Source organism: Eschscholzia californica, unplaced genomic scaffold (assembly GCF_041429995.1).
Source record: "Eschscholzia californica isolate CP2 unplaced genomic scaffold, dmEscCali1.0.p SCAF_6, whole genome shotgun sequence".
Lineage (NCBI taxonomy): Eukaryota > Viridiplantae > Streptophyta > Magnoliopsida > Ranunculales > Papaveraceae > Eschscholzia > Eschscholzia californica.
The window spans coordinates 33,556,847-33,608,159 of NW_028238483.1; the positions used below are offsets into that span (position 1 = coordinate 33,556,847).

At 37.1% G+C, this 51,313-nt stretch overlaps 7 protein-coding genes across 7 annotated transcripts; 1 reads left to right on the forward strand and 6 right to left on the reverse strand.

Moving 5' to 3' along the window:
• Positions 1 to 6,353: 6,353 nt before the first annotated feature.
• LOC147533842 (uncharacterized) lies at positions 6,354 to 7,525 on the forward strand. The gene has a single exon (XM_086649357.1). The coding sequence runs from the start codon at positions 6,373 to 6,375 to the stop codon at positions 7,387 to 7,389; it is 1,017 nt and encodes a 338-aa protein (XP_086505483.1). The 5' UTR covers positions 6,354 to 6,372; the 3' UTR covers positions 7,390 to 7,525.
• Positions 7,526 to 8,842: 1,317 nt separating this feature from the next.
• LOC147533843 (uncharacterized) lies at positions 8,843 to 9,918 on the reverse strand. Its single transcript, XM_086648803.1, has one exon. It carries the CDS (start codon positions 9,866 to 9,868, stop codon positions 8,960 to 8,962), a length of 909 nt encoding a protein of 302 aa, XP_086504929.1. The 5' UTR covers positions 9,869 to 9,918; the 3' UTR covers positions 8,843 to 8,959.
• Positions 9,919 to 12,830: 2,912 nt separating this feature from the next.
• LOC147533844 (uncharacterized) lies at positions 12,831 to 13,893 on the reverse strand. Its single transcript, XM_086649215.1, has one exon. It carries the CDS (start codon positions 13,843 to 13,845, stop codon positions 12,907 to 12,909), a length of 939 nt encoding a protein of 312 aa, XP_086505341.1. The 5' UTR covers positions 13,846 to 13,893; the 3' UTR covers positions 12,831 to 12,906.
• A 547-nt stretch (positions 13,894 to 14,440) lies between these two features.
• On the reverse strand, positions 14,441 to 17,627 carry LOC147533845 (putative flavin-containing monooxygenase 1). Its single transcript, XM_086648213.1, has 5 exons — positions 17,102 to 17,627; positions 15,864 to 16,101; positions 15,609 to 15,778; positions 15,152 to 15,513; positions 14,441 to 15,054 (listed from the first exon to the last, which is right to left on the reverse strand). The coding sequence occupies exons 1-5, from the start codon at positions 17,594 to 17,596 to the stop codon at positions 14,667 to 14,669; spliced, it is 1,653 nt and encodes a 550-aa protein (XP_086504339.1). The 5' UTR covers positions 17,597 to 17,627; the 3' UTR covers positions 14,441 to 14,666.
• A 10,322-nt stretch (positions 17,628 to 27,949) lies between these two features.
• Positions 27,950 to 36,332, reverse strand: LOC147533846 (putative flavin-containing monooxygenase 1). The gene is made up of 5 exons (XM_086651245.1): positions 35,773 to 36,332; positions 34,685 to 34,922; positions 34,430 to 34,599; positions 33,971 to 34,332; positions 27,950 to 28,562 (listed from the first exon to the last, which is right to left on the reverse strand). Exons 1-5 carry the CDS (start codon positions 36,268 to 36,270, stop codon positions 28,208 to 28,210), a joined length of 1,623 nt encoding a protein of 540 aa, XP_086507371.1. The 5' UTR covers positions 36,271 to 36,332; the 3' UTR covers positions 27,950 to 28,207.
• A 5,707-nt stretch (positions 36,333 to 42,039) lies between these two features.
• On the reverse strand, positions 42,040 to 43,032 carry LOC147533847 (uncharacterized). The gene has a single exon (XM_086649498.1). It carries the CDS (start codon positions 42,970 to 42,972, stop codon positions 42,040 to 42,042), a length of 933 nt encoding a protein of 310 aa, XP_086505624.1. The 5' UTR covers positions 42,973 to 43,032.
• Positions 43,033 to 44,569: 1,537 nt separating this feature from the next.
• Positions 44,570 to 50,424, reverse strand: LOC147533848 (serine/threonine-protein kinase BSK1-like). The gene is made up of 9 exons (XM_086646534.1): positions 49,682 to 50,424; positions 49,425 to 49,560; positions 46,930 to 47,063; positions 46,636 to 46,741; positions 46,413 to 46,498; positions 45,992 to 46,180; positions 45,318 to 45,482; positions 45,119 to 45,232; positions 44,570 to 45,007 (listed from the first exon to the last, which is right to left on the reverse strand). Exons 1-9 carry the CDS (start codon positions 50,030 to 50,032, stop codon positions 44,759 to 44,761), a joined length of 1,530 nt encoding a protein of 509 aa, XP_086502660.1. The 5' UTR covers positions 50,033 to 50,424; the 3' UTR covers positions 44,570 to 44,758.
• Positions 50,425 to 51,313: the final 889 nt, after the last annotated feature.

Here is a 51,313-nt window from a genome sequence, read left to right on the forward strand (position 1 = left end):
CTTGAAAACTACTTTTCCATCAATTCGTTTTCAAATTCTCATCAACAATTTCTCTCTTCGGTTTTATCAACTACCGAACCAACCTCTTTCACTCAAGCAATGAAGTCACATCATTGGAAAGAGGCAATGGCCAAGGAAATCTCAGCCTTGGAAGAAAATAAAACCTGGACAATCACTGTTTTACCACCCGGTAAAAAGCCCATCGGTTGTAAATGGGTGTATAAAATTAAGTTCAAATCCGATGGTTCTATAGAACGATATAAAGCCCGCTTAGTAGCCAAAGGATACACCCAAATCGAGGGGTTGGATTATCATGACACTTTTGCTCCGGTTGCTAAATTAGTAACCGTTCGTGTCCTTCTTTCAATTGCCGCCATTAAAGGTTGGAATCTCCATCAATTGGATGTCAACAACGCCTTTCTTCAAGGCGACCTCGATGAAGAGGTTTACATGAAATTACCCCCCGGTTTTTCATCTCAGGGGGAGTCTAAGGTATGTCGTCTCCATAAATCCCTTTATGGTCTCAAACAAGCATCCCGGCAATGGTTTTCCAAGTTTTCCTCCGTTCTCATCGAACGAGGCTTTTCTCAGTCTAAAAGTGACTATTCTCTTTTCACTTTTCGATCTCACTCCACTCAAATTTATGTCCTTGTCTATGTTGACGACATAATTATTACAGGAAATAATGATCATGCTATTTCCCAGTTAAAAATATTCTTAAATAAAGCTTTTTCACTAAAAGATATGGGCCGTCTACAGTACTTCCTTGGTATCGAAGTATCTCGCTCATCACAAGGCATTTTTCTATGTCAAAGAAAATATGCGCTTGATATTTTGAAAGATTCTGGACTCACCGCTGCACGTCCTTCTGAGTTTCCAATGGAACAAAAACTCCGCCTCAGTCCCACTGACGGTACACCTTTACCAGATCCGTCAGTTTACCGCCGTCTCATAGGCAGATTACTTTACTTAACGGTTACACGGCCGGATATCACCTTTGCCGTAAACAACCTCAGTCAATTCATGCAAACACCTAGCCAAGTACACTTAGACGCAGCTCATCGCGTTCTACGATACTTGAAGGGTACTCTTGATAAAGGAGTCTTCTTATCCGCAGACAGCTCTCTCCATATTACAGGATACTGTGATTCGGATTGGGCTGGCTGTCCTTCAACCCGTAGATCTACTACTGGGTATTTCACAATGTTGGGATCCAGCCCCCTCTCCTGGAAATCAAAGAAGCAACCCACAGTTGCAAAATCTTCGGCAGAAGCAGAATATCGAGCTTTAGCCATCCTCACATGCGAATTACAATGGCTCAAGTATTTACTACTTGATTTTGGAATCAATCACTCTGACCCGATGACAGTTTACTGTGACAATCGGGCCGCTCTCCACATTGCTGATAACCCCGTCTTCCACGAACGTACAAAACACATTGAGATAGATTGCCACATCGTTCGTGAAAAGATTAAAGACAACGTCATTGCCACACGCTTCACCAGTACAGAAAATCAGTTAGCGGATATCTTCACAAAGCCACTTGGGGCAGAACCGTTCAAGAACATTATTGGCAAGTTAGGCGTTACTTCCATTCCCGCTCTAACTTGAGGGGGAGTGTTAGAGAGTCTACTCCACTCGGCTAAACCGAGTGGATTAGTCCATTGATTAGGAAAAGGTTTCCTACTATAATTAGGAATCCTAGTCCTAGTTTAATTAGGAATGTTGTAGTATTTAGTTTTTCTATTTCTATTTTCTATTTCTAAAACTTCTTCAATGTAAACCTATATAAAGAGATCAAACCATAATGTAATAATCATGTTATTGTGAATAAACAAAGGTTTTACCTAATCTCTCTCACGATCAACATCTTCTTCTTCTCGACTTCATCGAAGCTCTCTCACTCCATCTCTCGGTCTCACCCGAAGCTGCTACACAGTCCTCTCGGATTCAACCGAGTTTACTCTTTCTCTCGCTCTCGGTTTCACCCGAGAGCCATTATCATAGCTCTCGGGTTCAGCCGAGAGTTACTTCTCCTCCTCTCGGTTCACACCGAGAGCATCTCCTTCCCACTTCTCGGCTTCAACCGAGATATTGCTACATCACCCTCGGCTTCATCCGAGTCGATCATCAAGAGGTTAGTACCTCTTCACATTATAGACTAGTTTCACTTTTGTAACATGAGAAGTAGAGACAGTCATACTACTTTTTTCTTCTTCCCAGAGATAATCTATACAATGAAAGAGATAAAGATTTAAAGTGGTGATTAGTGCATTACCAATGCATATTTCATGCTCCAAAGTATCGAGGCACATCACATGCCATGTACTGTGTAGAGGCTCACCTGATCATGGTTTCGAGGTTATGTTAATAGGATAAGCTAATAAAACGTGCGAATAAAGAAAGCTTTCATTCCCTTACATCGAAGTGAACAAAGAGTTTTTGCCTAGTTTAAAATTAGAAAAGATGAGCACACTGTTGACGCAACGAGATAATTTCACGTCGATATTGGTGCCCTATTTTCCAAGAACTTTCACATTCCATTGTGTTGGTACTAAAAGTTCGCGGAAGCTATCAAACCTATCTTAGAAATTGATCCAATTATGAAAATTGATCGAAAAGCTAAGTCAAAAACTAAATATGTAAACATAATTAACGAGGTTCGGCTTAAAGCCTACGTCTCCGGACGAACAAGAAAACTTTATTGAAAGATAGATGAAGACGACTCACACAACAACACAATCATCAACAATTCAACACAAAGCTAGAGAGAGAGCAAGTGAGAGAGAAATTTTATTCATTGTTTTGAGCGGTGTTTAATTTCTCGGTCGGATCTAGTATAAAAGGTTGATTTCTATACGGTACCATCTTGGGGTTTCCCTTCGCCGGAATTTCCAGAGAGAGAGAGAATGAGCGATTTTTTTTTTTTTTCATGGTCGCCGACCGGAAAATTTTCCGGCCGGCGACCTAATCGGAGAAGAGAGAGAGAAGATGAGGTGGAGAGAGAGAGAGGTGAGGTGGAGGGAGGTGAGGTGGAGAGTTTTTTTATTTTGAATTATATTCCCCGTAAAATATGTTTCCCCGGAAACTTTTCAAAATTTTGCATATTCCCTTTAAAATTTCACACTCCGAAAACTATTTAGCTTTCCCCAAAGTGCTGGCCTAGTTTAATGGCATTCGAGACCACTAAATGGCAGCCTCTACCATACATATTTTTCTAATATTCACAACACTACTTTCATCAAAAATATATATATACATATATATTGACAAAACTACCATCCTGTATATACAGTTATTTGCTTTCTATAAGCAGTTTTCTGCTTTCAATGTTGGATGATGTTTTGTTGTCTGCGTTTGATCAATTTGCAGTTATGATGTGACTTTTCAGTTTGTGTAAACAAAATGTTGTATGAGTTGCATACACTTGGATGGTATTTTCATCAATTTGCAGTTATGATGTGACTTTTCAATTTGCAGTTACATCATTGTTCTAATATTAACAAAACTTCTTTATAGAATCCCATAACCAAAACAATCTGAAAACTCTAAAAAGTCGATTTTGAACAACAACTAAGGATATTTGATCATCCAAAACCCCAAATTATTTTATGATTTGATGAAAATATTGTGGAAAGTTTAGTTTGAAAAATCAAACTCATCTTTCTTTCTCTCAGTTGTCTTTGTGTTCTTCAAGCTCCTAGATTTGTTTTCTTAGGTTCGGAGGAATTTCTTTCTAACAACAGGGGCATTATCATCATTGCCAAATATGTTGAATCAAAAGTTGGGCTTGAAGAGCATTTTGAAACGTTATGTAATGCTTAAAAATACAAAATTGTAGCGTCTTTGTAGCTCATCTTTTCAGGAATTGTGGCTTCGGCCCAATTTTATTTTCCCCGACATAAAGCTTCAACACGCATTATAATTGCAATATCTTTTGCTTCAACCGTGTCTTCCTCAAATCCCCAAATTTCACTTCAATAATCCTCAAGATAATAATTGAGTGCTTTTAATTTCTCCAATGCAATATTAATACATATATTTTTAGTTTGATGTGTTCTACTTGTAAATATACCGCGGACAATATAATATGCTATATAACCATGCTAAGCAAGATTTCGAGATTCTTATCTTGTCGTATTATGTTTTCATCATGAACTACTTTTAAATGTCGTTGTCTCTACAAATTCATTTGCAGTTTCTCTTATTTGTGGATCTTGATATCGTATTGCCTTAATACTTTCAATTTAACTTTCTCATCGAGTTTGTAAATAGATTTACGTGGGATACTGTTAAAGTCTTGCAGTTTCTCCTTTACGTCTTGCCAAAGTTGTAGAGAAGATAAAATAATACATGTATATTTTGTACAACTCAAAAAAACAATTCCCTAAGGCACGAGTTCGTCATATCACAGAACACAAGATTATGACAACCACATGGAATGTGGAAAGTTCATGGGTTTATTTCAAACAATCTTTTTACATACCTTTATATTTTTCTCTCATGTTAGGACCATCATCAGATCCTTGTCCTATGACATTATCAAGATTTAAATAAAGATGATTCGATTCATTTTTAACAACACAAAAAAGATTTTGTCATATTGTAATATTCCACCTTTTTTTATCCAAGAAAAAATTCTTCAATTTTCACTAGAATTGTTGTAACAATCAACCATCTTATCGCTGATGACATTTGTTCCTTAGAGTTACATCAAGAGAGTAATCTTGTATAACCGAGAAGTATTTGGCATCTTGAATTCTTTTGGCTATCATATTTTTAGTCTCAGAAGTTAACATCAAAATCAATTCATTCTGAACTGTATAACCAAGATAATAGAATTTCCTCATTTTGAATAAGCTAGAGGTTTAACTTTAGGGTGCGGCTAAAAGCACCCGCCCAAACTGTTGTGGGCACCCGGCAAAGCTTAAATTGTGAGATGCCCCCAACTCCCAAGTACAATCCGGGTGCCTACAACACTTTGGGCGGGTGCATTTAGCCCCTCCCTTAACTTTAATACCATATCAATTCTGCAACCCATTCAATCATGTCTAAAAACGAGTAGAAGTCTGGATACCCAATTCTGACGACATGCGAGTTGGTTAGAGCTCATAGTCACCCAAAACTCGCATATGGGTCCAATCTAACCGTCCCGATAAAATGGTCGGGTTTGGGTTTCAAGTTGTACCCGACATTATGTCCGATATCGGCCATGTATTTGCCCTAAGATACCTGATAGCTAATCAGAATAAATATGTTACAAATTTGTATGTAGTTAATGAGAATAACAATATTATGAGACTTCCACCACTCTTTGGTATAGGACATCCCTCTTAAGACCATGAAGTCCTGAGATCAGGTCTCGATGGAAGTAATTTATTACCAAGATTTGTTCCATGTAATTTAGATACTAAATAAAGTAAATATTGTTGGGCACGACTAACGTAGATCGTAGTCAATTTCTCAAAAAAAAAAAAAATTATAAGTCAAAAGGGAGATATAGATTTCTTCACTTTTAATCAATTCTGGGTTTGTTCAACTAAAAAAATAATATTGGGTTTAAAGATAGGCTATTTTGACTCAAAATTAGTAAAAAATGGTCTACAAACAAATGTCATTAGAGTTTCAGTGTCTTACTGTAAAAAAGAAACACAACTTCTTTTACCTGTCTAGTGAATTGAGAGCGCCAAATTTAGATGACAAAGAATGCATTACATGATGTTTCATGATTTGGCCCAAGAACCGGATAGCCCCAAAGCAAAAAACCTGAAAGGGAATTCCGGCTACGGTTCTGCACACTAATTTTTGATAGATTATCTATCTGAAACCGTCTCGTAATCTTAAGGCATATAAAATTCTAGAACCTGACCGACAAAGCCCGATTAGAGAGTAAACCGCCAGTCACCTGCCCGACCCCATTCCCACACCTACATCACATGCACATTCACATGAGATTTAAACATAGGGATTATTTGACAACTATTAGAAAATTATTTGAAAATGACTCTTGAACCGCTAGTTAGTTAGTTCTTTCATTTTAATGCCTTAATTTTGGAATCAAATCTTTGGATCTGACTTGTTCTGATACAAAATTAGCTGTAAACCCATTCGTGCCATATCATTTGTAAAGGATTAATACATATTTTAATGCCTTAATTTGTTGTTTAATCAAACAATGACATGCGGGGGGACATAAAGAAACATCCCCTACTATTTCCTTTAGATCCAAATCACAACTACACAAGCACCTAATCTTATGTTGATAAAATAAGTGAGATATGAGATTCCTCATGTCTCCTATCTCTCCCTCTACTTATATAGAGGGAGATTAGGAGAGGGTTGAATTCAAATCAAATACTTGTAAGCCTAACAATGGCAACCTCTAGTGTGAAACTCAAAAGTTATCGTTCTCGTTCGATAAGCTTACCCACTAGATCAAATAATCCACTCACATTCCCGGTCGAGGAAAAATTGTGCAGATTGAAATCTTCATTATCATATGAAAATGAAGATTTGGATGGAACCAAATTAAGTGGTCTTAAAGATTTATACGATCGTGTTCATAGTTTGCTGCAATCATCGACAGCCCGTCGAGCATTAGCCCATATACATTTAGGTATAGTACTGAATGATGTTATGGATGGATCACTTGTACTTCTTGATACCTGCAGCATTACTATAGATGTTTTATTGAAGATGAAAGAAGGACTTCAAGATCTTCAATCCTCATTCCGAAGAAGTGGGAGAAGAGTGAGTGGAGAATATCAAGAAGTTCATAGTTACTTCAATGTTAGAAAGGAAGTGAGTAAAGAAATTCACAAGTGTCTTAGAGACTTGAAAAGGATTGAGAATAGACGAGTACCAATTCCGACCTTGTTGGAGAAGGATCACAGCGATATTGTTGTCGTCATTAGCGTGTTAAGAGAAGTAGAATCTATCACCAGCTCCATTTTTGAAGCTCTCTTGTCATCTTTGTTATTCGGAACAAAGTCTAAGAAGACACGCACGTTGTCATCGTCTAACAAGCCTGTAATAAGTAGTAGATGGTGTTTAGTTGCGAAGTTAATGATGCAAACGAGCCGATGCGGAGTAAAAACTACAGCAAATAATTATGAAGATGAGGAGAAGGAGGATGAGGAGAATAAGGGAATGTGTAGTGAAGTGGAGAAGGTAGATTTTGGATTAAACACCTTGATGATGTTGAGCTGCAACAATAGTACTAATAATTATAACCCTAATAATGAAGTAATGTTGATTAATTTTCAAGATTTGAAGAAGAAGTTGGAGGAATTGGAGTTGAGAATCAATGGACTTGAGGAGGGATTTGGGTTGATCTTCAAGAGCTTAATCGAAACAAGAGTCTCATTGCTCAATATCATAAGCAATTGATCAATTATTTAATCAATTAATAAATTAGTCCATGAAAATTATTAATCAAATATGATATATATATTTCTATGGCTGTATATTTTAAGATGTAAATCAAGAAATAAAACTATTTGTATAGAAGATTCAAATCTAGAAATCATCAATGACATCAGACTTATTAGCAACACCCACTCTGAACTATGTCTTCTGTTGCCTAAACATCACAGCTAAAGCTTGGAATTGGTTAATAAGTTAACTCATGGAAGTCAAAATCCACGTTTTAGTTTGACAATTAGGTGTACCATACTATATTCTAAATCGAAAATACAGGCTGCGGAAAATGGGTTGAAGAAAATTGTGCATCTATGTTGTCTGCACATGGGGATCTATGTAGGGGGTGACGGTATGATATAGCCTCCAAAAATATTTGTTTGAAAAATGATGAGAACAAGAAAATCAAGACGTACTCTAGACATACAATCACGGTAAGCAACATAGGATTTATGTCTAGACTCTAGAGTATGTCTGGATTTTTTTTGTTCTCTATCATTTCTTGATTTGTTTTTGTCACCCATAACCCATTCATCACGGGTTCAAAGCTAGACGTTTCAGTGTGCTATAAAAGTTGAAGTATTTATCCCGTCATTTTGTTGACAAATTTGTTAAAATTTTGGGTTCAAAGTGGTTTTCTCTAAGTGGCTATTTTATACAAAATGATTTGGGTTGGACTAGTTTGGATTCGCATAATCACCAAATTTAGTTCTTCATCTCGACCTCTTGCGTGTCTCACTAAAAAAACTTAGTTCTATCTAATGTAAAACTATGAATCATGAATTTCTTGCCTGGTAAACACATTGTTTAAATAGATAACAATTTATACAGGGCAAAAATATGTTCTACTAAGTAAAGATAACTATTTTCAACAAAAAAGTAAAGATAACTATTATGAATAATTGTTTCCAAGTTAAAATAAAATATACAATGTAGAAGATTTTAAGTTATCGAAAAATTTCAATAAAAAATTATCTTGTTCTTCACCTAGCCTCTCCTGAAAATTAATTCTGAACCCACCATTGGTTGTCTGCTAGTCTTACAAAACCAATTACATACTAAACCAATTACAAGTGAATCCAACCGGGGTTCGTTTTTCTATCATTCTTTGAATCTGAATCGTCTAACTAAAATGGACTCAACATCAGCCAAAACTAGTCATTCAAACGGAGTTATAGCCAAATTGAAAACTGACTCCGGACTATTTAGACATTGAGTCAGATTTCAGATCTGACTTATGCCATCACAGTGTAGGATTACTAAGTTTGTAGAACACATCTTACTAAAAGTTATAAGGTCAATAGGCAAGATCAGTGATTATTTCTTGCTTAGACCTCAAATTTTGCAACAATTTGGTATAGTAATCAGTAGTAACCTTAATTCATCTAATCAAAATCTGAATCTTGAACAATAAAACCAGATATATACAAGAAGATGAGATCAATGTTATTAAATCTTAGTTCATGTACAAAATATGTGCAGGCTAAATCTACAAGCACTTTCTCTCAAAATGAGGAAATCAGTAAGCCAAGATGTATAATTAGTAGCTAAGGATGTTGAGAAGTGAAACTCTATTTCTCATTAAATGCCTAAAAATACACTCCAATTCATCCTCAAGATCTTGGATACTCTTTTCCAATGCCACCAATTGCTTTTGGACGTTATGTATTACATCGACCTCCATGCACGACGACGATTTATGACCTAAGAAGTTCTTCAAAGCCATGTCTACCATCTCCATGTCGCTTAGATTTGAGTCTTTCTCTTGACATACTATACGTTTTGTTTGAATCACTTTGGATACCAATGACCAACCTCTTATAGGCTTTGATCGGGCCTTTGAACCAACGAAGAGAGAAAAAATGGACTCGAAAATGGATAGAGTGACACCTTCAACTTGCTCAATCATCGACACGACTTCAGGTTCTTTGGCTAGTAAAGAAGTGTTATAGTTTTCTGTTTTCTTTAGATCTGCCATGTATTTGGTGATCACCTTGTTGACCTTCTTTCTTGAAGAGATATATGCAGTAATATCATTAGCTATGTAAAACTCTCCGCCTTTTTTTCTACGAAGAGATGATTCAAGATCTTGCACAGATTCCTTCATCCGCAACAAGACATCTCTTGTAGTCTCACAAACATCCAATAATCTCAGAGACCCATCCAAGATCTCATGAGCCCATTTCTTGTTCTTCTGCTCTTTACCAACAAGGGATTGTTGTGTGAATGGCAATTGAAGCAAATCGTCTAACCATTCATACAACTTATTGAGATCACCCAAGTTATGGCATATGGATGATGAAGATGATTGAATATATTTTGAAGAAGTCGTTGACCTTAGTTTGTTCAACAACTCCTCAACTATAGAAGCGACCGGATGGGATATCGAAGGTACACTGCTGGATCTAGAGTGAGATGAAGTTCTTGGGATTGTATTTGAGGAAGACATTTTTCTATCTCTTGTAGGAGATAATAGGAGTTGAATGCAGAATTAAGTCTGTGGAGAAAATGAACAATGGAACCACCTATTATATAGAAAGAACAATTAGACCAGCTCCCAGCCTCATACTAGCTGTCATGTAGTTGAGCTCACTTAATATTTCCTACTTGAAGACTACTAATAATTGCAAAACTGTGTTTGTGCATGAACGTTCACGAAACGAGTAACGACCGAAACAAATATAATATACTAGTACACGAGTTCCTGCAGGGCAGATTGCCTACATTCACATTAGTTTCTATATACTATAATACTTATCTAGATGGGAATCAAGAAAATTTGAAGTCAATTTAACACTTTGTTAAAAACCTAACAACCCAAGATTTGAATACAACAATCAAATAAATCAAAGATCATCCAAATATCAACATTAACCAAGATTTTAATGTAATTGTACTTTAAACTGGTGAAGTATAGAAATACCCTTTGTACAAATTCTTTACATGTACTAATGTTTTTTATTGCTCTGAAAGAATTATTATTTGTTTCTTCTTCAAACATAGTTTAACCATGAGGAGCTTGGTTTGTGTTAAGTGATGACCGTCAAATTCAAAACCAATTGGCTATAAGTGGAGAGGATCTAGATTACCGTTTCCCTATGTGGGATTATTTTAACAGTCTGTAAGCCTGAACGAATACTGATCAAGGTCCACGTTACACTGGGATATTGTCGTTTTGACTCTTCAGGTGCATCTATAAGAGCTAACTAGTTGGTGATCGGCACAAATTTTGCAAGGAAGGGATGAACTATGCAAGGGTTTTAGAAAAAGAAAATGCTAAAATCACAAAAGATTTTGACAAAAGAAGTTACCAAGCTGATGTGGCGGTTGTGGTTTGGAAGTTTGACTAAATCTAGACTGTTTTTTTTTATGGAAGGAACTAAATCTAGGCTGTTGAGAGATGAATATCACAACCGCCACATCAGCTGGGTAACTTCTTTTGTCAAAATCTTTTGTGATTCTAGCACTTCCCGATAGGAAAAGGGCCGGATATGACTAGACGTAAAACAGTAAAGAAACATGTACATCTATCTCCCTAAGGGACAAACCAGGGGCCGAGTCTTGCCATTTTCGCAAGAAAGAAACAGTAAAAGCAACATGAATGAGACCTCGTCCTCCATTAAGTCAGTATTATATTACATGGAGAAATTAACAAGCCAGATAGAAGCATAGGGGAATCTCTGACCTTCATTACCGCTTAATGTAGATGTCCGGTGGGTGGCAGCATGTGACCTTCAAGTGGTCCTTCATATCGTTACGAATATGTAGTCTCAAACAATTGAATGTTGATGATCTGTAAATCGGATAGAAAATACAAGTAAATCTGGCATCAACATAGAAGCTAACTAACATAAACATATAGTAGTTCAAATAAAGAATGCATTATTACTCTATAAACAAGGAAATGGGTAATAAGGCTTAGTTTAAGATTTTTTTCAACTCTCTCAACAAACAATCTGCACGGTTGCAAAGGAAATTTCACATTATTTTATATCAACACGAGTGGCGAATATCTTCTTGTCTCCTTTGAATGTGACTTACCATTCAATGACACCAATACTTTAACAATTTATACTTATAATAGTACAAAGAAACTAATCGAGAAAATGATATACCCACGAGTGGCGAATATATCTTCTTGTCTTTTCTTGAAGGGTGACTTCAGGTTAGTTATTTTATGAGTTTTAACAGATCGATACAAAGTTTGAAAGTCTACTCGTATGCGTTAATGGTGATACAATTTGGTCCCCTCAGACACCGATTTTTCATGTATAAAACAAGAAACCTGCACGCTCTAGTATAAATATTATCTAGTTTTATGACAGCAAATTTTGGTTTTGGTCGATTCAAGATTATTGAAATAAACCCACTGGGTTATCAAATAATGCAAGTCAATGGAACTCATAAACAAATCAATGGATACGACAAAACGTTAAGATAGATGTCAAACAATAACTAAGTTTTTATTTCACAGTGGGCATGTTACAAGCTCAGTAAGGAATTTCGTCGAACAGGCAACCTTTTTTCTTTGTTGAGAGATCGAACAGGCAACTTGCCCCCAAAATAATACTAATAGAACAGAAACTACCCTTTCAAAGGGTGAGAAAAGATAAAATTGCTCTTTGCCCTGTTAGCCATAGGCGGTGCACAAGGATGTACACGAGGTTGTACTTGTATCACTGAAAGGGTATGAAAAGACAAAATTGCCCTTTGTCCGATTCAAGTCAGTGTACAAGAGGTTGTACTTGTGTGTTGTGTTACATTAGATTTTTTAACTCTCAAGTGTAAAATACAATTTGAATCTCTAAGATGATGTTGCAGTAGTTAAATATAGATACCTCAAGAGGACTCTGTAGAAAAGTACTTTTAGTCTTTTAGAGATTTGCATTAGAGATACTAAACAATTGAATGATCGTCATTTTACCACGTAGAAATGAGAATCTCAATTAAGACTTGACACATAGGATTAACGGACTCTTTTTGAGTTTTAGACTGGAGATGCTCTGAGTCTTCAGCTTGTTCAAGGAGACCGGTTCCGAGTCTATTGGTTCTCATGGTGAACTAGGAGGATTATCGTTTTTAATTCTCCACAATGTCAGACCGCTGGAAGATGTATCAAAATCCTTGTCTATAATTTTTGGAAACTTAGTTCACGGTAGGTCTAAATTTTATTGTACCTTTGTCTTCCAAGGGGAAATTCTGTTGAGTACAAACTCGTCTCTTCATTCTCTGGCATGATAATGACGGGGCAACTTGAGGGTTGTACCCATTGACACCCGTTCACAGCCCCCTCACGTGGTCCGTGAGTAAATGCAAACAAGTATCGGTACAATGTTGGATTAAACAGCTTAAATTCAAATTAGCACTGAATGTGATCCAAACAATATCATTTTGATGTGAAACTGAAGTAGTTAGCTCAGTTAAAGTATTGCAATATTTCATCATAAAGGAGCATTGTTCAAAATCCTATAGTAGACATTTCATTTCTTAGTGATTGAGAGTGTTGAGAAAAGAAAATCTAGTTTTAATTAAACACCTAGATACACAAGCTAATCCTTCCTCAAGTTCTTGGATGCTCAACTCGAATGCCTCTAATCTCTTCAATCTATTCTCAACTTGATCAACGGCAATGTCATTTTCTTCACCCAACTTTTGAGATTTAGTAGTACAACTAAGTGAAGATAATATCGTCTCCATTTGATGTAGAATGCCATCCGAATCTTCCCCTTCCGATATCACATTTGTTGTGTGCATCATCAATTTAGAAACCAATGACCATCCAGTGTGCTTCGAACGAGCCTTTGAACTTGAAATAAACAACAAGATAGAACCAAATATAGAGAGAGTAGTTGCTTCAACTTCACCTAACACGCGAATAATTGCCATAATTTCTTCATGGTTTTTATCCGAGGAAAAGAAACACTTATTGCTCATCTCTGTTCTCTTTATATCTTTAAGGCAATTTCTTATCACTTTGGTCAATTTCTTTCGACAGGCGACAAAGGTGGCTAACTCATTTCCAAGACCAAATTGATCACGTTTTCTTCGAAGAGAAGATTGAAGATCTTGCAGACATTCCTTCGTCTGTGACAAAACATCGGTTGTAATGCCACATACATCCAACAATCTAAGAGACCCATCAAGTACCTCATTTACACATTTATCGGATTTTTGGTTTGAAATAGATGCTTGAATTAGAGGCAAATGTATTAAATTGTCCACTCGGTCGAATAAGTCTTTAAGAGTAGACAAGTTATGACAAATGAATGTAGAAGACGATGTGGTTGTCTCATCGGATGAAGATGAAGCTCTTAGTACATTCAAATGTTGTTCGACTGTAAGAGTAAGAGGATTAAATCTAGAAGGGAAGCTAGTAGAGCGAGAACTGCGAAAAAGAGCTTTAGGGTTTAAAGGAGAAGCAGCCATTGTCTAATTTGCTGCTTGAAGAAACAAGCAGAGAGTTTGTATACTAGTTTATGTAGGTTTGGCATCGAAAGCTCTCACTATATATATAGAGGGAACAAGTCAGGGAGGAAGTTGGTTGGTTGGTCACTTGGTCTTGTTTTAACCAAAAAAACTCGTAGTGCACGTGGTTTCTGATTTGAATCTAACGATATGTTAGGCGATGTCTATTCATATTGATGCCTGGTCCCCTCTTAAAATTTAATTACCATGTTTAATTAGCTAATAAATTAAATGATGAAAGCGTGTGAGATTAATGAAGTTGTCATTAACATATGATTGTATGACAGAAACGCACGGGTGGTGGCATTAATGGTATAAATGTGAATATCAAGACACCATTTTTTGTTTCACAAGACAAGATAAGACAAGACCAGAAAGGCCATCATCAATAATTTGGGGTAGAAATTAAGATGGCGCCTCCACAACCAAATTTTGAAAGAGCTTCATGTAGAAAGAGGGCCCTTATAATACTTCCCTAAGTATTCGGTTATAATTATTGATACTTGTAGATGTTGATTCTTTGTTTACCTAGTTTAAGCAAGCCAACACATGAAAGTTATAATGAAAATCAAAATCCGATATATTGGATATATATATATATATATGTAGCGTAGCGTCCAACCCGACAATGGCACAAACATGGCCTACAATTAGCCATTAATTATTCAATGATGCTCAAACAAAACTAATTAAGGATACACACTCACTATAGAAACCGATCACATAACATAAAATCCGGGCAAGCATATGAAGTAAACATATTTAATAAATCATTCTTGGATTCATTGATTTACCAATCTTGAGTTGGTTCTTGAATAATTAGGAGTAAGCTTGTTCGCATAGTCCAAGACTCCGTAAGGTTCAAAGAGTTCAGCAAAGAAACCATTTTTCCTCTTAGGGTTCCAACCAATGTCTTTGCACAGCTGATCATTGTACCAAATATGCAACATAGCAAGACATGATCTTCTGTAGTTTGAGCCAGTATATCGTTTCATGTATTTCTCCCATTCTAATACATCTTTTTCCATCTCTTTTATACTTGGCAACTTGAACGTTTCATCTAGAAGATGTACTAGCCATTTACACCTCATTTCCGAAGTAAATATATTCGCCAGACTTTCAGAGTATCCAATTATTGCCAATTGTGGTATCCTAGGATGAATCACCTCCCTGTATTATATTCATAGAGTTCAACAAAAGAATTTTAGAAAAAAACAAATAGGTACAAATCGGTGAAACACTGGGCTGAATCTTATACTGTTATTACCTGTAAAGCGGAACGGTGGAGTTTGAGGATCCCATGATGTAGTTTTGGTATGTTGGTGATTTGAAGATGTTCTTGAGCTTTTCGTCTCCCTTGTAACCGGTAGCAAGAATAACAATATCTGTTTTAAGAGTCGTTGCATTTGCATTGTCGAGTATCAACCCTTCTTTGCAAAAACTAAAGCTCTTCGACTTTTTCAAGACAATGCTTCCTTCTTCTACCTTATCATAGAACTTTTCTGGCATAGCTGCAATTGTACAAGAAGAAACTTCTTCAAAGAAACTTTGCTTTGGTACCATGTTATGTTTCTTCATAGGAAACTTGGATTTGATATAGTTTTCAACATATTTCGTCACCGCCCATCTCTGAAAACCAACATGAATGTTAGTAACCATTGGATGTAAATCACATACGTTTGTCCGAAATAATAATGTGGGATGCCAAAATATTTGAAGCTTACAAGAGGCGAAAGAAGGGTAGCCAAGATACTGAGTAAGAGTCCTTCACCGGGCTTATGGAACATAAGTTGGGAGAAGCGTGGAAGGTATAGCATTCCAAGCACAGGCCACATACAATTCGATATAAACCAATGTTCCTTCCTATATACCAATGTACATGGGTAATTCGCCCCTATATCGATACACACAACAACTTAGCATACAGAAGAATTAACACTACGATTCATCAAGGTAATTGTTAGTAATATAAATTGTACCGTTGGCTAATGCACATTCATAAGAGATATCTAATGCTGATTTACTAAATCCGACGACAGTGACGCGCTTGCCTTTGACGAAATTTGTAGCAGCATCATCATTCATGGCAGAGTAGTCCATGGAATGTAATACATTCCCTTGGAATGCTTCGGGGCCTCTGTTTGGTGGGAAATCAGGAATTCTTGGAACATCACTGAACCTTCCTATGCACAGGATCACGAATTCAACTTCATGAACCTGCTTTCATTGAAAATTATTAACTCGAGTGAGAAGACACAATAACCACATACTACTAAGTTGCATAGGGTGGAAAAAATCCAGAAGCCCGATATTAGAATGCAACAGAAAAAAACCCTTACATTGTAGCCTGAGGCCTAAAGCGAAAGTAGATAATGCCCACTCAGCCAGCTAGTAGACGTGTTGCGAAGGGATAAGGACTTTCACAAAAAGAAAGTCAAAAGTCTATAAAGAAAACGATAAGAGATAATTCTTTTCTGATTTTTTTTTTGCTAAGAGCAATCGCGTCAACAAACCTTCGTATATAAACAATTTATGTTTTCCCCAAAAACTTATCACTTAACTACAAGAAATAATACTAGATCGGGTAGCCCGTCCCCTGTGACAATAGTGAGCATGTGGAACAATGACTTTATCTTTCCGGTGAGAATAGTCTCACATGAGATAATGGGTATCTAGCAACCAAGAATATAAGGTCTAGGTCCTCTCCACTCATTGCCAATTGGTTTTGAGTTGGATGGCCACAAACTTAACATTTCCTATGTTGAGTCAATCGTACGAGTCATAATTGCTCTGTCACTGCTTTCATAATGTTTCTCCTGTTAAATTGCATTATTTAGTTTTTTGTTCACCTCGGGTCACCATACACGATCTTAATCAAAAGCAAGGTCTTTTCAACCACCAATTTCAAAGTCTCTGTTGAGGATAATTAAGGACCTCAACAAATAGTATGTCAAATTAAGATTCATGTCATGAAATTATTATTCAAACTCCAAAGAGGAAATTAATATTCTTATATATGTTTCCTTATGTTATGAGATACACATATACATTATAAATAATATGTTAGGTGATGAATCAAATCAACATATTGGAAACCATTGATTTCAAACTTTTTCAGTTTTGAATCAAAACTCGGAGTTAGTCGTAAAAATCTTTTTCAATCAAAACTATGAGTTAGTCTTAAAAATCTTAGTGTATTATATAAGCAAAAGTTTACCTGATAATCCATAGTAGTAGCACTTGTAGTTCCTTTATTATCTTGTAAGGTGATTTCCCACTTCCCGTTACGACCAAATGGTAGATTATTCCCACCCCAAACATCACTCTGGGAAAGCATTTCTTCTTCTCGTTGTTTATTACTACCAGTAGTAGTATCACGGTTGACATAATCGATGGAGATGACTTTGGAATTGAATTTGATGTATCGGTGTAAGTCGAAATGACTAGCATAAGATTCCAAGTAGTCAAGTACTTGGTGGTGGTTAGGGAATTCATTTCCGTCGAGGGAAGAAGGCCACGGAAAGTCAGAGAATCTGTAAGCTGCTTTTGGTGATTGGAGTTTGGTTGTTCGAACAGAGTTGTAATTCCAAACACCACCAATTGATGATTGTGATTCAAAGACAATGGGGTGGAAACCCTTTTCCAGTGTGTACTTGCAGGCGAGAAGGCCACTGATTCCAGCTCCAACGATTCCAACTCTTTTCATCTCCATTTGGAATGCACTGTTAATTGCCTCTACAGGGTGTGGTTCAGTTATTGTTGATGTTGGGGCCTATCAATTTATATTATCATTAGAAAAAGACAGTTGAATTTTTTGTCAATTAAAAAAAAATGATGGAAACCTTCAAAAAAGTAAATGTTATTTGATTGCCTCCTCTACTCGAGTAACTCATTAATCAGATCGGGATTCGAGTAGACCAAGGCAATTAGATATCCTGAAGAGAATACTCTAAATTTATAATGCTAGTTTCTAAAGTAAATATTTTCATGTCGTCATAGAGTTCTAAACCAACTCTCTTGTTGGAAATAGACTTTTAACAAACACTCTAAAAATTTTATGTGACACTCGTGTCCCGAGCATGGCCCATTTGCTGATGAGGAGTGTCAAGATTAGAAAACAAGTATGTCGCTTCACTAGTGAGAACCAGATCGCACCATTTTTGTAGTTATGGTTTAGACTTGGCCGACACTTCGTGGAAATATAAAAAATTTCGTAGTACAAAATTTTAAATAGAAATTGTGAATTTTGTCGGATTTTCTGGGCTACAAAATTTTAAAAAGAAACAAAACATCTTCTTCTTCCTCAACTCTGAGCACCAGCTTCAGCCACCACCTCCGGCAAGGCGGCAACCACCGCATTATGTTCTTTTTTTTTCTTCATCCTCTCCTTCCGTCACCACCACTTCCATTTATCTTTCTTCTCTCTCTTCTCCTCTTTCTCCCTTCCATCTATTCTTCTCTTCCCCTTGCTCTCTCTCCCCCTCATACACCGAAGGGAAGTCCCTTCGCCGAAACAAGACCTCGAGGAAGGTTTCGCCGAACGCTCCTTAAGGTTTCGTGGTTGGCCAGACACAGACTTTTCGTGGGTGGGCGACCATAAAATCTGAAACTTCAAGGAAGGTTTTCTCCTCCAAGATTAGGGTTAGGGAGCGAGAGAGACCAGTAAGAGTGAAAGACTCTGAGAGAGTGTGCGAGGGGGAGTGTTTCTTTTTCTAAATGTTCTCTCCCTAGAAATTTTTAGAAGTGTATATGACATTTCGTCATCTTAAAGATCTTCAATACTGTTAGATCTAAAAAAAATTGTATTAAATCTAATGTAATAATTTTGGATTTTGAAGACTTGAAGATGAAATAAGTTTTTTTCCCATGCGCAGTACATTTTTAAATGTACTGTAAATTTCATATTTTTTATGCATGGTAAGAATGCAAATTGTAGAAAACAAATCTCGAAAGTATAATCTATAAAATACAACAGAAGGGAAAACGATGATTGAGACAAACATCTTTTTTTAATAAAGAATATTATCTACAAGCCCTTCCCAAAAAATTTAATATAAAATTAAATATATGTTTGCAATAGTTTGTAAAACTTTTGATTTTACAACAATATTACTACAAAAACTGCAATGGAAAACATATATGTTTGCATCCAAGCTAAAGTGCCACTTTTCACTAAATATAAAATCTTTTTAAATCAAGATATTGATTTTTACAAAGAGAAAACATGGAAGAACGACTCAATTTGTTAGTCTTTCAAAGTACTTAAATCATCACGACGAATGTTGTGAGTAATTTCAACAATTAACACACATACGAGTGTTGTAGCCTAATAGTTATGCGTAGTCTCTTGTACGAGGAGGTCTTGAGTTTGGTTGGTCGAATGCATCACATGTTAGTGCATACCTACGCAATTATATAATATGATCAATTTCGCATGCCTAAGACACGGGATATATCTAGTAAATTTCAAAAATGTATGAGACATAAGCAGAGGTACACAACAATATGTGAAGTGACGAAAAGGGAAAAATATCTTTTACTAAAAAAGGAAAAAAGATCTTGAGAGTTGAGATTTGTGAGGACATAAACCATAGAGATAGAAAGTAGAAAATGACAAAGGAAAAAGTGAAGTGATGATACAACCGTTAAAAGAGTGAAAAATTGGTAAGAAAAAGACAATGTGGCGATAGGATTGGTTAGAAAAAGAGAAGAAAAGCTGAGAGCGACGTGTGATTGAGGGAGAAAAAGGTATGCTTAACTATTTGTCAATGGTCCACCACCCTTTGGTGTAACTGTTGGACACCCCTCTTAAGCCCATGAAGTCGTGAAATCGAGTCTTGCTGGAAGCATTTGCCATCAAGATTTATCCTATGTAATTTAGGCTATAAATAATGTAATAATTTGTCGGGCTTTAGGCCTCTTCGTTGTCAGGGCTTTAGGCCTGTCTCATTCTCAGTTTAAATTAGGCGGTTACCGTGCGTATTACATCTCTATGATGCATCAATGCCTTGTAACGACGAACGTAGATCGTTGTCGAATTCTAAAAAAAAAAAAAAAGAAAAAAAATTTTTTGTCAATGGCATGTTCCGTAAATAAAGTTAAAAAATCCACTTTTTTCTGTAAATTTACACTTTCTCTGCCACAATAGACCTGCTGCACCTTAATTTTTGGGAGCCACTCGTGGTCCGAGATCTAATTTAGAGAAAGTTTGTGGGGGTGTTGGTCAATCCCTCTTATAATAATCTTGAACTTTTTGTTCTGGAAGTTCTTAATGGTTGGACCTTTAGCCCATCAAATATCATAGGTGTTGCATCATTTGAGATCATAGGTGGATTAAAGACCCATTAAGATGACACAAATGGACTTTTAGCCCATCAAATATCAGTAGAATTTGAAAGTAAAAGAGAGATGAGACTTTGGGCCTTGACTCAAAGTGCATCTAGTGCTAAGTTTGTAGTCATCTAACTAAAAATAATTGTCAATGATTGGGGAAGATCTAAATATTACATTTTTGGTTGCTAGCTCACCATTCTACCATGTGAGACTATTCTCACACGCCTCCTCACGTGTTACGTTCTTTGAACTAATCGCATAGGTGTTCACATCCATCCGTAACCTCCCTACTAAAGGATAAACTAACATAGTCCGACATGTATGCCTCCGAGCATCTTCCCGTAGGGAGAAGCTAAGATTTCGATAGGTTAAACTGGTAGCGCCTCACCAACTATGTTAAACTGGGATCTAAGTATTATGAACAAGTTAAATGTTAATTGTGTGTAGATAACATACACTTTAAGCCGGTGTGGCCAAAAATTTGAATATGCAAATTCGAAGTGGGATCCAAGTGTTATGAATATGGGCCACATCAAATTGCAGGTGCTATTTAAAAAAGAACACGAATTTATTTTGGCCCGACCCATGACATAATGTTTTCACTAGTCTTCTAGAGGGCCGTCCGTTATCATTACAAGGAGAATGTGTGTGTAATTCCATTTGATTCTCTCAAAACCACAAGGTACTTTTTTTATAAAAACTCCAGATGAATCAATGGAATTGGAGATATCTTAACTATAATAATATTAATTATCAGCTAATTAATTAACTACTGAGAATGTTAAGAAGAGAAACTCTTGTCTTAATTAACTGCCTAAACACCAATCCTAATCCCTCCTCAAGACACTCCATACTCTCTTCCAACTCCTCTAATCGTCTCTGCGCGTTTTGAGTGTTTTCTTCATCACCCTCACAACACCACGATGATTTCAGATCACCTAGGAGGAAATTCATGTCATAAACATGTACTTCTTCCTCCTCTTGTGCTAATACACTTTTGTTATTCATCTTCATTCTCGTCGTCAATTTGGAAACTAATAAAGACCAATTTCTATTACATCGTTGTTTTCCTGATAGTACTACTTTCTTTGTAATGTGGTTTTCGTGCGTCCTTTTCTTTGTTTTTAGCCTTTCAGGCTTCCTTGTGTTCCCTCCCTTTTTTCTATATTTAATCAAATTATTCAAAAAAGAAAAAAGTGTAACATTGGAATAAGGAAGTCCAAACAGCAAGTCAATTATAGGAAAGGAGTTCAAACAACAAAACTCCCTTTTTACTATTGAATTTGAAAAATGATAAAAGTCCCGTTTGAGACACCCCTTAGCATACTTCATTGTTGACGTGTAGCAGACGGGACAAAAGAAACGGAAGATCAACTTCACGTCGTTTTTTTTCATATGGAAAGCCAAGTGTGATAGGTGCTGTTAATTTACAATGACTCTCCCATCACAAGTCATTAATCAAATTCTATCTTTTCCTAGTTACATTTCTAGACCAATCAACTCAAAAGTAAATCTAGTATCAAGAAATGGAGTAATCCAACACACTCGAATGTTAAAATTAACATTTAAGCATCATTTACATCAATTAACAAAGATATCAGCACTAGCATTAATGCATTATGATCACTTGGCTCACATGATTGCTGCAAAAACCTCTTCATCTAGAGCTAGAACGAGTAAGGAAAGTGAAGTCATAACTATCCTGATGGGAATTCAGTGGACAACACATAACCATCACAAGTTTATCAACATCAAAAGGGACAATTAGAAGCTCATCTGGCACCTAATAGACGAAAGAAACACTATTCAGCGGCAATCATCTCGCAAATTCAAAAAATAGAGACGTTATTACCTCAATTTCAAAGCATTACATTTGCTCATATAAATCAGGACCCGGACAATCCAGTCGACAAATTAGTTAAATGCGCTAGCACATACGCAGGAGAAAATTTGAGTCTGATATTCCGTCTTTTATTTCTCATTTGTACTGTAATAAGACGTTACTTTATTAATCTAAAGTTCTTGTTTCAACAAAAAAAAAAAGCTTTACTTGAAAAATGCTACACTAATCATATAACATCACACATTAACTTTGGTTCCGTCCACTATCAAATATAGTTTACTCAAACACATCAATTTTTTTGTCACTATGTCACGAGTAAATCTTTTTGAACTCTCATATTTTTGTTTACATAAAGGTCAGAATGAAGTTTGGCATTGCGCTCCTAAATTTTAAACCACGACCCTTTACCACGAAAGAGAGGTGGCACACATTAACCCTGCTTTAAATCTCTACTACAATTGTTAATATTAAGGGGCCTAAAGTTCAAATGTAGGGCTTTCTAAGAATTAAGTCGGTAATGGAGAGCAGATCTTTTATACTTATTGATACCTGCACATGCCGATTCTCTGTTCAACCCTGATAGGGAAGCGGACAAAGTTATCGTGAATCCCCATTGTTATAACTAAAAGTCGCGGAAGCTATCGAACCTATCCTAGAAATTGATCCGATTATGAAGATTATTCGAAAAGCTAAGTCAAAATCAAATATGCGAACAGAATTTAACGAGGTTCGGCTTTAAAGCCTACGTCCTCGGGCGAACAAGAAATCTTTATTGAAGGATAGATGAAGACGACTAACACAACCCGCAAGTTCGTCCCAAGATGGTACCGTATAGAATTTTACCTTCTATACTAGATCTTCGACAACCGAGAAATTAAACACCGCTCAAAACTATGAACAAAAAATTTCTCTCTTTTTTTGCTCTCTCTCTTTAGCTCTCTCTAAAGAAGAGTTGTTGTTGCTTGTGTTGGTGTGTTGAATACAAACACTCAAACCCCTATTTATACATTATAGCCACCGACCCATAATAGGAAGTAGCAATTTGTAACCAAATTTTGGAAACACCAAAATTTAGAAACCAATTGCAAAACTGCCATTAATAATTGGTGTCAATTTGCAAAACCGCCTTTAATCACAATTCTAAAACCGCCATAGCATCTAAACTAAACCGCCTTAAGTAATTGGAAACTGCCTCTCACAATTCTCCACCTCGTACACAATTTGATACTCTTCAAATTTTGGACGAACACCAGGATACTCCTTGTAAGATATATCTGTTTCTTGTAACTTCATCCGACTGCACCATATGACCATGGTTGCCTACGTACCCTTTTACAGGATCAAGCCTACTGTAGTTCTACCAACCCTTCACATAAAGATCACCTTGTCGCCATTACGCCCTTTCGGGCAACTTAACACGAGCCGATTTGTAGCAATTCCAAGCAATGCTGAAACTTGCTACACGTCACCACTTTAGTCAACATGTCCGCGGGATTCTCATCTGTGTGTACCTTCATGAGAGAAACATCACCTTCCTCTATGACATCTCGTACAAAGTGATACCTGACATCGATATGCTTAGTACGAGCATGATGGACCTGATTCTTCGCCAAGTGGATCGCACTTTGACTATCACACCATACATCTACGCACTCCTGCTTAATCCCTAGATCATCCAGAAGACCCCACAACCACAATGCTTCTTTCACACCCTCGGCCATAGCCATATACTCGGCCTCCGTAGTAGATAACGCAACTGTAGATTGTAACATCGATCGCCAACTAACTAGAGCACCATGTACCTTAAATACATAACCAGTAGTAGATCGTCTTCTATCTAGATCGCCAGCATAATCCGAGTCAACATAACCGCTTACCTGACATGTGTCTCCACCAAAGCACAAACCCGTATCAACGGTACCCTTCAAGTACCTCAAGACCCACTTCACAGCTTCCCAATGTGTCTTCCCCGGGTTTGCCATAAACCTACTAACCACACTGACCGCTTGTGAAATATCTGGACAAGTACACACCATAGCGTACATCAAACTGCCAACTGCACTAGCATACGGTATACGATCCATATGATCCTTCTCCACCGTAGTAGTGGGAGATTGTTTTCCCGAGAGCCTGAAGTGTGGTGCCAAAGGTGTTGACACCGCCTTCGCATTCTGCATCCCGAACCGAAAAACTACTCGTTCGATGTAACCTTTCTGATTCAAGTACAGTTTCTTACTTGACCGCTCTCTCTTAATCTCCATTCCCAGTATCTTCTTTGCAGCGCCCATGTCTTTCATCTCAAACTCTTGACTGAGTTGAGATTTCAACTTATCTATCTCCACCATGCTTCGAGAAGCAATAAGCATGTCATCCACATACAAAAGGAGATAAATAAAGTCTCCTTCGCGAAGTTTCTTGATGTATACACAACAATCATAGTCACTTCTGCGAAAACCATGCTTTAGCATGAAAAAAATCAAATCGTTTGTACCATTGGCGAGGGGATTGTTTCAATCCGTAAAGAGATTTCCTCAAACGACATACTTGATTTTCTTTGCCCTCAACCTTGTATCCCTCAGGTTGAGCCATATAAATTTCTTCTTCCAAATCACCGTGCAAGAAGGCGGTTTTAACATCGAGTTGTTCCAGCTCAAGATCACTATGAGCAACAATACTCAATAGCACCCGAATAGAAGTATGTTTCACGACCGGGGAGAAAATCTCATTGTAGTCGACCCCTTCCTGTGCATAACCCTTGGCCACTAGTCTTGCCTTATACCTTGTACCCTTGATTTCGGAAGAATCCTCTTTCTTCTTGTACACCCATTTACAACCAATAACAGACTTACCTTTGGGCAATGGGACAACCTCCCATGTCTTGTTCTTGTGAAGAGACTCCATCTCTTCTTGCATAGCAACCAACCAACTCTCTCTTTCCGCCGCGGTAATAGCTTGTTTGAAGGTGACCGGCTCGTCGTCTTCCACCGAGAGTGCATATTCAACCAGATTTGCCTGCCCTTAATGCCTAAGAGGTTTGTCTGACCCTAACCTCTGTACCGGCTTATATAACCGTTTCGGCCTAGTGTGTACCGAAACATCCTGCTGTTGTTGTTGTAAAACTTGTGTACCTTCCCCTTGAACCTCCTCATGATCGGGTTCATCAATTTCCTCATCCTGAGTTTTATCCTGATGCTCCACCTGATCATGATTCCTAGAAACCCGTTGGTCTTCGGCTTCTACTTCCACTACTTGAGCTTTAGTAGACCCAACATCACCACAACTAGGCACCGTAGCTTTCGCCATAGCTACAATAGATGACTCATCAAACACCACATCTCTGCTGATTACAAACTTCTTGTCTTCCGTACACCATAGCCGATAACCCTTGACTCCTGTAGCATATCCTAAGAAAATTGCCTTTTTTGCTCTATTGTCAAGTTTGTTACCTTTAACATGGTAATAGGCCGTACAACCGAAAACCTTAAGTCTCCCGTAATCTGCATGTTCACCTGACCACACCTCGTAAGGTATGCCGCCATCTAAAGAAGAATGTGGAGACCTGTTCACAATATAACAAGCTGTAGCAACAGATTCTGCCCACCATTCTACGCCTAATCCCGAATTGGAGCGCATACATCTAGCCTTCTCAAGTAGTGTACGGTTCAATCTCTCTGCGACTCCATTCTGCTGAGGTGTGTTTACTACTGTCCAGTGCCTCACAATGCCTTCCTGATTACAAAACTCCTTGAATGCCCCATCCGTGTACTCGGTCCCATTATCCGACCTTAACGTCTTCAGCTTTCGACCAGTTTTGTTCTCAACCATTGCTTTCCACACCATGAATGTGTTGAATACCTCATTGTTATGCTTCAGAAAATAAAGCCAGACAAATCTCGAATGATCATCAACGAATGTAACAAAATACCTGGAACCACCCTTGGAAGGTAACTTTGCCGGTCCCCAGACATCGGTGTGTACGTAGTCTAACACCTTTTTGCTCCTGTGCTTGCTTGTAGAGAACGTCACCCTGTGTGCCTTCCCGAACACACAATGCTCACAAAACTCCATGCAAAGCTTCTTCATGTCCTTCAACAAGCCTTTCCCGCACATCAAAGATAGACCCTTTTCTGACATATGCCCAAGGCGCATATGCCAAAGCCTCGTACTAGCCGTTGGATCCCTTCCACTGATTCCTACTGCTACATCTCCCGTAATTGTTGTCCCCAAAAGTTTGTATAAATTACCGTAACGAGTACCTCTCATTACCACCAAAGAACCCTTAACGACTTTTATAGAGCCATTCTCTATAATTATCTTACAGCCGTACCGCTCCAACACACCAAGGGAAATTAGATTTTTCCGCAAATCGGGTATGTGTCTTACGTCCGTCAATGTTCTCACCACTCCATCGTGCATCTTGATCCGTATTGTTCCGATTATGAAGATTAATCGAAAAACTAAGTCAAAATCAAATATGCGAACAGAATTTAACGAGGTTCGGCTTTAAAGCCTACGTCCTCGGGCGAAAAGAAATCTTTATTGAAGGATAGATGAAGACGACTAACACAACCCGCAAGTTCGTCCCAAGATGGTACCGTATAGAAATTAACCTTCTATACTAGATCTGGAATTGTGAGAGGCAGAGGCGGTTTCTAAATTTTTGCATAGGCGGTTTATTGGCACCATATAGGCGGTTTCTAAATTTTGGCACCAAAGTAATTTAGAAACCAAAGTTCCTTTTTATGGGGCTTGATATCCTATATAAATAGGGGTCTTGAGTCTTTGTAATACACACCAACACAAGCAACAACAACTCTTCTTTAGAGAGAGCTAAAGAGAGAGAGCAAGTGAGAGAGAAATTTTTTGTTCATAGTTTTGAGCGGTGTTTAATTTCTCGGTTGTCGAAGATCTAGTATAGAAGGTTAATTTCTATACGGTACCATCTTAGGACGAACTTGCGGGTTGTGTTAGTCGTCTTCATCTATCCTTCAATAAAGATTTCTTTTCGCCCGAGGACGTAGGCTTTAAAGCCGAACCTCGTTAAATTCTGTTCGCATATTTAGATTTTGGCTTAGCTTTTCGATTAATCTTCATAATCGGATCAATTTCTAGGATAGGTTCGAGAGCTTCCGCGACTTTCAGTTATAACAATTGTGAGAGGCAGTTTCCAATTACTTAAGGCGGTTTAGTTTAGATGCTATGGCGGTTTTAGAATTGTGATTAAAGGCGGTTTTGCAAATTGACACCAATTATTAATGGCAGTTTTGCAATTGGTTTCTAAATTTTGGTGTTTCCAAAATTTGGTTACAAATTGCTACTTCCTATTATGGGTCGGTGGCTATAATGTATAAATAGGGGTTTGAGTGTTTGTATTCAACACACCAACACAAGCAACAACAACTCTTCTTTAGAGAGAGCTAAAGAGAGAGAGCAAGTGAGAGAGAAATTTTTTGTTCATAGTTTTGAGCGGTGTTTAATTTCTCGGTTGTCGAAGATCTAGTATAGAAGGTAAAATTCTATACGGTACCATCTTGGGACGAACTTGCGGGTTGTGTTAGTCGTCTTCATCTATCCTTCAATAAAGATTTCTTGTTCGCCCGAGGACGTAGGCTTTAAAGCCGAACCTCGTTAAATTCTGTTCGCATATTTGATTTTGACTTAGCTTTTCGATTAATCTTCATAATCGGATCAATTTCTAGGATAGGTTCGATAGCTTCCGCGACTTTTAGTTATAACACCCATCCAACGGCCTACAATCACCATATTTTCACCAAGGGAGAGAAAGTGTCCTGAATCTAACCGTCTGATTGGAATTCACACCACTTTTGTCGGTGGCTGTGACATTTTTGTCCTTTCTTTACCTAGTTTAAGTAAGTCAACACATGAAAGTTATAATGAAAAATAAAAAACTGGAAACTTGAAAACATATACACACACACACACGCATGTCCAACCCCACAACGGCACAAACATGGCCTAAAATCAGCCATTTATTATTCAATGATGCTCAAAGAAAACTAATTAAGGATACAAACTCACTATAGAAACCGATCACACAACATAAAATCAGGGGAAGCATATGTACTAAACAAATTTAACCAATCATTCTTGGATTCATTGATTTACCAATCTTGTGTCGGTTCTTGATTAATTAGGAGTAAGCTGGTTTGCATAGTCCAGGACTCCATAAGGTTCAAATAGTTCAGCAAAGAAACCATTTTTCCTCTTAGGGTTCCAACCAATGTCTTTGCACAGCTGATCATTGTACCAAATGTGCAACAAAGCAAGACATGATCTTCTGTAGTTTGAACCAGAATATCGTTTCATGTATTTCTCCCATTCTAATACATCTTTTTCCATCTCTTTTATACTTGGCAACTTGAACGTTTCATCGAGAAGATGTACTAGCCATTTACACCTCATTTCTGAAGTATATATATTCGCCACACTTTCAGAGTATCCAATTATTGCCAACTGTGGTATCCGAGGGTGAATCACCTCCCTGTATAATATGTTAGGAAAAATAACCTAATTAACTTGTTCAGGAATATGAAGATAAACGATGTGAAAGTAAAAGCAGAGACACCAAGATTATTTAACGTGGCAAAAAACCCCTCCAAACTAGAAGGTAAAAAACCACGGGACCTAGTCCAGAAATCTTCCACTATAATTAAATAATGGGTTACACAATTCTTCAAGATGTGTAGAAACACTCTTGGACAACTCTTCACCAAACCTATGGTGGATAAACTGAACAAAGAAACAAAGAAATAAAATCTCTTACTCCTTAGGATTTGAACAAATCCTAGATTACTAAAGGTTGAAGAAGATAACCACAAACTAAATTGCTTCACAAGATTAATAATCTTCTTTTCTTCAAACCAATATTCTGCTCTTTCGATCTCTCTTGAAAGAACCACTTCAGAAATCTCTCTTTCTCTGACTTCTCTTTGTTCTGGAAGTTGTTGTGTATAATCTCTTCCCTTTCATTCCCTTTTATAATGATAAATAGGGAGGTTTACCAAAAGAAATAGGAATTCCTTTTTAGGCTTGAAAAAATAGAAACTTCTATTTTTTCCCCAAACAAGGAATAAGGGAAATCCTATTCCAACTAGGAGTCCTTTAATTATAAGGAGGGACCCCAACAAACTCCCCCTCCCGACTTATGAAGAGGGACCTACCATCCCCAAACCTGCAACACTGCTACATAGCTCATGTTTGCCTTTGGGTAATGGTTTTGTCATCATATCTGAACCATTGTCGTCAGTATGGATTTTCTCGATCTTCAACACCTTGTCTTCAAGAACATCTTGGATCCATTGGTATCTCACATTTATATGCTTGGACTTTGAATGGAAACTAGAATTCTTACTGAGGTGGATGGCACTCTTACTGTCGCAATGAATAACATAATTATCTTGTTTCATACCAAGTTCTTCTAACAGCCTCTTCATCCATAACATCTCCTTGCAACATTCTGTAATGGCAATATATTCTGCCTCTGTAGTAGATAAAGCTACACACTTTTGTAATTTAGATTGTCATGACACTGCTCCCCCTGAAAATGTAAATAAGTAGCCTGATGTGGACCTTTTAGAGTCTACATCTCCTGCTATGTCTGCATCTGTGTAACCGACTAATACTGGCTTATCATTACCAAAACATATACGAGCTTTAGACGTACCTCTAAGATACTTCAGAATCCACTTCACTGCTAACCAATGCTCTTTGCCTGGATTAGCAAGAAATCTGCTTACTACTCCAACTGCAAATGCAATGTCCGGTCTTGTACACACCATTGCATACATCAAGCTTCCTACAGCTGAAGCATAAGGAATTTTCTCCATTTCTTCTTTCTCACTTCTAGTTGATGGACACTGATCACGAGTCAACTTAAAGTGACTGGCTAATGGACAACTCACTGGTTTTGTCTTGTCCATATTGAACCTTTCTAGAACCTTCTCAATGTATCTTTCTTGTGATAGCCAAAGTTTTCCAGCTTTCCTATCACGAGAGATATGCATGCCAAGAATTTGTTTTGCTGGACCCAAGTCTTTCATATCGAAATACTTGTTTAGTTCCTTCTTTAACCTGCTAATTTTATTAGCATCCTGACCAACAATCAACATATCATCAACATAAAGTAGAAGTATAATCAAATCTCCATCAGGAAATTTATGAACGAAAACACAATGATCTGAAGCCGTCCTGTGATACCCTTGATCCTTCATGAATGATTCAAACTTTTTGTACCACTGTCTTGGTGCTTGTTTCAGCCCATATAAACTCTTCTCTAACTTACAAACCAAGTGTTCCTTACCTTTAACTTCAAACCCTGTTGGTTGTTCCATATACACATCTTCCTCCAAGTCACCATGAAGGAAAGCGGTCTTGACATCTAGTTGTTCAATTTCTAGGTTCATACTTGCAGCCAATCCCAATACTAACCGTATAGAGGACATCTTCACCACCGGAGAGAAAATCTCATCAAAATCAATACCCTTCTTCTGCCCAAATCCTTTCACCACTAGGCGTGCCTTATACCGTGGTTGTGAATTTCTTTCTTCGGTCTTGATTTTGAAAACCCACTTATTTTTAAGAATTTTCTTATTCTTAGGTTTTTCAACCAACTTAAAAGTGTTGTTCTTATGCAATGATTCAATCTCATCTTGCATAGCTTTCAACCACTCCTTCTTGTGTTCATCATCTAGGGCTTCTTCATAACACTGTGGTTCTCCACTATCTGTAACCATCACATACTCGTGTGGAGGATACTTGGTAGATGGTGCTCTCTCTCTAGTCGATCTTCTCAATTCAACTGGTGGTTCATGTTGAACTTCCGTTTCTTGCTCAACATCATCACCCATAGGAACATCTTCATGAGCTTCATCTTCATGATTTTGTTCTTCACCTGCATTATCATGCATAACCTTAGAAGAGATATGTGGATCTAGATCAATGAGATCATTACTATGATTCTCATGCTTCTCAACTTTCCCGAAGTCCTCAATAGTTTGGTTTTCAAGAAAGACCACATCTGTACTTCTAATAATCTTCTTATCCACTGGATCCCATAACCTGTATCCGAATTTCTCATCTGCATACCCTAAAAAGATGCATTGCTTGGCTTTATCATCAAGCTTTGCTCTTTGATCTTTAGGTATATGCACAAAAGCCCTGCAACCAAACACCCTTAAGTGTTCATAACTGACTTCTTTCCCAGCCCACACTCTCTCAGCTACATCTCCATCTAATGGTGCTGAAGGTGATAAATTAATCAGATAACATGCAGTACGCATTGCTTCACCCCAGAAGCTTTTAGGCAGCTTTGCTTCTGAGAGCATACATCTGATCCTCTCCACAATAGTGCGGTTCATGCGTTCTGCTACACCATTTTGTTGTGGAGTTTTGGGAACTGTCTGTTCATGTCGAATACCATGGGTTTTGCAATACTCTTCAAACGACCCGATGTATTCTCCTCCATTGTCAGTGCGAATGCACTTCAATGATTTTCCTGTCTCCCGTTCTACCATGTTGTGGAAATTTTTGAAAACTGCAAGTACCTGATCTTTGGTCTTTATGGCATATGCCCAAACTTTCCTGGAAGCATCATCTATAAAAGTAACGAAATACAAAGCACCACGAAGTGTTTTGACCTTTAAAGGTCCACAAACGTCAGAATAAACAAGCTCCAAAACACTGGATTTTCTTTCAGATGCATTCCTTTGAAAAGAAACTCTATGTTGCTTTCCTACTAAACAATGAGAACAAGTGTTTAAATTTATACTTTTTACGTTCGGTAAGTCTTGTCGTTTAGCAAGGATTTGAAGTCCTTTCTCGCTCATGTGCCCGAGTCTTCTATGCCAAAGATCAGTGGAAGAATCTTTTTCAACTGCATTCAATTCTCCTTTACACAGTTTTACTTGAGTCCTGTATAAAGTACAACACTTCTTCCCCCTTGCTATCACCATTGACCCTTTTGTGAGCTTCCACTTTCCATCACCAAAGTGACTGTGGTACCCTTCATCATCTAATACTCCGGTAGAGATTAGGTTATATCGAAGATCTGGTATATGCCTCACATTCTTAAGAATCAATGTACTCCCTGTGCTCGTCTCAATTTTCACTTCTCCAATTCCTACGATTTTTGAGAAACCTAAGTTTCCCATCCTGACTTTGCCAAGGTCACCAGTTCTGTAAGAGTTAAAGAAATCCTTACATGGAATAGCATGATATGAAGCACCTGAGTCAACCAACCATGTTGTTTCTGGTTCTGACTCAGTCATACTTAAGCAAGTGTCTCCACAACCTGAGAGTAAGATAATGTCATCACCTGAGGCAACTGCCGCAACATTATCTTGTTTTTCATCATCCTTTTTATTTTCCTTCTTTGGTTTCCTGCAATCACTCTTGTAATGACCCATTTTTCCACAACCAAAACATCTAACTTCTTTCTTTGGTTTTGATCTCCCCCTTGACTTATCACGGTTATGAGGTTTTCTACTTTTACCTCTCCCCCGTCTTTCTGTAACAAGTGCCTCTGAATGAGACTCGTCTGAAGATGATTTCCTTCTTGTTTCTTCATTCAACAAACTACCTGTTACGTGATCCATACGCATTATGCCATCAGGAGCAGAATTGCTAAGAGACGCCACCAATGTCTCCCAACTATCTGGTAAAGAATTTAGAAGAAGTAAGGCCTGCAACTCATCATCCAAAACTAACTTCATTGCAGAAAGCTGGTTTACTAGACTTTTCATCTCATTTAAGTGTTGAGCAATTGAGGTTCCTTCTTTATATTGTAATTTTCCTAGCTTTCTGAACAAGTAAGCCTTTTTGGCAGTTGTCTTCTGATCATACAATTCTTCTAATTTCCTCCATAGACTATAAGCGGAAGTCTCCGTCGATACATGATGAAAAACACTGGGTTCTACCCATTGTCGAATAAATCCAACAACCTTACGATCTAATACCTTCCAGTCTTCTTCATCTATCTTCATCGGTTTTGTACCGTGATTTTCAATGGGTGCAGCTAGGTCTTTGCAGTATAACAAATCTTCCATTTTTGCTTTCCACATCAAGTAGTTTTCTCCATCTAAACTAATCGTGCGATTAGTATTCACTTCCATATTTCTGAACAATAAATCCAACCTTAGCTCTGGTACCACTTGTTGGGAAAAATAACCTAATTAACTTGTTCAGGAATATGAAGATAAACGATGTGAAAGTAAAAGCAGAGACACCAAGATTATTTAACGTGGCAAAAAACCCCTCCAAACTAGAAGGTAAAAAACCACGGGACCTAGTCCAGAAATCTTCCATTATAATTAAATAATGGGTTACACAATTCTTCAAGATGTGTAGAAACACTCTTGGACAACTCTTCACCAAACCTATGGTGGATAAACTGAACAAAGAAACAAAGAAATAAAATCTCTTACTCCTTAGGATTTGAACAAATCCTAGATTACTAAAGGTTGAAGAAGATAACCACAAACTAAATTGCTTCACAAGATTAATAATCTTCTTTTCTTCAAACCAATATTCTGCTCTTTCAATCTCTCTTGAAAGAACCACTTCAGAAATCTCTCTTTCTCTGACTTCTCTTTGTTCTGGAAGTTGTTGTATATAATCTCTTTCCTTTCATTCCCTTTTATAATGATAAATAGGGAGGTTTACCAAAAGAAATAGGAATTCCTTTTTAGGCTTGAAAAAATAGAAACTTCTATTTTTTCCCCAAACAAGGAATAAGGGAAATCCTATTCCAACTAGGTGTCCTTTAATTATAAGGAGGGACCCCAACATAATATTCATAGAGTTCAACAAAAGAATTTTAGAAAAAACTAACAGGTAGAAATCGGTGAAACACTGGGCTGAATCTGATACTATTATTACCTGTAGTATCATTACCTGTAAAGTGGAACGGTGGAGTTTGAGGACCCCATAATGTAGTTTTGGAATGTTGGTGATTTGAAGATGTTCTTGAGCTTTTCGTCTCCCTTGTAACCAGTAGCAAGAATAACAATGTCTGTTTTAAGAGTGGTTGCATTTGCATTATCGAGTATCAACCCTTCTTTGCAAAAACTGAAGCTCTTCGACTTTTTCAAGACAATGCTTCCTTCGTCTACCTTATCGTAGAACTTTTCTGGCATAGTTGCAATTGTACAAGAAGAAACTTCTTCAAAGAAACTTTGCTTTGGTACCATGTTATATTTCTTCAAAGGAAGCTTGGATTTGATATAGTTTTCAACATATTTCGTTACCGCCCTTCTCTGAAAAATCAACATGAATGTTAGTAACCATTCGATGTACATCACATACGTTAGTCCGAAATAATAATGTGTGATGGGCAAAATGTTTGAAGCTTACAAGAGGCGAAAGAAGGGTAGCCAAGATACTGAGTAAGAGTCCTTCACCGGGCTTATGGAACATAAGTTGGGAGAAGCGTGGAAGGTAAAGCATTCCAAGCACAGGCCACATACAATCCGATATAAACCAATGTTCCTTCCTATATACCAACGTACATGGGTAATTCGCCCCTATATCGATACACACAACAATTTAGCATACAGAAGAATTAACACTACGATTCATAAAGGTAATTGTTAGTAATGTAAATTGTACCGTTGGCTAATGCACATTCATAAGCGATATCTAATGCCGATTTCATAAATCCGACGACAGTGACACGCTTGCCTTTGACGAAATTTATAGCAGCATCATCATCCATGGCAGAGTAGTCCTTGGAATGTAACACCTTCCCTTGGAACGCTTCGGGGCCTCTGTTTGGTGGGAAGTCGGGAATTCTTGGAACATCACTGAACCTTCCTATGCACAGGATCACGAATTCAACTTCATGAACCTGCTTTCATTGAAAATTATTAACTCGAGTGAGAAGACACAATAACCAAATACTACTATAAGTTGCATAGGGTGGAAAAAAATCCAGAAGCCCGATATTGGAATGCAACAAAAAAAAAGCCCACTCAGCCTATGGAGGCCTAAAGCAAAAGCAAATAATGCCCACTCAGCCTAGTAGACGTGTTGCGAAGGGATAAGGACTTTCACAAAAAGAAAGTCAAAAGTACTCTATAAAGAAAACGATAAGAGATAACTATTTTTTGATTTTTTCACTAAGAGCGATCACGATTCACTACAACAAGCCTTTGTATATCAACAACTTATATTTTCCCCAAAAACTTATCAATTTATTGCAAGAAATAACACAAGATCGGGTAGCCCGTCCCCTATGACAATAGTAAGCATGTGGAACAATGAACTTATCTTTCCTATGTCCAGTCTATAGTATGAGTCATTATTGCTCTGTCACTGCTTTCATAATGTTTCAACAACCAATTTCATAGTCTCCTCAACAAATAGTATGTGAAATTAAGATTCACGTCATGAAATTATTATTCAAACGGAAGTGCTAGAATCACAAAGGATTTCAGCATTTTCCTTATTCAAATTCACTCCAAAGAGGAAATTAATATTCTCATAGATCTATTTCTAATGTTTATTTAGTCTATAAATATATTTTGTTTTTATCTTATAGATGTTTCCATATATTATCAGATATACATATACATTATAAATAACATGTTAGGTGATGAATCAAATCAGCATATTGGAAACCATTGATTTCAAACTTTTTCAGTTTTGAATCAAAAATCCGATTTACTCTTCAAAATCTTTTTGAAGCAAAAGTTTACCTGATAATTGGTAGTAGTAGCATTAGTAGTTCGAACATTATCTTGTACAGTGATCTCCCATTTCCCCTTACGACCAAATGGTACATTGCTCCCACCCCAAACGTCACACTGCGAAAGCATTTCTTCTTGTTTACTACTACTACTAGCACCAGTAGCAGTATCACCGTTGACATAGTCGATGGAAATGACTTTGGAATTGAATTTGATGTATCGATGTAAGTCGAAATGATGAGCATAAGATTCCAAGTAGTCAAGTACTTGGTGGTGGTTAGGGAATTCATTTCCGTCAAGGGAAGAAGGCCATGGAAAGTCAGAGAATCTGTAAGCTGCTTTTGGTGTTTGAAGTTTGGTTGTTTGAACAGAGTTGTAATTCCAAACACCACCAATTGATGATTGTGATTCAAAGACAATGGGGTGGAAACCCTTTTCCAGTGTGTACTTGCAGGCGAGAAGGCCACTGATTCCAGCTCCAATGATTCCAACTCTTTTCATCTCCATTTGGAATGCCCTGTGTAATTGCCTCTGTGGGTATTGGTATAGTTATTGTTGATGTTAGGGCCTATTTATTTATATTATCATTAGAAGAAGATAACTGAATTTTGTCAATTAATAAATGATAGAAATTTTCAGAAAAGTAAATGTTATTCGATTGCCTCGTCTACTCGAGTAACTCATTAATCAGACCAGGATTCTGAGTAGACCAAGGCAATTAGAGATCCTGAAGAGGATACTCTAAATTTAGAATGCTAATTTCTAAAGTAACTATTTTCATGTCATCATAGACTTCTAACAAACTCTCTTGTTGGAAATAGATTTTTAACCAACACTCTTAAAATTCTATGTGACACTCTGTGTCCGAGCATGGCCCATTTGCTGATGTCATGTGTCAAGATTAGAAAATAAGTATGTCGCGTCAGCAGTGAGAACCAGATCGCACCATTTTTGAAGTTATGGTTTAGAATTACCCGACGCTTCGGGGAAATATAAAAATTGTCGCAGTACAAAATTTTAAAGAGAAATTATGAATTTTGTCAAATTTTTCGGACTACAAAATTTTAAAAGGAAACAAAACATCTTCTTCCTCCTCAACTGCGACCTCCAACTTCGGACACCACCTCCAGCAACCACCGCCATTATTTTCCTTTTTTCTTCCTCCTCTCCTTCCATCACCACCACTTCCATTTATCTTTCTTCTCTCTCTTCTCCTCTTTCTCCCTTCCATCTCTCCTTCTCTTTCCCCTTGCTCTCTCTCCCCCTCATACACAGAAGGGAAGTCCCTTTGCCGAAACAAGACTTCGAGGAGGGTTTCGTGATTGGCCAGCCACAGACCTTTCGCGGGCGGGCGACCAAGGAGTCTGAAACTTCAAGGAGGGTTTTCGGAACCCTCCTCCAGGATTAGGGTTAGGGAGCGAGGGAGAACAGTTAATGACCTGCTCTCACCTTTTTTTGAGAGTTAATGCAGGCCTTTGAATGAATGGAAAATGTTCTCAGCTTTGTGAGGGAGACTCAGAGAGCTCAGAGCAGGTCATTAACTCTTCAACTGCTTGATGAGGTGGTCATTGTTTGAAAGTTAATGACATGCCCTTACCTTTGTCTCGATGGAACCGTTAAAATATTTTTTCAATCAAAATCAGGCGGTTTGTTTGGGCGGTTCATTTAGAATTTTTGATAAAATTATTAGAGAGAGATCGCATGGCAAACCAGATCCAAATCATTAGATGAAAGTTGATCTGACTTGTATCTTTTAAATTGTGTTTGTTTTCTTAAAAGTCTCACTCTCCACTTTTGTGTACTACTTGTACAAAATTTCCTAGTGAAACAAGTTTTTATCAAACAAGAAATTTTCCTTTGCATTTATCACAAGAGTGAAGGGCTCGAGCCTCAAATCATTACATTAAGAAATCAAAGATTAAGTCTATAATAGAACAGAGTTAGGAAAGAATTCAAGCATGAATCGGCCAAATACTTATCACCCCAAGCCTGTCTTTTTCTATAATACTAAAGATAGTGAGGTACGTTATTCACAGTGAACTCGATGTAATAGTCGATCGGCCTAGCGTGGTACGAAGACGTGAGAATAGTCTCACATGGGAGAAGGGGTAACTAGCAATTAAGAATATAATGTATAGATCTTCTCTGTTGGAAATTAGTAATTTGTAATTTCCTATGTAACTCTTTGTATTGGGAGAAATATTTAGATGGAGTCTTTTCTAAAGTAGAAATATCTAGAGAAGAATAGTCTAGAGAAGTTTGACTAAAAGATTAGTCTAGAAACTATATTTACTCTTTGTAAGTTCCAACGTGGAATTCTCTAGTCTTTACTAGTATGCTCTATCTCTAGTATAAATAGATGTAAGATGTAATGGGTATGGAACACATGAAGCATAGGAAGCACAAGAGAAGCAAATTAGAGATTGAATTGAAGAACTTATAAAGTAAGTTGTAAGAGTTGAAGGAGCTCTGTACGGGCTTCTAGCCCGTACATCTCAAAATTTTAATATAGTTAAATATAATATTATATGTCTAAATTTATTATAAATCTTATCTAGATATTTTCTCTCAAATATCGTCCCCTACATTCTCCACTCATTGTCAATTAGTTTTGAGTTGGATGACCACAAATTTAACAAAGACCAAATGACCTTCATGATCTCGTAACACGGATCTGAAACCTGCACAACTTACATCAGAGACCGCATCTCTGTTAACTAACGTCCAATCCTCTTCAGGTGGGTACTCATGTTTTAGTATTCGATCAAATTGTGGGAAGTTGCAAATTCCAAGTCTCCGTAACTCTTCTCCATCTACATGACTCAAGAATTTTATCTTGGATCCCAATAAGATTTCGAAAATGCTAGAATCACAACGGATTTTGACAAAAGAAGTTGTACAGCTGATGTGGCGGTTGTAATTTGAAAATTTGACTAAATTTGAGCCATTGAGAGATTCAAATCACAGCTGGGCAACTTCTTTTGTCAAAATCCTCTGTGATACTAGCATTTTCAATAAAAATTTTGTTTTAACTAAAAAGTCATATCGAAAAGATTTTTTATAAGATCTAATTGCATTAGAGAGATTTAATATATATATATATATATATATATAAAAAGAGAAAACTAAACTGCGAAATATATTTAGTTATGTATTTTTTGTGAAATCGGCTACGATCTACGTGTTACAAGCCATTGATACATCATGAAAATGTGATGAGCACGATAGCCGCCTAATTTAAACTCTAATGAAAGAGACCTAAAACCCGACAACATGAAAGAGACCTAAAGCCCGACAATCATATTATTTACTTTATAAGTTGCCTAAATCACATGGGATGAATTTTGATGGCAAACTGCTTCCATTAAAACTCGATCCCACAACCTCGTAGTATTAAGAGGGGTGTCCAACCGCTGCACCAAAAGATGGTGGACTGTTTAGTTATGTATTATAAGTTATAGTAAAACAAATACATATTTTAACTAAACCAATGGTCCACGCGAGCCACTTACAGTCTGGGACGTGGATTCATGTTCTGTTCAATCATCAATATAAAAAAAAACATTAAAACCAAATGATCTCACTAAAATTAATAACATAACAATTTACAATTATGGAATGGTTGTCATGATAATATTTTTTTTGCAATGATAATATTTCTATTTCTGGGTGATTTCCACAGCCCCACGATTGTGATTTTTTATTCGGTTTCTTCTCAAATGTTGTCTAACTCAGTCACTCAGACAGTTAGGGAAGGATGAGACTGGGGAAGCAGAGTCACATATTACTATAATAGGGTGCCGGCTTTAAGAGTATATATATATTACATTTATGTGCAAATGTCAAAAAGTGTGAAAAGCCAATTTCACCCTTCGTTTAAGAATATATGAATCAAAGAAGAAATGAATATCAAAACCTCAAAGCAATGGAGATCGAGAATATATGAACGACAAGAAAACTTTCGACTCATATATGAACGACAAGAAAAGTATAGGATCAACAGTTTTAGAGAAGCAAACTTTCGACTCATATTGGTGGATTTTGGTATTGTCCGAAGGAATAATAACATATTTGGTATTTTTATAGTAAGTCTTAATAAATATTGGACTATAAACTTTAGTTATAATAGTATTGAACTTTTTGTTCTAAAAGTTCTTAATGGTTGGACCTAAGGATCATTTCAGATCATAGGTGGATTAAAGACCCATTAAGATGACATAAATGGACTTTTAGCCCATCAAATATTAGTAGAATTTGAAAGTAAAAGAGAGATGAGACCTTGGGCCTGGATTCAAAGTTGCATCAAGTGTTAAGTTTGTGGTCACTCAACTCAAAACCAATTAACAATAATTGGAGAAGACCTAGAAATTATATTCTTGGTTGCTAGATGGTAATAGGATGGGAAAGTTTACGCATCCACAGAAATTGTTTTACGCACCTAAGGTTATAACACATGACACAAGACTCCTTGTTACTAGATAGTAGACACAGTGATATAAACGCATAACACATGAATTGAACCAATTGGATAGGTGTTTACATCCATAAGTAACCTCCCTAGTAAAGGATACACTAGCATAGGGGACATGTATACCACCGAATCACCAATAGCATCTTCCCGAAGACAGAAGCTAGCGAAGATTTCGATAGGTTACGCTGGTAACATCTCGCCAACTATGTTGAAGTTTCACAGGTTATCTACCACAACTCCAATTTTCATGATCAGTAATCACTTACCAACATTTTCTGTGCATTTTGTCGAAGGCAAGTCGATATAACCCTAGTAGACGTTGCCACATACTGGGAATGGGACCCAGCAGTAGTCGTCACAGACGTAGTATTTTTCTTTTCATCGCCGAACAAGAATACTTAGATGGATATATTTTGCCAGGATCAGTGTTGAGATATATAAAAAGACCTTACTTATGAGAGAGAGAGAGGGGGGGGGGGAGATATGTAGAGAGAGAGAAAGATAGATACAGAGAGACACTGAATTGCTATTTTCTAGTGAAATGGCTAAAATTGGAGAAAAAAAAGTGGTGTATAATGATGTCTGCGTAAACTTGACTTGGTCGTAGTAAATTGAACAAGTTAAATGTTATTGAGTTAATTCCTATATGGCCCCCTACTTTGTGACCAGCTTCCTTTATGGCCCCCTTTTTTTCGTAAATTCAAATATGGCCCCCTTTTTTGATGTAATTGTCCTAACTACCCTTCCTTTAAATCTTTTTTCAGAATTAAAAATAAAAATAAAATTATAATTCCACCTCATTTCCTCTCCACCACACATCTCTCTCCATGTCAACTCTCTCTCTCCACATCACCTCTCTTTCCAACTCACCTCTCTCTCTCTCCAACTCACCCCTCTCTCTCTCCAACTCACCTTCATCTTCTCCGATTGAAGTCGCCGGCCGGAGATTTTTTCAGCCGGCGACTTCCAAAAAAAAAAAAAAAAAAATTTCTCTCATCTCTCAATCTCTCTAAAAATCCGGCGAAGGGGGTTTCCCTTCGCCGGATTTTTAGAGAGAGAGAGATGAGAGAAATTTTTTTTTTTTTTTTTTTTAGGAGTCGCCGGCCGAAAATTTTTCCGGCCGGCGACTTCAATCGGAGAAGATGAAGGTGAGTTGGAGAGAGAGGGGTGAGTTGGAGAGAGAGAGAGGTGAGTTGGGAAGAGAGAGAGGTGAGTTGGAAAGAGAGAGGGGTGAGTTGGAAAGAGAGAGGGGTGAGTTGTAGAGAGAGATGAGGTGGAGAGAGAGAGAGAGAGGGGTGAGGTGAAAATAATTTTTTTTAAATGTTTTAAATTTAGAATTAAGAAGGGCAGTAATGACATTTACTTGAAAATAGGGGGTCACATTTGAATTTACGAAAAAAAAAGGGACCATAAAGGAAGCTGGTCACAAAGTAGGGGGCCATATAGGAATTAACTCAATGTTATTTGTGTGTAGATAACATTTTATGCGGGTGTGGCAAAAAATTTGAATATGCAAAGTGGAAGTGGGATCTAAGTGTTATGAATATGGGCCATGTCAAATTGGAGGTGCTATAAAAAAGAAAAAAAATCACGATTTTATATTGGCCCGACCCATGACCTTATGTTTTCACTAGTCTTCTAAAGGGCCGTGTCTTAAAATTACAAGGAGAATGTGTTATGTGTATGTAATTCCATTAAATTCTCTCAAAACCACACTTATATCTTTTAAAAACTCCAGATGAATCAATGGAATTGGAGATAACTTAACTATAATAACAATAAATTAATAATTATCAGCTAATTAATTAACTACTGAGAATGTTAAGAAGAGAAACTCTTGTCTTAATTAACTGCCTAAACACTAATCCTAATCCCTCCTCAAGACACTCCATACTCTCTTCCAACTCCTCTAATCGTCTCTGCGCGTTTTGAGTGTTTTCTTCATCATCCTCACAACACCACAACGATTTTCGATCACCTAGGAGGAAATTCATATCATAAACATGCACTTCTTCCTCCTCCTGTGCTAATACACTTTTGTTATTCATCTTCATTCTCGTCGTCAATTTGGAAACTAACAAAGACCAATTTCTATTACATCGTTGTTTTCCCGATAGTACTACTTTCTTCGAAGCAGGCACATACATAAACATTGTCAATAGAGACTCATACAAACAAAGAGTCATAACTTTTACTTCTCTAAACATGCTCACCACAGCTACAACATCTTGGTGTTTTTCTGTTGAGAATCCATGTAATCTACTGCCCGTTCGCTTCAATTCCCCGATACACTTACGAATTACCTTATTAGCCTTCTTCCTTGATGATATATAGGCCTCTATTTTCTTACCTATATCTAGTTCTCTAGTAATAAGTCGTCTTCTGCGAACAACCGATCTAATCTCTTGCAAATTTTCTTTAATTTGAAAAAGAACATCTCTAATGGTACTAGTCGCGTCCAATAACTTTAAAGACCCATCCAAAACTTCGTCAACCCATTTTTCGTTTCGGTTATTCAATAGGACTTGTTGGGTGTGTGGATATCGAAGAAAATCTTCCACAGTCTCATATAAATCTTTAAGACCAAATAAACCATCTCTTAAAATCTCTTTCGTATAGTTTTGGGTATCCATTATTTCTCTCATTTTGTTCAACTGTTCTTCCACCCTCACCGAAAGGGGATGATCAGATGTCGATGGCAAGCTTGAAGAACGAATATGATAACGATATTTCGCCATATTAGATCGAAATGAAATAACTAAAAGCTTAAAAAAATCTTAAAGTTTGATAAATGATGAGAAAAGGGTATGAAAGCTTGATAGTTTCAATGACCAAAAAGTTGTTAATTTATACACATATTAACAAGTAGTTAGTTAAATTAATTAGGGCTGAATTAATGATTGAGCTAGAAGCCAAAAAAAAGGAGACAAAAAAATCCAAGAATGTTAGTTAAAGAGATCTAAGATGAAATTGGATTATGTACTTTTGATCAATGATGTGTTTAGAGGTGGATAAAAGAATAGGAATCCAATGAATATAGTCCAAGACAATTGGAGAAATAAATCTAGGAAGTAGTTAAAATGATATCTTTAGATTAAGTTGGAGAATGTGGTGCCTGAATACAATGTATTTGGTAACTGGCAATAATATTAGGGCATGTTGTCTTGTACGTCTAACAGGCAACCAGTAAGACCTGTCAATACTAATCGTACTTAATTTCAATTATTAGATATAGACCGTACTTCACCAGTGGATATTTAGGGACATCTAAATCGCGATTAATCACTAATTAAATAAGAACTCTTAATTAATTATTTCGTGACCTAGCATATGAGCCTTGGGAGCTCAATACTAAGTTGCTCAAGTTGAACACGTTTTATATCTACTTTTGTTTATCTCGGTTAAGTTATGTGTAGATGCTCAAGTTGCAGTGTGATAAGTGATATAATATTTTTTTTATTATCTAAATCTGACTTTTTTACATCTCAATCATCTATAGCTCCAAAATAGATACAAGATAAATCTGATATTCGTATATCTGACTTGAGTCAATTCAGACCTCGAATCAGATTTGATTAAAAAAAAAAAAAAACACTACCTAACTCATTTACGCTGTCTGAGTAAACTTTGGCTTCGAAAGTCAATCGACGTTGACTTTAGCATTAAGAGCAACAGTTTAGGGGATTAGGTGAGGTTTGGTTTGAAAAGAGACTTTAGAAGTCTTCTACTTCTTATGTTCTCATTTTATTGCTTCTCTATTTAACCACTGCTTTCCATTTGTAAGAAATATTAGTAAACCTAAATGAGTTGACTTATAAGGGAACTATATGATTCTTTTCTTGTGTGGAAAAGATGCCTCCTTAGTTCCTTGCCATTTGAAGTTCAGTACTTGTTGTCTCTATTATTTGTTTTCCTAAAATATTTATTTGTGAGTGAGTATTTTTTAATTCTTTTCATAAAAATAATGAAGTTCAGCGTGCGCGGTTTATCTTTAGTACTTGGAGGAAAAATACACAGCGAAGATGGTTGTATTGATATATCTATGATAAAAAAAAAAATATATAGCCTGAATCATTTCGGACTTTTGCTAATTGAATTTGGTGTAAAAAACAATGTTATACTTCACAATTTTATTTTATCGGAGAAGAAGTCAAACAAGATTTTACATCACGCCTCTAAATTCTCAGTCACGCCACGGTTAAACACCTGCCCTTTTGGCGACTCTTCTACAAGACTCTTTTCCACTAGGGACTAGATACATTTCTCCAACTAGTAACTAGATGGGTGTATACAAATGTTGAACCAGATATATGTATATAGATATATTCTCTACTCTTAACTTAATACAAACTTTGCAAGAAGAAAATGATACACATATTCATGTTAAACAAGTATTTCTCTCTCTATAAATATATATATTAATACACATTCTTTTTCTCTGATTACATAAACCTGGTGTATACAAGTTTACAACATACAGTGATAACGATGATGTCGAGAGATAGTGATGGGTTTTCGTGAATTCTACCTCCCACCTCTTCGCTGCTTTTCTTCTAAACCAGCTGCTTCGTTTAACATATCAGCAGAGTCTTTGTGCATTTCCAGCTTAGACAGAGCAACTGCCTGCATATAGAAAGCAGTGGCCCAGTCTGGGTATACACATTGAGCTTGCATTGCATCTCTCAGAGCAGCATCTGGCTGATCACACAGTAAATAGCATAGGCTTCGCCTTGCATATACCGTCGGAGATATCATAGTACCTACGTCTATGAACTTCACATACCATGTCAACATAAAAAAAACAACTATTAGAAACACGTTTACAATATTTGGAACCCAATTTTGATTTTTAGGCATCAAAGAACTGCTCCACCAAAATTATACCTGAGAGTAACAGTCAATGGCAGCTTTGAAGTCCTTGTCACGGAATGCAAAGTCACCACGCTTTCTTGCTTCGAGCATATCTCTCATTTGTTGTGTCCACTCTTGGAAAGATAACTAATGAAATTCAAGTTGAATTTGAAGTTAGACTAGAAAAGGGGAAGATGATTCGACATCAGTACTCATACTTAGCAGTTGTTACCTCGTTGGTTCCTTCATCATCTCTGTAATGAGTCGTGACCAAAATCTGATGGATGGCAGTTAGGTCTACCCGCTGACAAGCCTCACCCATTGCCGAGCGCGGGTGCTGAGGAGTAGAAGGTGCCTCCTCGTGCTTGGGTATACCCAGCATTACATAAGAAGGAACCTGCACGTCAAGAATTTTGTTGATTACACAATGATTTCATGCCAGTTTTGAAGAGAAAATAATCGACTCTAAACCATCTCGACTGAAAAGTCCCTGGACAGATATGTTGACCCGTTTCTAGAGAAGGAGATATCTTGCCTAAAAGAATTGATGTACTAAAACCAGTGCTAACCAAGATATAGACACTCATATCTATGAAGAGCAGTGGACTTCAAATTGTATCTTTTATCTCAAGTCAATTTGATCGTCTAGATAGGACCCGCAGTCAGAAAAATTGCAATATGAGTTGTGTTTTAGCTTGAAAGTGACAGTAAATAAAGTTCTTCAAAAAAAGTTGAATCTCAAAAAGAAAAATAATAACTCAGAACTTCAAATATACATTGAGGAACAAGCGAAAACCTTGGTATGAGCCACTGGATTCATAGAAAAAGAGGATAAAGATAGCCAATTTTGGTTTTCAAAATGTGTTTAGCAAGCGAAACATGCGACGACAACAATAAGAAACTTACATCAGCTTTTGCTTGCAGAGGAGCAAGTGTATCAATAAGCTTCTTAAGATTTGGCCTTTCCCTAGGTTCATTTTGCAGACATTGAGAAGCAAGGTCAACAACGACTGTTGCATCTTCAGTAGGAAATTTTCCATCTAAATGTGAATCAATCAAGACAAGGATGTTTTTGCCCCGAATCATATCAAGAGCCTGTATATCAGTATATGCACACAGAAGAAAAACATAATAAGAGAAGACGGAAAAGAACCAGTTTTCTAAGAAAGAAATAACATATATAAAAGAACTGTACGAAGAACATCTAAGGGGAGTGAAGCTCCATCCGGCCTAAATTGTTCCCAAACTAGAGCATAAGTGAATATCACAAGTTTATTCTATACAATGAGAGGGAGGAAGAAGCATCCCGAATACATGAAAAACTTACATGATTTGGAGGGATGTGCTTTCCACTCAGAAGGTCCAAGAGGATAGTGCCAAAGCTGAAGATAACACTTTCAGAGGTGACCCTCCCTAGAAGAAAGATGTAAATAATAAATTCATAAAGATTAATCAAACCTTACGAAATATATCTGTTGATACAAGACCATAATTAGTACATATTGACAAAAAGTTATGGCCATAAACAAAAGCCAAGTGAGAGATAATACCATTTCTTAGATACTCTGGAGGCGTGTATGCAAGATTTGTGCTATAGCTCTTTCCATCTCTACTATTTTTCATTAGCCCAAAGCAGGATAGGCGTGGATCACCATTCTGCAGGAACATGTAAAATCATTATAAAATCATCTGATGCTGCTAGACAGTTTTATTTATTTTCATGGGTAACTGCTGAAGTGACAACCTAATTCACAGTTCTAGGTCGTAACTATATGACGAAACATGGGATGTTGAAATACAAGTGAAAATTTGTAAACTGATAATAAATATACAAATTAGATTACCTCGTCAAATAGCACCCTGTAACCATTCAGGTCATGATACAGAGTTAGCCCTTTAGAATTACAATAATCTAATGCTTCAGCAATACATAGAGCAACTCGTAGACGCATGGCCCACTCAATAGATTGACTTTCCCCTGTTAAGAGTGAAGAAAGTCAACACTACAATTAGTTCATGGATGGGTAGCCTCTCCTATTACAAACTGAAAATCACCCAAATGATCATTAAACAGATACGTAATCTCGGTTATAATTAAAGCAAAAGCATCAACCATGATCACTAAACAAATGACTCAATCTATTTCAAATAAACAAAACTTGGGAAAGATTAGGTACTTTGTGAACCAATTGCGTTTCTTTTGTCCAACAATATATATTGGAACGCACATTGGGTCCTGAACTGGAATACTTGACATGGTATACTGCAAACAATTAGTTCACAAAGAGCGGACTAGTATATATAACATAAATCTAGATAACAAATGAGAGGGTTTCTTTTATCTTTTCTGACTGGCGTTTCAGATTGTTTTAAGCTAGACATTAGAAGGTCCAGATTTACCTATAGCCAACTAAGGTACTTTTCCTCGACTTATTTTCAACATTCTAGATTAAAAGGAAAGATGGATAAATGAGGGATGGCTGAGAAATTAGACAAAATTTAGGACAACGGAGAAATGAGACGCCATATGAAGGGATCTAAGACAAAATTATGTTTTCAAATCTCAGTTAACTTTGGCAATTCATTTTGGCCCCCCAAAAATGACCAATTCACCAAAATGGTCATCCGAAGACTGAAGATGATCAACTCCCACAACGGCCCCCTAACTGAATATTATGTCAGTTAACTTTAAACTCTGATTTTCTTTCATTTTTTCCCTTTCTTTTAAAACAACATCCCTCTCTAAACTTTCCTTCTTCAAAACTCATTTGAAAATGACTTGCAGACAGGGAAGAGTCGGCCCACTATTTGATAGCGAGTGAACATTTCTCTCTTCTTCCTCCCTCTCTCTCTGTCTAGCTCTTTTCTCTCTCATTTTCCTCTCACCCTTCCTCTCTATTAACGTACCGTGAGAGTATCCCATGCTACGCCCACCCTCCTAACCAACCAAAGCAAGAAGAGGAGAAAGATCCAGACTATAACTCTTTCCTTGACTATAGTATTTCTTTATTGTAAACTCTTTCTATTTTCTCATGTATTTCTAATATAAACCCTAACGTAAATTATTATAAATACTCATTAAAGAGATCTAGAAAATCACATTTTTGATCTCTATTCTTTCTCCATTATTCAAGTTGCAAGCTTGATATTTTCACACCCTCTCTCTGTCTCCCTTCCCTATGTTAACTTTCTCTTTCTCCCGTCTCTTACTCAGACAAAGGGGGGAGAGCAGGAGATAGAGAAAAGTGACTTTGTTTATTTCAATAGCTTATTTTCGTAGAGCGTCATGTGATCGGTCGAGGCAGGTGCACGTTCCTGTAATGCCCTCAATGGAGATTATACTCACAAGCATAAACCTTGTTTACATCGGTAAATGCTCATTAGCGTTATGTGCAAGATGGAATGGTAAGTATCTTGCAACACGGGTTATACCTAGTATTATTATACAAAAGTATCAATTCTTTTCAGCACGTCATGTTAAGTGATTAACATTATGGTTCGAACAAAAAGATGGAAGTAGCTCAGTTGGTCACAGTCCATGGTCTAAAAGTGTGAGAGTAGTTTGACAAGAGAGAAGGGCCATCTTGTACCCAAGAATATAATGTCTAAGTCCTCTCCACTCATTGTCAATTGGTTTTGAGTTGGATGACGACAAACTTAACAAGGTATTAGAGCTAAGCCCAAACATGACAGGTTTAGAAGCCACCCGTGCTCCACGCCACCCAAAAAGAAAAAACACGTGCTAGGCTCAAAGAACGCCACATGTGAAGGGGCGTGTGAGAATAGTCTCACATGAGAGAAGGGTGGTCTAGTAACCAAGATTTAATGTCTAGGTCCTCTCCATTCATTCGTAATTGGTTTCGAGTCGGATGACCACAAACTTAACAGAAAAGCCACTTATTTCTACTTCTAAGTCTTGTTACTTTAGATTTTCTCTCCAATGCGAACTAAATCGATCAACAAGAGTGCCCAATAACCTACTGAGTGACGAAAGAGTTTCCCCAAAAACTACAAATCACAGCTAAACCCTCAGGCATTAACCGCCTCAAAACTGAGGTGCATCGACTACTCGTTAGGACCGTGTCATAAACATCTGCCAAGGGACATACGTGTATGTGTGTCCTATAATACTTCGTAATCAAAGCATAACTTAGCATCACTATAGAGCTTAAACAGCATATCAACATTAATTCAGCAAACGTTAACGAAATGAATGAGAACATTGACAAGCAATTTCTTAGCTACTAAATTCAATAATCACCTAGGTGGTACTAGTAGTTTATGTATGAGAAACTTGGTATAAAATTGAAGAAAATAATTGGAAAGAAAGAGATGATACAGTGGAAGAGATGTTTAGCTAGGGTGTCGTTGGGCATGTACTCTGCAACAAGGAGTCTCTCATCCCCATCGCAGCAATACCCAATCAAATTGGCAAGCTTGGGATTCCTCAATTTCCCCACTTCTCCAGCCTCCTCCTGAAATAACCCATAAGTACAAACTCAATTCAGAACATAATAAAATCTAAAGGCAAGGAAAAAAAGTAATAAAATCAAGGAAAGCTGAATTCTTTAGAGAGAGAGAGATAGGAAAACTTACTGCGAACTGTTTGGGATCAGGCCAGGCCATTTTGGTGAATTTTTTGACGGCGATCCATCGGCGGTTTTGGAGACGGCCCTTGAAAATTAAATTAGGGGCTTTATCACCGCTCTCGGAGACGATGAAATCAGAACAGAAATTATTGGTGGCAGCTTTAAGTTCGGAGAGAGAGAACTCGGAGAAAGGAGGGGTGCCATTACCATCAAAGGTGGCTGAGGCGGAAGAGGAATCACGACCACCACCACCACCGGAGAAGGGAGGTTGATTAAAAGGAGGGTTCTGCTGTTGATGGTTTTGGGGCTTCTCTGGTGGTTGAGAGTCGGTGAGACAAGAGGATTGACAACAACCCATGACTCAATTTTAAGGGGAGAACGTCAGAGTCTCCCGTTACCTTTTCTTCCTTTCTCTCTTTCTCAGAGAAACCATAGATGATGGCAAACAAAGAGAGAGAAAGAGAAGAAATTTCTGCTTCTCCCTCTCTCTCTCTCTCTCTCTCTCTTTCTTCCTTTACCCTTTTTCCTCTCTTTCTCTCTCTATATCTATGTCTACCTGTCCGAGTTTCTTCTTCTCTGTGCCTGTCTCTCTGTGAATTGGGGAGGAGAGAGAGAAGATGATGAGATATGGGATTGGAGGCGAAAATGGGATTTCCTTGTTCCTCCTCCACTTCTGTCTTCCTAACGTTATTTTTCTACTTTTTGGGACACTCATGGTCCCACCTCTCTCTAATACGTACGTATTTCAATATGTCTATGTCATAAAAATACACTTTTTAGTTTAATGAGGAAAATTATTCGGTACATAACAAATTAACAGATCATAAAGCAATACTTACAGCCTTTGATAAGTCACAAAAAGTAGTTGATTCTTCTTTTATATTTTTAGATATAAGTATATCCTACCAAGAAAACCAATCTCTTTATTTTGATGTGAAATTAATGACAAGTTCCCAATTGATGTCTTGAAATTAAATCATGTATGACAATCATTGTTGTCTTAACCAGAAAGTTTGAATTTTTACCATATATCATAATGAGACAAAAAAAATTATCTAACTTATCAGTTATTACGTGTGTATAGTGGTGCTATAAAGGCCGGACCGGGCCGGGCCTCAACCCGGCCTGGGCATACAAGGCCCAGCCCGGCCCTGGTACTGGACCCGTGTTTGACAGGTCCGGGCCAGGCCGGCCCGCGGGTCAGGAAAAATAAAATTTACAAAAGTTAAAAAAAAAAAACAAATTGTCTTTAAGTGCAAACTAGTTTGTCTTTAAGTGTTTTCAATTTAAATTTCAAATTAATTGGTGAAATCTAGACCAGTTTGTCTTTAAGTGCTTTTAATTGAATTCAAATTTTTTAATTTCTTTATTCTTTGGAAGATAACCAAATTATGAAATTAATTGGAAATATAAATAAAAGACATTCAAATTGAGAAATAAAGTTATTTTTTATTTAATTAAAGTGAAATGAGATAAAAAAAAAATTACAAGACAAAAGGTAGATAATTGGATCACAATAGATTAAGCACATCCCAACTAGGTTGGCACCCACTTAACCTATCAATCATTTCCAATTATCTTTACAATAGAAAAATAAAATAAAAATACTACATGATAAAATAAGTAACTAATCTTCAAC

Excerpts from the sequence above, each read along its gene's own strand:
- LOC147533848 (XM_086646534.1), bottom strand. The coding sequence starts at position 50,032 with ATGGGTTGTTGTCAATCCTCTTGTCTCACCGACTCTCAACCACCAGAG. Across the intron at positions 47,064-49,424 it reads AGCTAAACATCTCTTCCACT|GGGAAAGTCAATCTATTGAG; the intron begins GTATCATCTCTT and ends CACTCTTAACAG. Across the intron at positions 46,181-46,412 it reads AGCACATCCCTCCAAATCAT|GCTCTTGATATGATTCGGGG; the intron begins GTAAGTTTTTCA and ends ACTGATATACAG.
- LOC147533845 (XM_086648213.1), bottom strand. The coding sequence starts at position 17,596 with ATGGAGATGAAAAGAGTTGGAATCGTTGGAGCTGGAATCAGTGGCCTT. Across the intron at positions 15,779-15,863 it reads TGAATGTGCATTAGCCAACG|GGGCGAATTACCCATGTACA; the intron begins GTACAATTTATA and ends GTATCGATATAG. Across the intron at positions 15,514-15,608 it reads CTACCCTTCTTTCGCCTCTT|AGATGGGCGGTGACGAAATA; the intron begins GTAAGCTTCAAA and ends GTTGGTTTTCAG.
- LOC147533846 (XM_086651245.1), bottom strand. The coding sequence starts at position 36,270 with ATGGAGATGAAAAGAGTTGGAATCATTGGAGCTGGAATCAGTGGCCTT. Across the intron at positions 34,600-34,684 it reads TGAATGTGCATTAGCCAACG|GGGCGAATTACCCATGTACG; the intron begins GTACAATTTACA and ends GTATCGATATAG. Across the intron at positions 28,563-33,970 it reads TCCACCGTTCCACTTTACAG|GGAGGTGATTCACCCTCGGA; the intron begins GTAATGATACTA and ends CATATTATACAG.
- LOC147533847 (XM_086649498.1), bottom strand. The coding sequence starts at position 42,972 with ATGGCGAAATATCGTTATCATATTCGTTCTTCAAGCTTGCCATCGACA.
- LOC147533844 (XM_086649215.1), bottom strand. The coding sequence starts at position 13,845 with ATGGCTGCTTCTCCTTTAAACCCTAAAGCTCTTTTTCGCAGTTCTCGC.
- LOC147533843 (XM_086648803.1), bottom strand. The coding sequence starts at position 9,868 with ATGTCTTCCTCAAATACAATCCCAAGAACTTCATCTCACTCTAGATCC.
- LOC147533842 (XM_086649357.1), top strand. The coding sequence starts at position 6,373 with ATGGCAACCTCTAGTGTGAAACTCAAAAGTTATCGTTCTCGTTCGATA.